The 63,861-nt window shown below is 42.9% G+C and overlaps 2 protein-coding genes across 8 annotated transcripts; both read right to left on the reverse strand.

The window, feature by feature from the left end:
- Nucleotides 1–17,272: 17,272 nt before the first annotated feature.
- LOC109137978 (uncharacterized) lies at nt 17,273–33,946 on the reverse strand. Of its 5 annotated transcripts, XM_027272392.1 has the most exons (7): nt 33,499–33,946; nt 33,193–33,247; nt 26,815–26,949; nt 26,393–26,584; nt 23,367–23,540; nt 19,363–19,421; nt 17,273–19,243 (listed from the first exon to the last, which is right to left on the reverse strand). In XM_027272392.1, exon 7 carries the CDS (start codon nt 18,739–18,741, stop codon nt 17,437–17,439), a length of 1,305 nt encoding a protein of 434 aa, XP_027128193.1. In that variant the 5' UTR covers nt 18,742–19,243; nt 19,363–19,421; nt 23,367–23,540; nt 26,393–26,584; nt 26,815–26,949; nt 33,193–33,247; nt 33,499–33,946; the 3' UTR covers nt 17,273–17,436. The 5 variants fall into 5 exon arrangements, with proteins under 5 accessions (XP_027128193.1, XP_027128191.1, XP_027128192.1 ...); XM_027272390.1 differs by having other exon boundaries at nt 17,273–19,421; XM_027272391.1 differs by having other exon boundaries at nt 17,273–19,421; nt 33,193–33,946.
- Nucleotides 33,947–44,743: 10,797 nt separating this feature from the next.
- dtx3la (deltex E3 ubiquitin ligase 3L a) lies at nt 44,744–49,314 on the reverse strand. Of its 3 annotated transcripts, none has more exons than XM_010756183.3 (5): nt 49,195–49,314; nt 47,614–47,696; nt 47,378–47,529; nt 45,615–45,826; nt 44,744–45,082 (listed from the first exon to the last, which is right to left on the reverse strand). In XM_010756183.3, the coding sequence occupies exons 2-5, from the start codon at nt 47,693–47,695 to the stop codon at nt 45,013–45,015; spliced, it is 516 nt and encodes a 171-aa protein (XP_010754485.1). In that variant the 5' UTR covers nt 47,696; nt 49,195–49,314; the 3' UTR covers nt 44,744–45,012. The 3 variants fall into 3 exon arrangements, with proteins under 3 accessions (XP_010754485.1, XP_010754487.1, XP_010754486.1); XM_010756185.3 differs by having other exon boundaries at nt 47,378–47,501; nt 49,195–49,313; XM_010756184.3 differs by having other exon boundaries at nt 49,219–49,305.
- Between the last annotated feature and the right edge of the window lie 14,547 nt (nt 49,315–63,861).

The raw sequence follows: 63,861 nt of genomic DNA on the forward strand, positions 1-63,861 counted from the left end.
GAAAAAGGAGAAACGAGGAATGAAAGAAGGAGAAAAAGAAGCGAAGGGAAAGGGGAGGCGCGTTAACATGGTAATGTTAACATGCTAATGTTATCATGCTAATGGTAACTGCTAGTGCATCAGCATTAACAAATGCTAATGTTAACATGCTAATGTTAACTGCTAGCGCTTCAGTGTTAACATGCTAATGTTAACATGCTAATGTTAACATGCTAATTTTAACTGCTAGCGTATCAGCGCTAACATGCTAATGTTAACAAGCTAATGCTAACATGCTAATGTTAACTGCTAGCGTATCAGCGCTAACATGCTAATGCAAACATGCTAATGTTAACATGCTAATGTTAACATGCTAGCGCATCAGCGTTAACATGGTAATGCTAACTGCTAGCGCATCAATGTTAACATGCTAATGCTAAAATGCTAATGTTAACTGCTAGCGCATCAGCGCTAACATGCTAATGTTAACATGCTAATGGTAACATGCTAATGCTAACTGCTATTCCATCATCGTTAACATGCTAATGCTGAAATGCTAATGTTAATTGCTAGCACGTAAACTCTAACTGCTCCTGTGTCTAAATAAACATGTTAAAAATGACTGTTTGAGGTGTGCTTTTTGAATACAGACCCCCAGCAACAGCCCACTCGTCACTCTCAAAATTTCTTTTCTAGTACTGAATTTGCTGAGCAGTGTCAGTAATAATGTATGGGGACGACGGGGCCAGAGTCAGGCACACTCAAAATTTCTTTTGAAATTTTTCTAGTTATTAAACTTATTCTTACGCGCTTTTTTTGGTTCGTTACTCCTCCCAGAGTTTTTGTCGCACATACACAAAACGGGTATCAAAATGACCGGCTCGGCCGGGAATCGATGGCTATCACTTTTCTAAGAGTTTCGGCAAACAGTTTTGCCAAAAATCGCCAAAAACCACGCCAAAAAATGAATGGGTGTGTATTGCGAGAACTTTCCAGAGCTAGAGTGAGTGATGTCATCGCTAGAGTGGAGAGGGGAGAGAACGATCAGTGAAAAAATAAAACGTATTCGACTACCGTGGCCTCAAATGAGCCACTACAGACACGATTTATACATAGAAAAGTAGCAAAATTTGTTGTATCACTCACATTCGCCTGCTAAAGCTGTCAGACATACAGTTTTGGCCTGACACGTAAATATGCGGCAGCAACTCCCATCCTCAGCCTCATATACTCCCATGTTAAAAAGGCAGGAAATTTTCTGGAGGAAAGCAGAAGTAACGTTTCTCTCTCTTGCTCCCAAGGGCACATTTCTTCATTTATCAACACAAAACAAATATGTAAACGATCAGGAAGGTCTCATCCTGCCTCAGGTTAAGCCGGTTCAATGATTGGAATTACGGTTTGGCCAAAAGTCCGTCCTCTTCGAGGGAAGGTCTCAGCATTTTCTCTCAGTCTCAGGATTTCTAACTGACATTTTAACAGGTGCAGACCAGCTGCTGCTGATTAGGTCCTGGTCGCTTAGCAACCTCAGCCTGCTGGTAGGAGAGGGGGGAGGGGCCAGCAGGCAGAAGCGGCAGCCATTTTAGTAGTTCTTGGCACTTAATTTGAACTTGTCTGTCTAAAATGGCAGACAGAGACAGCAGATCACCTGCTGCTGATTAGGTCCTGGTTGCTTGGCAACCTCAGCTTGCTTGAAGGAGGAGGGGGGGGCATTAACATGTTAATGCTAACATGCTAATGTTAACTGCTAGCGCATCAGCATTAACATGCTAATGTTAACATGCTAACATGCTAATGTTAACATGCTAATGTTAACTGCTAGCACATCAGTGTTAACATGCTAATGCTAACATGCTACTGCTAACATGCTAATGCTAAATGCTAGCGCATCAGCGTTAAAATGCTAATGTTAACATGTTAATGCTAACATGCTAATGCTAATTGCTAGCATGTCAGCAGTGTCAGTAATAATGTATGGGGATGACGGGGCCAGAGTCATGCACACTCAAAATTTCTTTAGAAATTTTTCTAGTTATTATTATTACTCTTCCGCCCTTTTTTTGGTCTCCCTACTCCTCCCAGAGTTTCTGTCGCACATACACAAAACGGGTATCAAAACGACCGGCTCAGCTGGAATCAACTGCTATGATTTTTCTAAGAATTTCGGCAAACAGTTTTGCCAAAAATCGCCAAAAACCAAGCCAAAAAATGAATGGGTGTGTATTGCGAGAACTTTTCGAGAGCTAGAGTGTGTGATGTCATCACTAGAGTGGAAAGGGAGAGAAAAAGTCGTCGAAAAATAAATTTTGGAAGCTGCGATTGTGGCCGCAAATGTGAAGCTACAGAAATGTATACATTTATCATTTATAGCTAGAAACGTAGGAAAAGTTGTTGTCTCACTCACATTTGCCTGCTAAAGCTGTCAGATATATAGTTTTGGCGGGAGATGCAAAGATTCCACAGCCTCATAGAATTTTCTGGAGGAAAGCAGAAGTAACGTTTCTCTGAATTGCTCGCAAGGGCACATTTCTTCATTTATCGACACAAAACAAATATGTAGATGTTCAGGAAGGGCACAGGATGCTCCCAGTGATTTAGGTTCAATAATTGGAAATACGATTTGGCCAGAAATCCTTCCTGTTCGAGGGGTGGGCATTTTCTCTCTGTCTCTGTCAGGATTTCTAACTGGCATTCTAACAGGTACAGTAACTGCTCTGCTGATTAGTTGGTTCTGGTTGCTTGGCAATCTCAAGCCTGCCTGAAGGAGGAGAGGGGGGAGGGGCCAGCAGGCAGAAGCCGAGCGGCAGCCATTTTAGCAGTTATTGGCACTTAATTTGAACTGTCTAAAATGACAGACAGAGACAGCAGAGTAAAGACATGCTATTTGCTAACATTAGTGACCAATGCTAAAATTAGTGTTAATTAACATTAGCCACTAGGAATTAAATACTATAATATAATATAAACTATAATTGCTAGCGCGGCAGCGCATCAGTGCCAACATGCTAATGTTAACATGCTAATGCTAACTGCTAGAGCATCAGCACTAACATGCTAATGCTAACATGCTAATGCTAACATGCTAATGCTAATTGCTAGTGCATCAACGCTAACATGCTAATGTTAACATGTTAATTGCTAGCACGTCAGTGCTGCTCCTGTGTCTAAATAAACATGTTAAAAATGACTATTTGAGGTGTGCTTTTTGAATACAGAACCCCAGCAACAGCCCACTCGTCACTCTCAAAATTTCTGCAGGAATTTTCTAGTACTGAATTTGCTGAGCAGTGTCAGTAATAATGTATGGGGGCGATGGGGCAGAGTCAGGCACACTCTAAATTTCTTTAGAAATTTTCTAGTCTCTATTATTATGATTATTATTATTATTATATTATTATTAGTATTATTATGATTATGTATTTTGAATTTTTCGTTGCGTTCTAATTACAATAATTTAAGCATTTTCTAATGTGCATAACAGTGACACAATGTATATAAAAGTAAAATAAAGAGATTAGGATCAGTAATGCTTCAATTTTAGGGGGGAAATTGCAAACAAATGGATTAAACCCCCACCAAGTAATTTTAATGTGAAACCTGTTTTGTTAATTTTGTTCAAGTTGTTTTAAGTGATTTCACTAGAACTCCCATGAAAGCTGTCCCAGTGTAATAGATGCATTGAAATTGACCTCCATCGATCAGAGTTACAGCAGAATGTTCAGTGACATGAAACTGAAACTTTGTGAATGTACAGTTACACAAATCTGTGGGGGAAAAATGGTTTTCAAATGATTTGGGGGAACTGATTGTGCAAATGTATTTGATCATGTGACCTTTGGGGAGATTTTTTATTGAGGAATACCCTCAGCTCATTATACTCTCTTGTGGCTGATAATTCAAACTGATAAAACTTTAAAGTCTGGTGGGGCTTCCAAAAATACCAGATATATCATAATCTGGGGGAAAGGTGTTAAATGATGCATGACTTATCATGAATATTTCAAAGTGATGTAATGATGCAGCCATAATAGGATGCCTTTGATTTGAATAATTCCAGTGTAAACATGCAGTGAAGTGTGTGAACAAACAGAACTGTCACTGTGGCATCATTACTGTATCATTCCTGAACCCCAAAATGCTCCTGAAGGCTGCACTATAGCTGTCTGTATGCGTATGAATGGTTAGCTTCTAAAGACTAATGAACAGTTGGCACCTTGCATGGCAGCCAATGCCATCAGTGTGTGAATGTGTGTGAATGGGTGAATGAAATATGTAGTGAAAAAGTGCTTTGAGTGGTCAAGACTAGAAAGGTGCTCTATAAGTACAGTTCATTTACCATTTACTTCCTCACTCGTCACACTTTGTACGGTGTTAAAGTTGACTGACTCCTTCAGGGGCTGCCAACATGTCCATTAATCTACAGATTTATTTCGCTTTCATCTGAAAAATCCAAACAGAATAGTTCAACTAAAAACTCTCCCTTTATTTAATTTTTAGGCTGACTTTATTACATTCCTAATAACAACTAGTTTCTTGCAGGACTGTGAACAATTTGTTTTCTTCTTCATTTTCTTTTAACATAATGTTTCTGTTTGTAGGTGTTTGTCAACCCCCAAAGAAAGTAAGAGATTTGATGTGAATTGATTTATATTATGTGCGTGTGTTAATTCAGTTATTAGAGGTGTGTGTAATTTGTTAACTGCACTAGGAGTTTTTTGGGGCCACAAACAAAATCTTGTTTAGGGCCACTAAAAGTCTAGGGCCAGCCCTGTCAGCTACAACAACAATAATTATTGAACTTGTTCAACGGGGTCTATTTTTAGACTCTCAGTATGGTATTCATTTTGCTCATCAAAACAAGGACTTAAGAAAAAACAGGCAGAATTGAAGGACACAGAATAGATTTTAGTGCAGTCACCTTGTAGGATTTTTTATGCCATGACCTGATGTGTATTTGACTCAAACACAATTTGTTGTCAATACTCGATTTCTTTATTTTCTGTGAGTTCTGTCACAATTAGGTAACATATGAATGATTTAAATCAAATCAAATCAAATCAAATCAATTTTATTTGTATAGCCCAAAGTCACAAAGTACATTTGCCTCAGAGGGCTTTACAATCTGTACAGGGAGTGACACCCTCTGTCCTTAGACCCTCGGTTCGAGTGAGGAAAAACTTGCCCACAAAAACCCTTTTAACAGGGAAAAAAATGTGGAAGAAACCTCAGGAAGAGCCACAGAGGAGGGATCCCTCTCCCAGGACGGACAGACGTGCAATGGATGTCACGTGTACAGGACAAATCAATATATCATAGTCCAGCCTTGACGTAACAAATGCGTGGACTAGTTTTTCTGCATCCGCCTGAGAGACAATGCGTCTGATTTTAGCGATGTTACGTAAGTGGAAGAATGCAGTCCTCGAAATTTGTTTTATGTGGACGTTAAAGGACAAATCCTGATCAAAAACAACTCCAAGATTCTTTACAGTGGAGCTGGAGGCCAGGGTGATCCCATCTAAAGTAACTAAGTCTCTAGAAAGAGAGTTTCTGAGGTGTTTGGGTCCAATTACAAGAACTTCAGTTTTGTCTGAATTTAACATCAAAAAATTGTAGGTCATCCAACTTTTTATATCCTTAAGGCATGCTTGGAGTTTGGTTAACTGATTGGTTGCATCAGGCTTGATCGATAAATATAATTGGGTGTCGTCAGCATAACAATGAAAATTGATAGAGTGATTCCTAATGATGTTCCCTAAAGGAAGCATATATAAACTGAATAGAAGTGGTCCAAGTACAGAACCTTGTGGGACTCCATGACAAACTTTGGTCTGCATGGAGGATTCATCATTGACGTGAACAAACTGAGATCGATCTAAAAAGTACGATTTAAACCAGCTTAGGGCGGTTCCTTTGATGCCAATTCGATGTTCCAGTCTCTGTAAAAGAATTTGATGGTCAATGGTGTCAAATGCAGCACTAAGATCTAACAGGACAAGTACAGAGATGAGTCCTTTGTCTGATTTAGACTGAAGTGAATGAATAGTGAATAAAATAAGGCCGATTGTGAAAGAAATGTATTTACATCTTATTTAGATGAATGAAAGTGAGGTGGGTACAGTGAAAACAAAGCTCTGATTCAAAGGGGTGAAAGAGAAACCTTGTGGCATTGATTGTCTAGCAGCCATTGCCTACCTGCCCCCCCCCCCCTCTCTGAGCCTCAGGGGTGATTTGTCAACTAAAAGACCATTAATCACTGAATGGGAGGATGGAGGAGTGTTGTTTGGAGGCTGAACATGACCACGCATCAATCTATACCAAGATCCAGACCCAGAGGTGCAAGTTCAAGGCCAAGATGGGGAACCAACCCTCAGGTGGATATAAAGTTAGTGGCAAAGCAGATCAAAGATCTTACACCTAAAGCTTGTGGATTGGTGGGCTGTCAATCATTTTGAACACAAGTTACCAGAACGCTTCTGTACGTCTGTCTATTCCTGGGCATGCATGATTATGTAGCCAATAAACAGCTCCAACTAGATTATGGTTGGAAGTAGACCTACACAGCAAAAAGCCAGTGTTAAATCAAGTCTGAGAGTGTTAAATTTAACACCAAGAAAGTGTGTATATGCGTCCATCCTTTTCAGTGTTAATTTAACACTAACACTGGTGTTAATGTTTTTACACTCAGCTACAGTTATTTCAACACTGTAGGGAGCTCAAAATTAACACTGGACAACACTTGTGAAGTGTCAATAGTACTCTACACTAGTGTCATTTTAATAAAATGTTACACAAGGTCTGTAATATACTAGGTCATTTACACAGATTACTGTAAAAACCTAATTTTTCTCCTCAATACCGAATGCATTCAAATGATCAAAAAAAATATTTGAGACTTTACAAATCAAAAGCTTTCTGTCTTTAACAATTATACTGTCAATCCTGTTGAACAAAGGCATCTCATTTTCAACTCCAGTAACCACATACATCCCAACTTGATACTCTGTGCCATAGTTTTTGACCCAGGAAGTGGTAGAAACTGACAACACATCAAAAGCTTCATTCAGCACCTCTCCACCCTCTATACTGTTGATCAGGACTTCAGATCGGACCAAACTGTAATCTTTGGAAATAAAGGTTCTCAAAATGAAATGCTAACTGAGCCTAATGTTTCCTAATCAGAGTCTTAGCAATATTTTTGAAGTTTTTGGAAAGTGGTCCTGGATTTCTTGCTTGTCTTGAACAGTTTTCAGCCTCCACACTAGGTAGCCAGAACCACTCTGGTGATCATAGAAATGTTCCTGTTGATAAAGAAAAACACATCGACCGACATCAACTGAGGTAAAAACTCCAGGAAAATCCTTCAACAGTGAAAAAACTGAAGAAACCTCAGGGTGAGCAACAGAAGAGGGATCCCTCACCCAGAACTGGCAGATGTGCAATGGATGTTATATACAGACAAAAACAGTTTACAACACAAAATGTATGGGGATGGTAGGCCTGTTTTGGGAAAAACAAACAAAAAAAACAAAACAAACAAAAAAAACGATTTTCCGATTCTGCATCGATTTGCATATTAATTCCTTAAGATCGTTTCGTACATCCAAAGATCGATTTAATTAAATTAAATTTTTAATACATTTTCCCCCGGTGAACTTTAACTCCACTAGTCGCGTCATTGAATTGAAACAGGCGTGCACCGTGTTGCTACAACAAAACAATGAACATGGCGTCGGACACTGGCGACACTGGCTAAGCCCTGGCTTTGAAAACACCTGAAACACTCAAAGCTACCATCTGGCACCATTTCGGGTTCAGGCACGACAAAGAAAAAGATGCACTTGACAAAAGCAAAGCAGTTTGCAAGTTATGTCAAATGGAGGTCAAGTACTCCGGAAATCCGACGAACCTCAGAAACCACATGTTGCGACATCACCAAGATGTCATGTCCAAGCCAACCGGGCCGCAATAGATGACACTCAAGGAAACTCTACAACTACCAGCCACTTCTGTACGTTCTCTTAAAATAACTGAGGCGATTGCGGGTTACATTTGCAAAGATATGCGCCCGTATTCTGTTGTTGAAAACGAGGGCTTCAGGCGGCTAATGAAAGTAACGGAGCCACACTACGTTATGGTGTCTCGCAAACATAAACGCACTTTAAAGGCAATTGAATGTGTAATATTTTCTGTACTTAAAGATTTTACACAAAACTGTGAAATACTTGTCTATGCTTCCTAAGGTACTGTACCTTTGGTTCTTATTTGCATACAGTATTATGACCGTCGGGTTACTTTGAAGCCAGTAACCAGCACTCTGTTTATATTTACACTGGCTGAGAATCTGTCAGAGAATCTGGCTGAGAAATTTATTTAAATAAAAATGCATTTGTATTCAACAGCAACAGCTTTTGGTTGAATTCTTAATTCTTTTAATAATGCACCAGGTTAGCGTAGCAGTCCATTGCTGCAGGTATAGACACCTCTGGCATCCTCTGTTTGCTGTCCTGGATCTCTTTGGTGCCCCCTGCATGTTTATGAAAGCAATACTATCACCATTCTGGGTGATACTTAATTTGCTGTTGAATGCTAAAATAATACTAGTATTAATGCATCACACAACTACACAGTCATATAATATATAACAGCTTAAAAAATAAATAAATAAATCGATTCTCAGTCTTGAGAATTGGAATTGAATCGATTCTTGGAATTTGAATCGATACCCAGCCCTAGGGGATGGATTACTGTTTATACTCACATAGCGATTCGTGGAATCTGGGTCCTTCAATTTCGGGAACAGCGTTGTAATCCCAAGTGCGTAGAGGATCCACACATTCACCGGAGGGACCCTCCTGAAAAGAGATAATGTTGAACAAACTAAAACTGAACTGAAACAAAAAAGCAAAGTGAATAGCTAAATAATGAATTACTACTAATGTAAATTTAAAAACAATTTTTTTTTTTTATTTAAAAGCACAACCTGTTATTGCAAGCGCATTCATTTACCCATGGCTCTCCACCAAATCTGCCACAAGAATGTTTACCATCTTTTTTCTTGTAACATTACTGATGGCACCTGTTTTCCCGTACTCTTTGAATATTTCTTATCCACCAGGCTTTGAATACAGTGCGACTAACATTCTGAAATGACAATTGCATAACATTCACACTGCAGGTTCAGCCTGTGCCCTGGGCTGATATAACAGTTGGTTAAGGCCCACTCACACCGGAGGCGTTACGGTCACCGGAGCAGATAGCTTCCAGTCTAGTCAGTGAGAGCACTCACACAGGGCGCGTCTCAGAAACGTCCCAGAAGTGTCTCTCCGTGCCACGGTGCGAGCACTCCGTAGCATTTCTATTTTTGGCGCGAGCCGCTGCTAAACCTTGTAAATTTCAACAGAGCACTGCGCACCAGACAGGAAATCTGACACAGAATCAACATAATAAACTTCCGCCCCCTTTCAAAATAAAACACAATACACAGTTCATGTAGCTTTTTACAACTTCACATCAATGTTACATCATGATCGGTGGCACCAGGTCAGCAGTCAATCAATCAAAGGGTCTCAACATGGACGATGAGACTAATTGTTGAAGTAGAACAACACACAATCATTTATGACACAACAGATCCTTTCTCCACGTCGGAGAAGCAAAGTCAGCTGTTTGTTGTTGTTGTTTTCTTTATACACAGTTTATCGCGGGGTCTCGCGTACGTCCAAGTTTCTTGCATGATCTCGTGTGAATACAGCCGTCACGCTGCCGTTATGCCTCCTGTGTGAGTCCCATGTTAGGGGGTGCATGAAAAACAAGAAACATTTCTAAAGAAATTTTGAGTGTGCCTGACTCTGGCCCCGTCGTCCCCATGCATTATTACTGACACTGCTCAGCAAATTCAGGACTAAAAAAGAAATTTTAAGACTGACGAGTGGGCTGTTGCTGGGGGTCTGTATTCAAAAAGCACACCTCAAATAGTCATTTTTAACATGTTTATTTAGACACAGGAGCAGCTAGCGCTTACGTGCTAGCAGTTAGCATTAGCATGTTAACGCTGATGCGCTAGCAGTTAGCATTAGCATGTTAGCATTAGCATGTTAGTAATCAACATGTGCTTAATTCCTAGTTGCTAATGTTAATTAGCACTAATTTTAGCATTGGTCGCTAATGTTTGCAAATAGCATGTCTTTACAGCTTGGGCTAACACTCTGCTGTCTCTGTCTGCCATTTTACACAGACAGGTTCAAATTAAGTGCCAAGAACTACTAAAATGGCCACTCGGCTTCTGTCTGCTGGCCCCTCCCCCCTCTTCTCCTTCAAGCAGGCTGAGGTTGCCAAGCAACCAGGACCAACTGTAATCAGGGGAGCAGTTTGCACCTGTTAGAATGTCAGTTAGAGACTGAGAGAAAATGCTGAGAACTCCTCTCGAACAGGAAGGATTTCTGACCAAACCGTAATTCCAATCATTGAACCGGCTTAACCTGAGGCACGATGAGCCCTTCCTGATCGTTTTACATATTCGTTTTGTGTCGATAAATGAAGAAATGTGCCCTCAGGAGCAAGAGAGAGAAACGTTACTTCTGCCTTCCTCCAGAAAATTTCCCTCCTTTTTTAACATGGGAGTATATGAGGCTGAGGATGGGAGTTGCTGCCGCATCTTTACGTTTCCCGCCAAAACTATATGTCAGACAGCTTTAGCAGGCGAATGTGAGTGAGACGACAAATTTTGCTACGTTTCTATGTATAAATCGTGTCTGTAGTGGCTCATTTGAGGCCACGGTAGTCAAATACGTTTTATTTTTTCACTGATTTTTCTCCCTGCTCCTCACTCTAGCTGATGATGTCATCCACTCTAGCACAAACATTCCGCCACATACACACCCATTATAAACCCAGAAATTTGACTAAAAACCTGCTCAACTTTGAGCCTTGATAGTTTAAAAACAGTAAAAGCTGTCGATGAGTGTAGTGAATCCCTGAAGAGAAGGCAAGCATACCTACGTTTTAAAGTTTAAATGAAGTCTCTCGGTGAAAGTATGCCAGAGCAGTTCATTGTTGAAAATGTCTGTTGAAATGTATTTTTTTTCGGGCCTCCCCATTCATTCACTATGGGAAATTTTTCGCAGTGTTTCGGGAATAAATTTGCGAAAAACATGCAACACTCTTAGAAAAGTCATAGCCATCGATTCCCGGCCGAGCCGGTCGTTTTGATACCCGTTTTGTGTATGTGCGACAAAAACTCTGGGAGGAGAAGCGAACCGAAAAAAACACGGAAGAAACGGAAGACGAATAATAAGAATAAGCCCGAGAGGTTTTAAAGAGTGTGCTCAGGCACACTCAATAAGCCCGAGAGATAATAAAGAGTGTGCTCCTTCAGGCACACTCAATAAGCCCGAGAGGTTTTAAAGAGTGTGCTCTTTCAGGCACACTCAATAAGCCCGAGAGATAATAAAGAGTGTGCTCCTTCAGGCACACTCAATAAGCCCGAGAGGTTTTAAAGAGTGTGCTCTTTCAGGCACACTCAATAAGCCCGAGAGATAATAAAGAGTGTGCTCCTTCAGGCACACTCAATAATAATAATAATAAGCCCGAGAGATAATAAAGAGTGTGCTCCTTCAGGCACACTCAATAAGAATAAGCGCGGTGGATAACATATAGTGTGCGCTTTCAGGCACACTCAATAAGCGCTGTGGATAACATATAGTGTGCGCTTTCAGGCACACTCAATAATAAGCGCGGTGGATAACATATAGTGTGCGCCTTGCACGCACATGTAGCGGCTTTGTACTCTCTCTAGTTGCGTTGTGTATTTCACAGAAGAAGGCCGTCACTTTTGGCAAACTTGTCGTTTATTTCGGACATCTGGCAGAAGGATCAACACATAACGTCAGTCCCATTTCCCTCACACACACAACACACGTCGGGGAGACAGCAAGGTCCGACTGCTCAATTAGTATTAAAATTAACATACATAAAGAACAAAATGTAATATACCTGGCAGAAGGATCAACACATAACGTCTGAAAAATATAAAATGAAAAGAACGTACAGGTTAGCTAACCATGTGCAATTAATCTGAAACAATAGCGGAGCTCACAACTCATGCACCTACCGGGGAGACAGCAAGGTCCGACTGCTGCTCTCACCCGGGATGTACGACCCTAAACTACAGGGGTGCTGCCTTCAAGGTCAATAGGACAATTAAGTGTGTGTGTGTTTTTATGGCAAGTGGAATCATCTTCACCTTAACTCCGTTACACTCCCCCCTACTGATCTCCACTTGCCCATACAAACTAGACTAAAAGAAAGAAGAGAAAAAAAAAACTGGACTGTACATTACATGACCCACAAACATACCAGGTACTAACATCAGAACAAGAGGAGGAAATGTGTAATAAAAACAGACAAAATTTCAAAGTGTACAGTGCTGCTAATATCACAGATACCAAATACTCCAGTCAAAAGACTATTTCTTAAGAATCAGAATGAGGAAGGGTTGCAAAGCCTTCAGACACTCATAGGATGAACATGCCCACATACATGTTAAAATACTCAGAAATCATGTCAGTATAACAGCACGCAGATCTACCACCTGGACACACCCATACAGTAGTCACACACAGGCGTCAAACCATCAGAGAAAAGAAACACACAAAAAAAACAGATCCTCCTAAAATTCAAAGGAACTCATGGCTATATATAGCCAATAACCCCATACACCTATGTAAGGCCAATATTTGAAGCACTAGCGGCCAGTAAGAACTTTCTGATGCATGTTCTGAATAAGTCTGACAACTGGTCTCACAACTCTCCCATACCTAGTCCGTAGTCTCAGCAGACTGTCAGAGGAAAGGTTTCGTCCTGCCTCTGATGCAATAACAGAGCCAGCATGAGAAGGCAGCAAGTCAACAGGAAGAGCAGAGGCAGCAGGTTGAGAGTCAGGTAAGTCACCAAAACAGTCAGCATCAACAGCAGAGCCACAAGGGTCAGACTGGATCAGTTTGACAGATCTGATCTCCTCAGAACCATCAAGTCCATCTTCATCTTGACTGTCAGGATCAATTTGGCCAGGTGTGTCAGATCCTAGCAGGTCATGCCCATCCACACCGTCCACATTAGTCGACTGATCTCCCGTGGAGATTGGGAGTTGGGAAATCCAACAAACAGTCCTGTCTTCAGGTCCACTGCTAGGGAGAACAGTTGAACCATCATGTTCAACACCTATCACAGACTCATCCACAGTCTCATCAGTCAGGAAACTGTCAAAGGATCCACCATCCTCCGGATCAGCAGGGGCAGATAGGAAATTCACAGGCATAATGAGGTTCCTGTGAACCACTTTCTCCTGGTTCGTCACACAGTTCCTGAGTCTGAAGGTGTGAGTGTTATCCTGTCTCCCCACAACAGTGTATAGGTGACTCTCCCAGCGATCAGCCAGCTTCCTCCGACCTCGTTCTCCTTTGTTAGCCAACAAGACTCTGTCCCCAACCTCTACAGGCGCACCCCTCACCTTGCGGTTGTAAAGCTCAGTCTGCTTCTCTTGTTGTTTTGTGGTCGAAATCTGACCAATCCTGACAGCTTCTGCCAAGTCACGTTGGAGACACTGCACATAGCCATCATAATCCACCACTTGCTCATCCATGAGCACAGACTGAAACATCATGTCCACCGGCAGCCTGGGAATCCTGCCAAACATCAGCAGAAAAGGTGCAAAACCTGTGGTTTCATGGACCGTCGCATTGTAAGAGAAGGTGAGTGAACGAAGGAATTGGGGCCATCTCTGCTTGGCTCTGGGCGGAAGAGCTCTGATCATGTTTCCAAGGGTGCGATTGAACCGTTCGACTGCTCCATTGCCCATGGGATGGTAAGGCGTCGTATGAGATTTCTCAACACCAGCGACTTGAAGCATCTCTGCAATCAGGCTGCTTTCGAAGTTTGCACCTTGGTCTGAGTGCACTCGCTCTGGGAAGCCATACACACAGAAGAAGTTGTTCCAAAGTTGATGAGCGACAGCTTTAGCCGACTGGTTGGGACAGAGGTATGCCTGTGCTAGCTTAGTGAAATGGTCAGTCACAACAAGTACATCCAAAGACTTGTTGGATGAGTCCTCAGCTGACCAAAAATCAATGCAGACCAACTCAAGAGGCCTAGAAGTCTTGACACTCTCAAGTGGTGCCCTGGCCTCTGGTTCAGGAGACTTACTGACCAGACAACGGCGACAGCGCTGCACATACTCCTTGACATCCCTCTCCATCCCGATCCAGTAGAACCGCTGTCTAGCCAAGTAGAGCGTCCTCCTCTGCCCTTGGTGACCTGCCTCATCATGGATCCCTCTCAGGACTTTATCTTTCAGGTGAGTGGGCACGACATACTGGTAAGTCTTTCTCTTTGTTACAGCATCCTTTGAAGTGCGGTACAGAACACCAGCTTTGACGGTGAGTTGTTCCCAATGTCGGAGAAGCCGCAAGGTTCCAGCTGGTTCATGCGAGCGTTCACGTCTTGACGGCCGTCTCTGTCGTTCCACAAAGTAGAGCACCCGACTCAAGCATGGATCATCACGTTGCAATGATGTCAGTCTATCTTTGGGCAAAGGGCGGAAATCAGACAGCTTGGAAGGTAGTAGAGATTGAGTGAGCTGCAGCAAGCAGAACGCATGTGAGGGCAAACAGTCTCTTTCCATGGAACACTCCAGAACAGCAGATACTGCCTTTGAGGAGATAGGTGGATGCTGAAGCACTGCTGCTGCACTGTTGGAGACCACAGTCAAAGGGCGGCACTGCAGGCGGCTGAGGGGATCACAGGACAACCGAAAAGCATTCTGCACACAGTCAGGTTCTAGAGCATTCGCTTCCTCCAGAAGGGCACCATAAGGGACTGTCGTGAGCCGATGGAGAACGCTGGGGTGCACAAAAGGTTCACGGCTGAGGGCATCTGCCACCACATTTTTAGGACCAGGAATGTACCTGATGTCAAAGTCATATGGGGCCAGTTTCGACACCCACCTCTGCTCACAGGCGTCCAACTTTGGTTTACTGAGAATGTATGTGAGCGGGTTATTGTCGGTCCATACAGTGAAATGCTGGCCTCTCAGCCAGTGGCTGAATTTGTCGCACACAGCCCACTTGAGTGCGAGGAATTCCAGCCTGTGTGCTGGGTAGCGAGACTGGGCATAATTCAGCGACTTGCTGGCAAATGCGATGGGCCTAGCAACACTATCACCGTCAGCCAGCTGAGAAAGCACTGCCCCGAGGCCATTGGAGGAGGCATCAACCGACAGGAGAAAAGGATTACTGAAGTCGGGGTGAGCAAGAGTGACATTGGTTAGCAAAGCCTGTTTTAGCTTCTTGAAAGCCTCACTGCATACAGGAGTCCAATCAGCCGAAGAGGGGTCTCGAGACACAGGCTGGATCTTCTTACCCTTGGTACGTCGCTGTCTTTTCACACCAGATGTCAGGGCGAACAAAGGCTTGCTAATACTAGAGTACCCCTCGAAAAACTGCTGATAAAACCCAACCATCCCAAGGAAGGATCTGATCTTGGTGGGGGCTGGGATGTTAGTGCCCTCCACCATTAAATCCTTCTCCTGTAGTGCAACAACTGCTTTGACTTTCTCTGGATCAGTTGAAATCCCCTCCTTCGTTACAATATGCCCCAGAAACTTCACTGAAGGCCTCATGAAGTGACACTTTTTGGGGGCCAGCTTCAGGTTGTGTGCCTTCAACCTCTCAAACACCATCTCCAGTCTCTGCAATGCCAGCTGTTCATTGGGGGCAAACACGAGGATGTCATCAAGATAACACAAGAGGCTCAAGAAGTTTTGATCACCAAAGATAGCCATCATCATCCTCATGAACGTGGCTGGGCTGTTGCAAAGTCCTTGCGGGAGCCTGTTGTACTCATACAGCCCAAATGGGGAGGTGAATGCGGTGAACCTTTTGTCCTCCTCGTGGACCTCCACACTGTAGTACCCGGAGGTGAGATCCATGGTCGAGAAGAACGCATTCCCCCCCAGTGCGGCCAGGGCGTCAGCTTGGTGAGGCAAGGGGTGTGCGTCACGGAAAGTGCGTGCGTTCAGCCACCGGAAGTCAGTGCAGAGCCGCAGGTCGCCATTCTTCTTCCAGACAAGAACAAGAGGAGAGGCGTACTCACTTGTAGACTTCCTAATGATGTCACGCTCCTCCATCTCATTTAAAGCCACCCTCAGTTTCTCATAGTGAGATGGGGACAGTCGCCGATAGGGAAGTCTGAAGGGCTTGCTGTCACTCAGCCGGATGCGGTGGACAAAGTCTTTGACTTTACCACAGTCCAGCCTGTGGCGAGAGAAGATGGACTCATACTTAGCCAGCAGGTCAACCAGCTGCGCCTTCCAGAAGGGGGACAGATGAGTCGCGTCAACGTCAATGTCCTGCAGTCCCAGGTCAGAGAGAGTGGGACTAAGAGTCGGTCGAGCAGTACAGTCGGAGTCAACAGTCAAGCTCTTCTCACTGGCTGTGTCAGATTTGTCAGCTGTCTTTGTCACAGAACATTGCACTTCTTCAGGTGAGTCAGTTAAGTAGAGGTAGTCAGTGTCGAAGTCTTCCAGTGCCACACAAGGTGACACGTCAGCAATCTTGCAGTTGCGTCTCAAAGTCACTGGTCTTGGTGAGGGGTTAATGACCCTCACTGGAACCCATCCATCGCCCCGGTGTCACAACACGGCCCACCATCACTGAACGTGGCACTGTTCTCGACTCACTTGGCTCCACAACCACTGTGCTGCCGGCTGAGAGATGTAGATGAGCAGGTAGGCGGCCCCAAACCAGGTGTTCTGTTAAGGGCTCCAGGGTCACTGCATGCTTGAGTTTAACAGTGCCCACCTTATCCGGACACTCAGTCCCTCTCCATGTCTCCACAGTGTCCAACAGCTGCAGCAGGCTCGCCTCCTCCACTGGAACCTGATCGGAAGGAGACACTCTCTCCCCAAAGCCTCTAGAGTGCTTCAGCACCCGGATTAGGTGTTTCATGACATTGCTGCCAAGAATAAGATCATCACCTTGGCCCTCCACGATGAACACTGGAACCGAGAAGCAACAGCCAAAGATCCTCATCTGCAGCTCACACACACCACCAGGGCTTGTTCTTGAACCTCCACACCCGACAAGGACAACTGAAGTGGGGGAAATAGAGTCAGGGGAAACAACATTTTCTGCTTCAGTAGATGGACCGCCCGAGAGCTCAAGGAACAGGCCATAGAGCCGCTGTCAAGCATAGCTCGAAGTTTTACAGTGTCTTGAATCAGCACATCTGTGTGAAAAAGATCGTCAGTTGCAGACAGTCTCTGGGTATTTTGAATAATCACAGTAGAGTTATCACCTGCTAAGGAGCAGAACTGTGTGTACACTGACTCAAGATCAACATCATCAGGCTCTTGTGGGGACATATCATTGGGCCCTACACTACTCCCCTGCTCGTGTGGGCCAACTAGTTTCCCTGTTGGTTGGAACCACCAGGCTGAGCAGCAGGTAAGTCAGAAGGAGGAGCACTCTGACAGGTCACAGCCTGATGCCCAGTTGCATAGCAGCGAAAACAAAGTCGCTCTCTCCTGCAGTGAGACATGGTGTCATGGTCGTCACCTCCACAAATGGAACACGGACCCCGAGAGCTGCCTCGGCCACCAGCACCCGACCTTGGCGACCTGGAATGACGAGAGGCCTCTCGCTGCAGCAACCGCTCAAGGAGAGTAATCACATGGTCAAGTGACTGCCCCTCAGACTGCAACATTCTGCCGGCTGCAACTGGTTGAGAGGCAGGGGTCCCCCCCGCAGACTGGGCATGGCACTGCAAAACGTCCACAGCCTGGCTGGTGTGCAGATTTCCGGCTGGGTGGAAAGATTGACGCTGCTGAAGGCGCTTCTTCTGGTGGTGTTCATCCAACCTCACTTGAACATCAGTGGCAGTCCACTCCTCCAGTGGCTTGCAGCCGAAGACTAGAGACAGTTCAGTATCTGGACAGTGGGTGATAAACATGACTGTCACTTCACGAGAAGGATTGTCAAGGGTCTTTCCTTGTCTCTTGAGTCCATCTACTGCAGTGTCCATGGCTTTGTTAAGCCAAATCCAATAGTCAACAGCAGTCTCAGTGGGCCGCGGCTTTGTGTCATAAAAGTCAGCAAGAGGCATGAAAGAGGTCACAGAGTCACTGAAGTGCTGCCTAAGTATGTCAAACACAGGTTGAGGGCCTGACTTTAAGTCTAAGGAGGGTCGACTGCGAAGCCCAATGGTCACCACATCACGTGCCCTCCCCCTTAGCTTGCCCAAAACTTCATCTGCCTGGCAACAAAGCTCAATGCCCCTCCTACCCAGGTAAAGTATCATACCTTCCTCCCACTCAGAGACTGAAACCCGATCAGTTTGATCCCCCCTGAAAGGATGTGGCTCATAACTATCATGGTTAATTGTCAAGTTAACCTTAGAGAAATCCGCTGTGGTTGACTGAGTCAAGTTAGCTTCATTAGCTGGCATGGACTTAAGACATGAAACAATGTTCTCACCTATACTGGTCCCTATTTGTTTCACCAGATCACTGAGAACATGGACATCTCGACCAGAAAGTGTAGACTCACCATCCACCCCAGCATCTGCAGCGGCACATGCACTATCCCTCCCAGGACGATTGTGCGGAGTAGATGTAACATGTCGGCCTTCACTAAGCCCACCTGGAGTAGGAAACTGACTGAACCACAGTTTAGCACCCCTACCAACACTTGACACATTATGTTCACCCATTTTCACAGAAAAAAATGTCAAAATATATAGTAAAGAGTCTGTTACCCTATGCAGCTTAAGTTTTTTTTTTTTTCTTTGACAGTTAGCTCAAATGGAAAAAAAAAAAACTTTGATGGATTCACACATAAAAAAACAAAACATCAATAGCATGTCCAATATTACAATCCACAATTAAACTTTTTTTTTTTTTTTTTTTTTTTTTCTGTTACACAGACAGGCCACCATATAACACTGAAAACACAGTCCAAAACCGGGCTCTATGCTGCAACCGGACTCACGATACCAAGGGAGTGAATAAAGCACCGATGAAGCAGTCACGTGAAGAGTCGAGCATGCGGCGTCACCATGGCGACGAACAGATCACACACCCGCGTAGTTTTTTTTTTTTTTCTAATCCGGGTCACGGCACCATTGTAGCGGCTTTGTACTCTCTCTAGTTGCGTTGTGTATTTCACAGAAGAAGGCCGTCACTTTTGGCAAACTTGTCGTTTATTTCGGACATCTGGGAGAAGGATCAACACATAACGTCAGTCCCATTTCCCTCACCTCGGGGAGACAGCAAGGTCCGACTGCTCAATTAGTATTAAAATTAACATACATAAAGAACAAAATGTAATATACCTGGCAGAAGGATCAACACATAACGTCAGTCCCATTTCCCTCACACACACAACACACGTCTGAAAAATATAAAATGAAAGGAAGTACAGGTTAGCTAACCATGTGCAATTAATCTGAAACAATAGCGGAGCTCACAACTCTTGCACCTACCGGGGAGACAGCAAGGTCCAACTGCTGCTCTCACCCGGGATGTACGACCCTAAACTACAGGGGTGCTGCCATCAAGGGCAATAGCACAATTAAGTGTGTGTGTGTTTTTATGGCAAGTGGAATCATCTTCACCTTAACTCCGTTACACACACTCAATAAGAATAATAAGCCCGAGAGGTTTTAAAGAGTGTGCTCTTTCAGGCACACTCAACTAGAAAATTTCTAAAGAAATTTTGAATGTGCATGACTCTGGCCCTGTCGTCCCCATGCATTATTACTGACACTGCTCAGCAAATTCAGTACTAGAAAAGAAATTTTGAGAGTGACGAGTGGGCTGTTGCTGGGGGTCTGTATCCAAAAAGCACACCTCAAATAGTCATTTTAACATGTTTATTTAGACACAGGAGCAGCTAGCGCTTACATGCTAGCAATTAACATTAGCATGTTAACATTAGCATTGTTAGCATTAACATGTTAACATTAGCATGTTAGCATTTGCATGTTACCATTAGCATGTTAACGTTGATGCGCTAGCAGTTAACATTAGTATGTTAGCATTAGCATGTTAACATTAGCATGTTAGCATTAGCATGTTAACACTGATGCGCTAGCAGTTAACATTAGCATGTTAGCATTAGCATGTTAACATTAGCATGCTACCATTAGCATGTTAGCATTAACATGTTAACGCTGATGCGCTAGCAGTTAACATTAGTATGTTAGCATTAACATGTTAACATTAACATGTTAGCATTAGCATGTTAGTAATTAACATGTGTTTAATTCCGAGTGGCTAATGTTAATTGGCATTAGCATGTTAACATTAACATGTTAGCATTAACATGATAACGCTGATGCGCTAGCACTAAAATGGCCACTCAGCTTCTGTCTGCTTGCCCCTCCCCCCTCTTCTCCTTCAAGCAGGCTGAGGTTGCCAAGCAACCAGGACCAACTGTAATCAGTGGAGGAGTTACTGCACCTGTTAGTATGTCACTTAGAGACTGAGAGAAAATGCTGAGAACTCCTCTCGAACAGGAAGGATTTCTGACCAAACCGTATTTCCAATCATTGAACCGACATAACTGGGGGCATCGCGTGCCCTTCCTGATTGTTTGACATAGTTGTTTTGTGTCGATAAATGAAGAAATGTGCCCTCAGGAGCAAGAGAGAGAAACGTTACTTCTGCCTTCCTCCAGAAAATTTCCCTCCTTTTTTAACATGGGAGTCTATGAGGCTGTTGGCGGGAGTAGTCGATCAATTAACGCGTCAGGAGCCAAAAGTATATGTCTGACAGCTTTGGCAGGCGAATGTGAGTGATACAACAAATTTTGCGTTTCTATGTAGAAATCGTGTCTGTAGTGGGGCATTTGAGGCCACGGTAGTCAAATACGTTTTATTTTTTCACTGATCGTTCTCTCCCCTCTTCACTCTAGCAATGACATCACCCACTGTAGCTCTGGAAAGTTCTCGTAATACACACCCATTCATTTTTTTGGCTTTGTTTTTCTGGATTTTTGGCAAAACCGTTTGCCGAAACTCTTAGAAAAGTCATAGCAATCGATTCCCGGCCGAGCCGGTCGTTTCGATACCCGTTTTGTGTATGTACGACAAAAACTCTGGGAGGAGTAGCGTGACAAAAAAAGGGCGGAAGAATAAGTTTAACTAGAAAAATTTCTAAAGAAATTTTAAGTGTGCCTGACTCTGGCCCCGTCGTCCCCATGCATTATTACTAACACTGCTCAGCAAATTCAGTACTAGAAAAGAAATTTTTAGAGTGACGAGTGGGCTGTTGCTGGGGGTCTGTATTCAAAAAGCACACCTCAAACAGTCATTTTTAACATGTTTATTTAGACACAGGAGCAGCTAGCGCTTACGTGCTAGCAATTAACATTAGCATTTTTAGCTACCAGTTAGTATTAACATGTTAGAATTAGCATGTTAGCATTAGCATGTTAGCATTAGCATGTTAACGCTGATGCGCTAATAGTTAACATTGGCATGTTAGCATTAGCATGTTAGCATTACCATGTTAACGCTGATGCGCTAGCATGTTAGCATTAACATGTTAGCATTAGCATGTTAACGCTGAAGCGCTAGCAGCTAGCAGTTAACATTAGCATGTTAGCATTAGCATGTTAACATTAGCATGTTAACGCTGATGCGCTAGAAATTGCCATTAGCATAATAACATTAACATGTTAACATTAGTATGTTAACGCTGATGCACTAGCAATTAAGATTAGCATGTTGGCATTACCATGTTAACATTAGCACGTATTTAATTCCTAGTGGCTAATGGTAATTATCATTAGCATGTTAACGAGCTAGCTGCTCTGCTGTCTCTGTCTGCCATTTTAGACAGACAAGTTCAAATTAAGTGCCAAGAACTACTAAAATGGCTGCCGCTCGGCTTCTGGTGGCCCCTCCCCCCTCTCTTCCTTCAAGCAGGCTGAGGTTGCCAAGCAACCAGGACCAACTGTAATCAGGGGAGCAGTTTGCACCTGTTAGAATGTCACTTAGAGACTGAGAGAAAATGCTGAGAACTCCTCTCGAACAGGAAGGACTTCTGGCCAAACCGTAATTCCAATCATTGAACCGGCTTAACCTGAGGCACGATGAGACCTTCCTGATCGTTTTACATAGTTGTTTTGTGTCGATAAATGAAGAAATGTGCCCTCAGGAGCAAGAGAGAGAAACGTTACTTCTGCCTTTCTCCAGAAAATTTCGCTCCTTTTTTAACATTGGAGTCTATGAGGCTGTTGGCGGGCGTAGTCGATCAATGAGCGCGTACGGAGCCAAAACTATATGTCTGACAGCTTTGGCAGGCGAATGTGAGTGATACAACAAATTTTGCTACATTTCTATGTATAAATCGTGTCTGTAGTGGGGCATTTGAGGCCACGGTAGTCAAATACATTTTATTTTTTCACAGATTTTTCTCCCTGCTCCTCACTCTAGCTGATGATGTCATCCACTCTAGCACAAACATTCCGCCAATACACACCCATTAAACCCAGAAATTTGACTAAAAACCTGCTGAACTTTGAGCCTTGATAGTTTAAAAACGGTAAAAGCTGTCGATGAGTGTCGTGAATCCCTGAAGATAAGGGAAGCATACCTACGTTTTAAAGTTTAAACAAAGTCTCTCGGTGAAAGTATGCCAGAGCAGTTCATTGTTGAAAATGTCTGTTGAAATATTTTTTTTTTCGGGCCTCCCCATTCATTCCCTATGGGAAATTTTTCGCAATAAATTCGCAATAAATTCGCGAAAAACATGCGAAACATGCGAAAGTCATAGCCATCGATTCCCGGCCGAGCCGGTCGTTTTGATACCTGTTTTGTGTATGTGCGACAAAAACTCTGGGAGGAGTAGCGAGACAAAAAAACGGCGTAAGAATAATAGTAAGCGCGGTGGATAACATATAGTGTGTGCTTTCAGGCACACTCAATCAGCGCGGTGGATAACATATAGTGTGCGCTTTCAGGCACACTCAATAATAAGCGCGGTGGATAACATATCGTGTGCGCCTTGCACGCACACTCAATAATAAGCGCGGTGGATAACATATGGTGTGCGCTTTCAGGCACACTCAATAAGCGGAAGAATAAGCCTGAGAGATAATAAAGAGTGTGCTCCTTCAGGCACACTCAATAATAAGAATAAGCGCGGTGGATAACATATAGTGTGCGCTTTCAGGCACACTCAATGAGAATTAGCTAACATAACAGAGCTCTGGGTCTTCAGTCCAACACCTACTGAAGCTGCAGTACTATTATACTTATTGTGAAATTTTAATGTAAGGTCTGACATCGGTCTAATTGACATCAGGGAGTGTATCAGGTGGTTAACTTACATCTCTTGCAATGTTGCTATCCAGGGGTCCTTCAACCAGCTTTTTTACAAACTTTGGTAGATTCTAGTATTAGCGTTGAGTCAGAACCTGATGATGACCCTTGGGATGCAGGTGATGGTGATGATGACCAGTCTGAAGATGAGCCCTCTGAAAACTCCACCTCAGCATTGCTACCTAAGAAAACACACAGCCTTGCATTGTAAATGACACAAATGACCATGAGAGAAAATGAAATACAGCTCAATTTACCTTTTGTAGAAAATAGAATACAAAAAACAAAATATAAGCCTGCAATCCTCTACCATCACATTCTTCAGCCTTGAAAGACAACCCAGGTGACTTCAAGAGTTCATCAAATATCCGTGTTAAGGAGGGAAAAATAGGCCTGTAGGAGGCACATTCAGTCGGATCTTTACCCTTCTTTGCAAGAAGGGTAATGCAGGCCTCAGTAAATAATGGAGGAAGTGAACCTTGCCTGCAAGATTCAGAAAGGACTGAGCATTGTTACGACCAGATAAAGGGGTATGAACGGAAGTAACATAAAACCAGATTTTAAAGGTTATTAAACAAAAGTATTTTATTAAATGAAAGTTCAGATTGTTTTAACAAAAGGAGGTGAGGCAAAATGGAACTAAGGGCGAGCAAGTGCTGTTAAACGAACAAACAAATATAACAAAAAGAGAACTCTAAACAGAGCCTATATTACCTAACTAGAAAACCAAAACGAGAAAGAAAAACCTCACTAACTAAGTCTAACTCTAAATAACAAAAACACATCCAAAACAGCACTCTTAATCTAATGGGTCTAACAAAAATAGTCTACGTGTAATCAGTAGATATCTCCAAACTAACTAAACCCTGCCCAGTCCCAGTACCAAACACAAAACCTCCACAGTTACAAAATACAACCAAACGAGTATCCTCAGACACATATGAACGAGGCGAGCTCACGAACACACAAACAACAAGTGAAGCCGCTACGATGCTCGGGCAGCTGCGGTTTAAATGCCAGTGATGCTGCTGCGGGGGCGCTCTCATTGGCGGCGCAGAAATGATGACGCACCAATCCTGGCCCTGTACAGCCACGGACGTGTTGTCCCCGCCTCCTCCAGCTTGGGGCCAACCAGGGACCGGGAACCGCACCCCAGCATTTACCTATAGGGGAAAAAACACTACCCACACACATGCGTGGGGCGAAACGGCGACAGCCATAACAGCATAACAATGGGGAAAGCAGCAGAGAGAAATTCTTAAAAAATTCTGCCGGGAAGCCATCGGGGCCTGGGCACTTGCCTGACTGCATTGAAGAGATGGCTAAAGCTATTTCTGTCTGGGATATAGGTTCTTCCAATCTCTTTTTTATATCTGATGAAAGACTAGGGATGTTAAGACCACTTAGAAAGTCAGAAATTGCATTAGAATCACTCTGACAATCTGAGGTATAAAGCTGGGTGTAAAAGTCCCTGAATGCTTCATTAATCTTTTGGTGATCTGCAGTTATAAGGCCATTTGGTAACCGGAGCTTAGAAGTATTTTGTTTTGCTTTATGACCTTTGAGTTGATTGGCTAATAGCTTGTCAGATTTGTCTCCAATATATGTAGAACATGGTTTTACTCTTTAAAAGTGATTGTTCAATTGAGTAGGCGGTGAGCAGATCAAATCTGGTCTTAAGTTCCAACCGTTTTTTATACAAATCTGGACACTTAGTCTGGGCGTATTGTTTGTCAATCTCTCTGATTTGGTGGACAAGGTCTGATTGTTCTTGGCGAGATTTTCGCTTCACTTGTGTAGGCTATAATCTGCCTATAATAGCCATCCACATTAGGAGCATAAATGTTTACGAATACTACAAGCGTGTTACATAGTTTACTTGTACTTGTACTTCAGAACAAACATCGTTCGACAACACCTCTTCCTGTGGGAGTCAGCACCTCCTAAAAAAACAAAAACATGTGTAGACCTAATCTAGGAGGTCTTTACAAACAAAATACAAAGAATAAAAAATAAACGAATGTGAGCTCTTAGGTATGATTACAGATAACATAAGGCGTCTAGTTCCAGGTTCCAGTTAAAATTGTCTCCCAACGTAAACAAACGCTCACAGGTGGAAAAGCGCATTGTCATAGCGTTTTAAAGGGTCGTAATGCAGAGCTAGACTCTATATTAATTAACACTCATAGCAGGATTGGGCCTCATATGAGAACAGAGAGAATAAGTAAATTCAGTTTTAGATACATTATTTATGCAAAGTGACCAAACACCGTGAGATTTGCTTGTAATATTAGTAATTAGTCTGTGGAAGCTGTCGAAAGGAACAGCGTTAAAATACTCACGTATGAACCACTGGACTGAACCTATTCACCGGTATAAACAAATCACGCCGTCCACCTTGTAACTAGCCATGCAGAAAGGCAGGACCCAAAGTGGAGCCACCTTTCCTAAATAAAAATAAATAAAAACAAACTCGCCAGTTTTCTATACCGCTCATTTCCACGTCAAGTTAGTGGAGTGGGCGCCCTCATTGTCACGGCAACCTACTGCTGAGAGTCATACAGGTTGTGTGTGTGTCAGAAGATGCAAGGGGGAGGGGGCGAGGGATAGACTGATCCCAGGCGGCAGGCCACACAACACAAACTGCTTCAAATAAATTGTATTTCATTCATAGAATTAACATAGACCCATATACCTACATGTAATTAACTGGGTTATGTGAAAAATAAGAAATAAATAAAATAAAATAATCTGGTTAGTCATCTATGTGACCTCACGTGACTCCGGTTGATTGACGGGCGAACCGACAGTGTGGAGTCTTCATCATGGACTTCCACTGATGTCATGACCCTTCCAGTGACAGTAGCTGAAGCAGAGATGAGTTTTTCCAAGCTGAAGCTTGGTCCACTATGTCACAGGAGTGTCATGACTAATCATGAACAATGTTTTCAGGTAAACTTTGACCAAGACACATAACATTTATAATACTTATTTTTGAAAAAGACAATTACATGAAAAACCCATGCATACTTACTCAGTGACTGAGAATGATGACTTGAAAACATGAATGGTAGTAACACAGACAGAACTTGGATGTTTTTGTGCTTTAACACGATTTGGCAAAGCAGTCCACATTTTGAAATCCAGGTGTTTGAGCAGGAAATGGATGAAGCAGATGAGTCTGTGACTGGAGCCTGAGTGCCTGAGTTATGGTGTCCCTGTGAAGCTGTGCATTCAAACATGACAGAGCTGTTAGCTACGTGCTACTACTCAGCATGTTTATTCTTTGCATAGGTTTACATGTTTACATTTCTGTATGCACAATTGCACAAATTACAAGTGGATTTTTCTCAATATACAACCAAACTGTAACTCATAACCAGCTATGTTAACCTCAAACATACGCATACACTCTGGTTTAGCTGTTTTTGTTGTTTTTGTTTAAGACATACTTACAGGATTCATCTTCCTCTACAGCAAGATTCCTCTTCTGGGACAGCTGACCTCTGGCCTGTCTGTTTGTGAATGCCTGTGCCACTGGCCACGAGCATCTTAATGGAATGTAGTGTGTTTCACATTAGGCAAACATACCTGTATGTAATTACACAGAAAATTTAGTTGTAAGTAACAGTACACATACTTTTGGTTAACAGGTAAAAGACGAGATACATGCCTTCATTTATGGGCAATAGTATTTCCAACAAAGTATGCATAACATTCAGAATGCTCATTAAAAACAGAAATACATAGTGTGATTCCTCTTCTGCCTGTCGTGAGCTCCCTCTCCCTCTGCCTGGTAGGAGCACTAATTATCTGCCACTCTGCTGATTACTATCACCTGTCTCTGCTGCCACTCCCTCATTAACCAGCCAGCTGCTCCTCATTACCTACTAACCATACCTTGTATAAAGAGCCCTGTTTCCCAGCACACCTTGTCAGATCGTCTGCTAAGCCTGCGCCTTTCCTGCCTGCTACCTGCTACTACGCTGACTCCTATCCCGGACCTGCCCGACCACCCTCTGCTCTACAACCCCGGTAACTTGACCTGCCTTCTGCCTTGTTGACCACGATTCTGCCTTGCCCTTGGTGGTACTACTGCCCTGGAGGTTTTGCCCTGCCACTCCTCTCCTGCTGTGTGTGTGTGTTCCCCCAGGACTTCCAGCCGCTGGGACACACACCCACAAAGACTCACTCCCATTCCCCAAACCCTTCAATAAACTATTCAAACGTATTGCTTGTGTGGTCCTCGTCTGTCCAGATTCCTGACAGTACGATCTGACCAACATAATGGACCCAGCAAACGTTTCACAAAACTTGGACTTAGAACCACCCACCGCCATGCAGCGCCTGGGAAACGCTGAGAGGGACATCAGTCAGATGACGGGTGACGTCTCCTCTTTGCTACGGCTTGGCAACCAGCAGCAACAGCAGCTCCAGCAAACACAGCAGTTGTTACAACAGCAACAACACCGGATTCACGAACAGCAAGATCACCTTGCTCATATAACTCGACTGCTTGCCCAACTCATTCCTCAGTCCCAGCCCGCCGCTCCAGCCACCGCCAGCCTGCCTGCCACTCCAGCCATAGCCAGCCCGCCCGCCAGCACCGCTCCAGAGTCACCTGCCCAGGCTACTGCTGCTGGAGCTCCGGAACCCAGAATCGGCAACCCAGAACGGTTCAACGGTGACCCAAAGCAAGTGCGCCCGTTCCTGACCAGCTGCAGTCTTCAGTTCTCTCTGCAACCCAGAACCTTTGCCACAGAAGGGGCAAAAGTCGGGTACACAATCACTCACCTGACAGGCCGGGCTCGACTCTGGGGAACAGCGGAGTTTGAGCGTCAGACCCCTGCGTGCACATCTTTTGAACTGTTTGCTGAGGAGATGCTCAAGGTTTTTGATCTGGGCTCATCTTCTGAAGAAGCATCCCAGGATCTTCTGAGTATTCGGCAGGGTCGACGGACGGTTGCCGACTACTCTATCGATTTCCGGACTTTGGCAAGGCGCAGCCCCTGGAACATGGCAGCGTTGGTGGACGTGTTCTTCGCCAGCTTGGCCGACTACATCAAGGATGAGTTGGTCTCTCATGAACGGCCCTCCACCCTCGATGACGTCATCGCCCTGGCTGTGCGCATAGATCGACGGATCCAGACCCGCCGCCGGGATAGGGGGCGCCAAAATCCCCCAGCCACCAGCTCTCGTCATGTCCCGACTGTCCAGCCGTCTTCCCCAACTACTCCTCCAAACCAACCAGACCTGTCTGAACCCATGGAGATTGGCCGGGCTTCTCTTTCTCCTGCTGAGCGTCGGCGCCGTATCTCCTCCAACCTATGTCTGTATTGCGGAGGAGAAGGACACCGTGTTGCCAACTGCCCTTTAAAAGCCCAAGCTCACCAGACATAGGAGGAGTCCGGCTGAGCTCAATGACCATCCAGTCCTCCAAACACAAACCGTTGGTGCAGGTCCGTCTACATCTTTCCGACTCCACCCACACACTGGCTGCCCTGGTGGACTCAGGCGCCGCAGCCAACATAATGGACACTAAACTCGCTCACCAGCTGGGACTGGAGACCCTCCGTCTGACACCCCCTGTCCCTGCTCTGGCATTAAATGGGCACCCTCTTGGCACAGTCATGCATGTCACCACGCCTGTTAAGATGATGCTGTCTGGCAACCACAGTGAAACCATTCAGTTCCACCTGCTCCACTCCCCGGGCCAACCTCTCATCCTGGGCTACCCATGGCTCCGACGGCACAACCCTCACCTTGATTGGGCAACTGGAAAGATCCGAGAGTGGGGAAAGGACTGCCACCAGACCTGTTTGCTTGCGGCCATGCCACCCTCTCACCCTGTACCCCCCGACTCAGCTCCGGACATCTCCAATGTCCCGGAATGCTACCACGGTCTCCGGGAGGTCTTCAACAAAATCAAAGCCACGTCTCTGCCCCCACATCGACCCTACGACTGCGCCATTGACCTCCTTCCTGGTTCTGTTCCCCCCAAAGGCAGTCTTTATTCCCTGTCTGCTCCTGAACGAAGGTCCATGGAGACGTACATCAGCAACTCTCTTGCTGCTGGAATTATCCGTCCATCCTCCTCCCCTGCTGGCGCCGGATTCTTCTTCGTGGGGAAGAAAGATGGAACCCTTCGCCCCTGCATCGATTACCGTGGCCTTAACAGCATCACAGTAAAGAACCGGTATCCTCTGCCTCTGCTCAACTCTGCCTTCGAGCTACTCCAGGGGGCCACCATCTTTACAAAGTTGGACCTTAGGAACGCCTACCACCTAGTGCGGATTCGGGAGGGCGACGAATGGAAGACAGCATTCAATACCCCAACCGGCCACTATGAGTACCTCGTGATGCCGTTCGGCCTCACCAACGCTCCAGGGGTTTTCCAGGCCCTAGTGAATGATGTACTGCGGGACATCCTAAACCAATTTGTCTTCGTTTACCTAGACGATATCTTGATCTTCTCCAAGACCCAGCCTGAACACACACATCATGTCCAGCAAGTCCTTCACCGCCTCCTGCAGAACTCGCTCTTCGTCAAGGCAGAGAAGTGCGAGTTTCATACCAAGACTGTGGCTTTCCTTGGATACATTGTGGCAGAGGGAAAGATCCAGATGGACCCAGCCAAGGTCTCAGCAGTCACCTCCTGGCCTGTTCCTGAAAATCGCAAGAAGCTACAGCAGTTCTTGGGCTTTGCGAACTTCTATCGACGGTTCATCCGGAATTACAGCTCCGTAGCTGCCCCACTCACCGCCCTGACCAGCAATAAACAGCCCTTCACCTGGACCCCAGCAGCTGACAAGGCATTCAGTATCCTCAAGGCTCGGTTCACCAGGGCTCCCATCCTCCAGATGCCAGATGCAGACCGACAATTCATTGTGGAAGTGGACGCTTCTGATGTGGGAGTGGGGGCCGTGCTCTCACAACGAGCTGCAGAGGACAACAAACTCCACCCTTGTGCATTCTTCTCCCGTCGCTTATCCCCATCAGAATGCAACTACGACGTAGGGAACCGTGAGCTGCTCGCTGTCAAGCTGGCCTTGGAGGAATGGCGTCACTGGCTGGAGGGGTCCACCGTCCCGTTCTTGGTTTGGACGGATCACAAGAACCTGGAGTATATCCGCTCTGCCAAACGTCTGAACCCGAGACAGTCCCGCTGGGCCCTATTCTTCACTAGATTCAATTTCACCCTGTCATACCGTCCAGGGTCACGTAACATCAAGCCAGACTCACTCTCCCGCCAGTTCCAGAAGGAGGACGCCCCTTCCCAGAATCCTGCACCCATTCTGCCCAGTCCCTGCGTCATAGGTGTCCTGACTTGGGAGATTGAGAAACAAGTGCGGGATGCTCTCCGTGACCAACCTGGCCCCAGTGCGTGTCCTGATGACCGTCTCTTTGTTCCTGAACACCTGAAATCTAAGGTCATACAATGGGGACACGACTCCCGTCTGGCTTGCCACCCTGGATCCACTCGCACCTGCCATCTGCTTTCCCAGCGATTCTGGTGGCCATCACTGAGGAGGGATGTGCGAGACTTTATCCGTGCCTGTCCAACTTGTAATCGACACAAATCTTCTAACCAGCCGCCTGCCGGATTACTCCAACCTCTGCCCGTACCAACACGGCCCTGGTCCCACATTTCCATGGATTTTGTCACAGGTCTGCCCCAGTCTAAAGGCATGACTGTAATCCTCACCATCGTGGACCGTTTTAGCAAGATGGCACACTTTGTTCCCCTTCCAAAGCTGCCATCTGCCAAGGAAACTGCCCAGGTGGTCTTGGAGCATGTGTTCAGAATACATGGACTACCCAGAGATGTTGTCTCGGACCGGGGCCCGCAGTTCACCTCCACTTTCTGGAAGGAATTCTGCCATCTGCTGGGGGCCACGGTCAGTCTAAGTTCTGGTTTCCACCCCCAGTCCAACGGCCAGTCAGAACGAGCAAATCAGGAGCTGGAGAAGGCACTCCGATGCATGGCGTCTCATAATCCTCCCACCTGGTCCCAGCAACTGTTATGGGTGGAATATGCCCACAATTCCTTGACCTGCTCTGCCACCGGTATGTCACCCTTCCAGTGTGTCTACGGCTACCAACCACCCCTATTCAACAGCCAGGAAGGAGAAGTCACTTGTCCATCTGCCCTTGCCTACTCCCGCCGATGCCGCCGCACCTGGGCCCAGGCCCGTGCCACACTCCTCAAGTCCATCTCCAGCTACACCACTGGCGCCAACCGTCACAGGACTCCTGCACCCGCTTACCGTGTTGGACAAAAGGTGTGGCTGTCGGCAAAGGATCTACCACTGCGGGTGGAATCACGAAAGTTGGCACCTCGCTTCCTCGGCCCATTCCCCATTCAGAGGGTAATCAGCCCAACTGCTGTTCGGCTCCTTCTGCCCAGGTCCATGAGGGTCCATCCCACGTTCCATGTCTCGAAGATCAAACCGGTTCATGAGAGCCCGCTGGTTCCAGCTACACCCCCCCCGCCTCCTCCACGCCTCATTGATGGTGGTCCAGTCTACACCGTCCGGCGTCTGCTCCGATCCAGACGTAGAGGTAGGGGCATCCAATACCTTGTCGACTGGGAAGGGTATGGTCCTGAGGAGAGAACCTGGGTGCCTGCCAGCCGGATTTTGGATCGGACCCTCATCGCTGGCTTCCACCGGCAGCATCCAGACCAGCCAGCCATTCGTCGGGGTCGTCCTAAAGGACCCCGTCGTTCCACCCACCCAGTTTCTGACCCTGCACCTGGCCTGGCCCCTGTCCCGGGACCCGCTCTGACCCCTGCTGGGGGCTCTCCGGCCTCCTCTGAGGATGAGGCCGTGGACTCTGACTGCTCTGAGGAGTTCTGACCCTCCGCCGGCTCCCCCTCCGCCCTCCCTGTCTTGGCGGTGTTTCTTGGGACTTCTGGGGCCGTCCCTTGAGGGGGGGGTTCTGTCGTGAGCTCCCTCTCCCTCTGCCTGGTAGGAGCACTAATTATCTGCCACTCTGCTGATTACTATCACCTGTCTCTGCTGCCACTCCCTCATTAACCAGCCAGCTGCTTCTCATTACCTACTAACCATACCTTGTATAAAGAGCCCTGTTTCCCAGCACACCTTGTCAGATCGTCTGCTAAGCCTGCGCCTTTCCTGCCTGCTACCTGCTACTACGCTGACTCCTATCCCGGACCTGCCCGACCACCCTCTGCTCTACAACCCCGGTAACTTGACCTGCCTTCTGCCTTGTTGACCACGATTCTGCCTTGCCCTTGGTGGTACTACTGCCCTGGAGGTTTTGCCCTGCCACTCCTCTCCTGCTGTGTGTGTGTTCCCCCAGACTTCCAGCCGCTGGGACACACACACACACAAAGACTCACTCCCATTCCCCAAACCCTTCAATAAACTATTCAAACGTATTGCTCGTGTGGTCCTCGTCTGTCCAGATTCCTGACACTGCCCTGATTTTTTGTTTTGCTGCAAGATAATTCTGAATATGTGTGTTAGTGGAAAAGCTTATTACAAGTTTAGCACAGTTTTGCTTTGGACCATAGTATTTGTGTTGCTAAAGACATGCATTTTGCAAGAAGCTGTTTAGTGTTACACTTTGTTATTGCTACCACTTGTGTTCTCAAACAACATAATGTGGACAGAATATGACATGTAATAGTAACTGTGTGTTCAATATCATAACTGCACATACATTTCTATAGTTGTAGTCAGTCAGTATTCAGTAAGAGAAAACATATCAGTGAAATAAGTACAGCGTCATGAAAGCTGTAGTATGTCTGTGTAACTTCAACAATTACATCCTCTGTGTCTTTCACATAGACATGATCTATTAATGTACCTTTTTCAGTTGTACATTGTCGCACATGTTGAATGTAGCCATGCTGCTCCAGTAACTTTTGAATGGAAGATGAAACCAAGATATCCTCATTAGAGTCTCCCATGATAATTTTTCTACCAGCATGCTTGTCAAGGTGAAAGATGACCTGCAATAACTTCTGTCAAAACATGTCAATCTTATAGGAGTTTGGCCTGTACAGAACAGCAGCACACAAATTTACATGTTGCATTTCGAAATACAGGCATTCAATGTTGCACTTTTCTGGAAGTAACACCTGCACATCAATGTTTTCTGAACAGTACATACCTACTCCACCTCTTTGTTGTTGTTTGAGCACTGCAAACATTGGGTCAGAGTCATCGTAACAGTTCCCTCGTGGATTGTGGTGGAAAACGTGTCCTGCAAGTTGTGGTTCTTCTTTTGTGTTTACATCAAGCCATGTCTCTGTTAAGCAAATACAGTCAGCTTTCATGAGGGCTTTATGTGCTTCAATATCCAAAATGTGTGCCTTTAAACTCTAGACATTGTGCAGTGCTATTGTACAAACAGGGTTTACATCACATGACAAAGTCTTTACAAACTTAAAGACAGGCATGCTTTCCATAGCCAAGGTGATTTTATTGTCACAATATATAGCTGACTGTTTAAAGTCTTCAATTTGCAGATTGTATCAAATTCACTTCACCTCATTGACTTCAAACTTGGTAGGTGTGTTCACATAGACTTCCTGAGTAAAAGTTGTCAAAATGATGAATTTTGGGGAAATGGTATGGGCGTGGCACTCTATGCACATTTCGACATGCGCACATTTCGACATGTGCACATTTCGACATGCATGCATATGCGAGGGCCCGACCATCGCTGCTTGCAGCTTTAATTAGGGCCCGAGCACGCGGTGCGAGGCCCTATTGAATTTCGTATGTTTATTTATTTATTCTTCTTCTTCTTTTTATTTTTATTCTTCAGTTTCCCAAATAAATCGCATTTTCGATGGCCCATATCTCCCCGAAAACTCACGAAAATTTGCCTACCCCCCCAATGTCGGGTGTAAAATTACGTTTTGCAATCATAAGTTACTAAGGCAGTTCATATGAAGTGCATTAGTGATTAGTATTTCATAACATATTTTTATATTATGATGTTTTATTTATTATTATTGTTACTTGAACATTTATGAGTTCAGATGGTGACAATATAGCCATTATGTTTTTGGAGTTACTTATGACACATATGTTATGCAGTGAAAGTGCAATTACATAGGGCTTAGTTGTATTGAATCAGCTGAGTAAGAGTATCCATTAGGAACCAGAAACTTTGCATCATTTGTCAAATACAACTCAACCTATTATCAATTGTTATGAAAGCATCAACATGCAATATGTTGGAACAAGTTAGGAGTATACATAAACATGTCTAATAGGAATCATAAGTTACTAAGGCAGTTAATATGAAGTACATAAGTGGTTATGATTTCATAACATATTTATATTAAGATGTTATATTTATTAATATTGTTAGTGGAATATTCTAGAAATTCTCTCTCCATGCCTCTACTGCCAAATACAGCTCTTATGCAGTGAACGTGCAATTACATAGAGCAGAGTTGTATTGAATCAGCTGAGTTAAAGTATCCATTAGGAACAAGAAACTGTTTGCATCATTTGTCAAATACAACTCAACCTATACAATTAGTAAAGGTGTGCAATTATTAACATGTCTAATGGGAATCATAAGTTAGTAAGGCAGTTAATATCAAGTACATAAGTGCTTAGTATTTCATAACATATTTATATTAAGATGTTATATTTATTGTATGGAGTACATGAGTGGTTAGGATTTCATAACATTTATATTATTATTATTTATTTATTATTATTGTTAGTAGAATATTATAGAAATTCTCTCTCTGTACCTCCGTTGACACATACAGCTCACCCTATGATGTACAACTCTATTTTCCCATGAAAGATTAGCATAGACATAGATCCATATTTGACTCAGCAGAGATAAAGAATCCATAGTGAAATAGAAACTCTCTCCACCTCCTTTGCCAAATACAGCTCAAGACTAACTAGCAGTTATATGTTGACAACATTGTTCTCAGTTCCACATGTAAATGCACACATAATTGCATCATGGTCGCTGAAGTACGTTTGCAGCACTACACAGCTCACATCGGAATGTGTTGTTTTAACATACACATGATCAATTAGTGTTCCCTTTGCTGTTGTGGCTTCTGAAACATGCTGAACAAAGCCTCTCTGTGTCATGAAGTTGCAAATAGTTTTTGACGCAACCAGATTCTCGTTGAAGTCTCCCATGACAGTAACAGTTTCACTTAGTGGTTCCACGTACTCAAGCAACTTCCCGAGATTCTTTATAAAAAGAGACATGGGATATGATGGTGGGCGATAAACAACTGCAACCAACATTTTGTTTGCAGTAAAACTGTATACCAGACATTCCATATTGACAAATGGTATTTGTATAATGTCAAACGTCAAATTGTCCGAGGTATACATACCAACACCACCATGTTGTTGGGCTTGGATGGTCGACAGCCTGGGGTCATTATAACACCCTTTCCTAGGAACACTATGGAAACGATAACCGCCAATGGTCACAGTTTCAACCGAGGGACTATCGGACAACCATGTCTCTGTAACAGCAACACACTGAGGCTTCAAACGATGCATACACAAAGCTAGGTCTTTTGCATGGCAGTCTAAACCATGGACATTCATCAAAAAGACGCTGAAAGCATTTGTTACGCATTTGTATGTTTGAATGTTGTTCATCAAAAGCGGGGACATGCTGTTGAGTGCCTCTTTGATGCTGTCTTTACAGTAGATGGCTTTTTGTTCAAAGTCCTTCAGAATCAAACCAGATAAACTTCTGACACGGCTTAAAGCAACATATGCCTGTCCGGGTGCAAACACTCTGCGTAACGACACTACAGCCTCATCAATAGTAAGGCCCTGTACTTTATGTACCGTACAAGCCCAAGCAAGTTTGAGGGGGAATTGACGCCGCATGCCACCTCTAGTAGTGACCCGTTCCTCTTCTGGATCAATGGCAACTGAGGCTGTGTCAACACCAGGGGGATGTGCACAGCGGTTCCTCCAAAGTTTGCCAATGTCAGCATTGTCAAACTTGATGTAGACTTCACAAGGAAACTTTTTATCATTGCCACCATAAACAATGTCTGTGACAGAGCCGCACACCCCGTTGACTAAACCATCAGCAACATCGACATTTTTGCACAACATGACACGGGCTCCTTTCCCCAAAAGTAAGGTTTCCTCCAAGCAGGTATTGCTGGCTATGGAATGATGACCCTTTAACAACACAACCTTGCCTGTTTTTTTACTGTTGACATAATCCTGAGCACTGACACAGACATAGTCAGGACATGTTTTCCGAATGCATTCCAAATTATGCTCACTGACTTGTCTGTTGGTCGGGAAAATATGTAGAGCAGAGCTGTCTTCGCCGGTTTCACGAGACTTAAGGAGTTGCACATCACAACTTAACATTGCAGTGCCCTTAGAGTGTGTCCTCACTCTGTTCAGCAGTTTGGCAAATTGCTCGTCTTTTTGCCGAACAACTGTGTGTAACACTGCACTGTTGAAAACGCCAGACCACAAATCAACACCGTCATTTGCAACATGCAGTGGTTTCCCACGCACTGGAGGCAACTGAAAGAAATCACCGACCGCAATAATAGATATATTTCCAAACAGGGAACTACTGTCGCCTATTTGCTTAATTTGTCGTAATCTTCCATGGATGTAAACCAGCATGTTATGATCAACCATGGAGATTTCATCAATTATTACAATCTGCAAGCTTCTATATTTAGCACGTAAAGAGTTCACCTTATCCTCACCCAGAGGTGTGTATGGTAAGCGAGCAGCTTTGCCGATGCTAAATGTACTATGAATAGTAGTTGCATGTAAATTGTATGCGGCGATCCCTGTCGGAGCAGTCAACAAAACACAAATGTCATCTGGCTGATGACACACTGGTGCTAAAATCCTCATTGCCTCGTACTGAATAGCCTTTATTAAATGGCTTTTACCAGTGCCGGCGCCACCTGTAACAAAAATGTGGAACGGGTCTGGCTGTTTTCCCTGAGCCTGCTGCACACACCACTCTCTGACTTGATAGAAAATACCCATCTGTGTCTCATTAAGAGAGCGAAGCAACGCCAAACCGTCACTTCTGCACATGATGGTATTTCTCTTTTCCAAATGACCTACCTGTTCTCGCAGAACAGCTAAGTCAGGGATATGTTCCACCGGGTCCTCATTGGCCTGTCTTTCTTCTCTAAGTATCTCCCTGCATTCTAACCTATCTAATTCCTGTTCAGGGCACAACTCACACCACGCATCCTCAGCAATCCCATCGTTGTGGATTAGCTCCTCGACATTGTCTAGCTCTTCACTTTCCACTTCGAAAGTGCTGCGGTTTCTGTCAACCACAGACTTGACTGCAGAATGCATCACATTGTCTGCACATCTCACCTGGCCATTCAGATAAAAATCTTGATAGGTTTCAAAGTCCACAGGTCTGAGCTGCCCGTCTGTGTAATAGGACATAAACAACTGCAGAATGCTTTGAAAAAACAATTCTGGGTTCTTTGTTTCAGAGAACCGCACGTAACGCACAACTGCAGGTTGTGTGCGGGTTCTTTTCACAACATAACCACAATTGTTTCCAAGTTTGATTCTATTAGCAGCAGTTTCGTTTTTTGGACAAAACGCGATACTGCGATGCAAACGAAGCCAAACACATGTCTCGGAAATCCACGGTCACTGGCCTGTTCCTGTATCTGTCCACAATGTTGGTCATTCACATGTCGTCTGCACTTAAATCATGTGTTAAAGCCTTACGCTGTAAAACCTTTAAAGGCAGACTCATTCGAACAGTCTTTTCACCGACAGGAACAAAGACAACTTTTCGAGAACACTCTTTCAGACGCATGTTTGTGAGTCTGTAAACAGCCTCCTGAGCGCACACGGCTGTGGAGATAAACACTCACCAAATGTTTCAGGCTGTCCTTGGCATCTCTGTTGCCCTCCTTTGCTGCCTCACGTTGCACACACTGTAACAATAATCCCATTTCTTTCTCAGCTTTCGAGATGTAAGAAATGATATATACAACACAGGCATACGCATCGACAACAAATTGGACGTCAATATTTGCATTCCAACACTTCAAGAGGGGTTTGCTATATTGATTGATCCAAACAGCGTTAGCCTGCCAAAACTACCCTGGCTGACACCTACATGCTGAAACAATTCCTCAGCTGTTTCAAAGGTAAGACTGTCACTTCTGAGAGCTTCTTTGATTGCAAACATGATGTTTGCTGCAGCCTCCTTTTTCATTTTCCCTAAGCTCGCCCTTACCTTACATCTGAAAGCACACTGGGCCAGCGTCTGTCCCTCAGTGAGCTTGCATGCACATGAATTTGTGTCCTCCATCTCAGTGACACTGCGAGAAATAAACGTGCGTGCGGATGGTGGCCTGGGAAAATTGAAACGACACACGGTTTTGCCCTTTTTACAGGTTTTTGCATGTCGTTTGGAATGCTGCTGCACAGAAGTTACAGTGTCCAATAATTCTTCATCGTTGGACGGTAATTCGCATGTCACATAACGATCAATGAACTCAATTACCTCTGCATCTGTGTTTTTATCAATAACAGGAGCATCCTCAATCCAAAAGAGGCAATGGACATGTGGGGAACCACGCTGCTGGAACTCCACCCTACAAAAGTTGTCCTTTATTTTGCCTATCGGATTGGCAGGAGACATCAGCACTTCTCTCAAGAAACAATGCCAGCGGAAGTCAAACATTCTTGCTGCAGTGACAGAATTACGCCGCAAAAGCTCACACCTATCTGCCCACTCTAGCTGTTCCGCAGTGTCTGTTCTACCTGCCTGCTTCAAAATGCTGGACAGAAGGTTTTTCCAGCGCATATCGGCTGCAGAAAAGGAACAAAACCACGTGGGGATACCTAGCTGCCTCACACAAGCCAACAAGTCACGCTGTGCTCCCTGCCAAAAAGCTGGGGTACCTCTTATTGGTTTTAAAAACCGAAAGCCATCATCAAACTTTAAAAGCTTCCCGAGTGACTCCTCAGTGTGGAAGGCCTCGCCACTCACTCTGTGACCCTTCCCATTTCCCTGGCCCTTTCTCAATGCAATGGACACATATGACACAACCTGCTCAAGCTCAGACATATATTGGGCAAAAAATATATATTCAACATTTTGTGCAAAGCATCCATCTGCATGTAAAATTCTGTTATTGAAATACCGCAACAATGTCAAACGATGCTGTCTATCATCGTGGTATGTAGGGCTACCTTTGGGAAACAACAGTGGGAAACATCAAGCTTCATTACTATGATCAGATAGAAAACTGACAGGACAGTTGCCTTCTGCTGGAGCCAAATTCAATATATCATCAAAATACTGGTCAAGTGCCTCCTGACCAATATCAACAGGCATCAGGCAGGTGTCCTGGAACATACAGTGCTGCTGCCTGTCGTGCAATAATTCATCATCTTGCACAGCTGACTGCTCAACACTATCAATATCACGCTCGCCGACATGTTCTTCATCGGGTTTTCATTGGACCACTCTGCATTAAAGTGCACCTCTTTATAATGAACATTATTTTCTTTTAAATATTGGAGCGCCTGCTTAATGTGTGCTGTATCAACATACTCGTATTCATAATGCCCCTTATAAGTGAGTTTGCGCTTGAGCTTGACAGGCAATAAAGACCCCTCCATGGAAGTGCGTGGAAGCAAATTGGTCGTTTCAACAATGTTTGCTGGAACACACATAACGGGTCCATGGACTCCATTTTGCCCACCTTTAGGCAAGGCTAACATCTTCATAAAGGGAATATGCAAGGCTATCAAATGCTGCTCTAACTTATTTAAGCATGCCAGTTCAGGTGGAATAGGGTCAAGTGCCAAATTGTTTTTGACGCTTTCAGCTGGCACTTGACCCTTATTAATTTTATAATGGCATGTATAGCAGATCCAAAGCTCACTTCTAGGTGTGTTTACCCAACGACACGGGCTTTCACATCTTCTACTGCACAAATGTAGATAATTTTCAGTAATGCATTGTTCTGCTATCACACAAACTCCAGCTTTCTCCCTATAATAATCTCTCCTGCACTGTAACACCTGGTGTCTAAACAACAACCTATGGCACACACAACACACAAAATCTGGACCATCTTTAACCTTGTCTAAAAAGCGCTCCATAACAAAATCTAAATCTTCAGACTGTACTTTCACCTGCTGCCTTTTATTTCTTACACCTCCACTAACCTGCTTCCTAAACTCAGCACTTCCACGTTAAGTCTTTGCACTCCTAGCTTTAATACTCTGTCTATGCGTGGGATTAACCCTATATTTGATTTTGCTACATTCTTTGGCTTTCTTTTGATACGGCAAATCTTTGTGATACTTTAGTTTATAAGCTATTTTGACTTTCTCTTGAAACAAAGCATTTTCACGGTATCTCTATAAAAAAATTTTTTACTGCCTTCCTATACTCATCGTTCTCTTTGTATTTTTTCTTAGAACAGTCTATCATTTTCTCCCTATACAAATCATCTTTTTTGTATTTTGTTTTATACCGGTCTATCATTTTCTCCCTATAAATCGCATTTTCGACGGCCCATATCCCCCCGAAAACTCATGAAAATTTGCCTATCCCCCCCGTGTCAGGTGTAAAATTTCGCATTTTGGGGGTCTCACACATGGACGTACGCATATGCCTCAACAGCGCCACCTAGGTGTGCGTTTTTGGAGGTGCCCCTCGCCACAGTTTCGCCCACGTGTACGAATCTTGGTGGGAGTTTGTAACATGCCCAGACGCACAAAAAAGTCTCTTGGTGACCCGGGCTACAGTGAACCGTACGGCGTCCAATTTTTGTCACATTTGGACTTTTAGGGTTTTGGGGTCATTTCCAGGGGTCGCATTTGAACGAACTCCTCCTAGGGATTTCATCCGATGTGCTTGAAACTTGGCATGTGTATTCTCAAGGCCTCGACAATGAAAAGTTATCAAAAAACCCAACTTTTTATCAGAGCGCGTGGCCATGAGACGCGTCAAAGTCAACGCTGCCGATTTTTTCGAAAAAAAAAAAAACAGACTCCTTTTACTTTTGGGCTGATTTTCGGGCAAAAGTGTGTGGCTATCATATACTTTGTCGGAGCTGTCTTAAACTTGTTATGGTTATTAAGAGCAAGAGCATGCACAATTCGTTGAACAATTATGTTGAACATATTTGACTTTGACACATACTGGCTTCCCAACACTCTGATGACAAATGAAAGTCTTTTATATTTGTTGCACATGAAGGTTAGCAGGCTTGGCAATATTAAAGGCGTTCACATATCAGATCTAACATCAGATCTCTTCTCAGTCACTCAACACATTCAGATTCAGGATTCTTTCCTCCCCTTCCCCAAAATCCATATAGACCACAGAGCCTCATCCAGGATGAATGCTTGTGTCCACAGGGAGTCAGCATTCTCCTTCAGTGCTTTCTAAATAGGAAGAAGACAGCAGAGAGTGCAGACATTCTCAAATGTATATACTATCACACCTATTCATCTTCACTGATGAAAATTCTTGAGCAGAAAAGGAAAGAGGGGTGAAGATCCTATCACATAACAGAACATCTGGCACAGTACATAGATCAGTTCTGCACACACGCACACACACACAATTTCACTTAGCATGGTCGGGAGTAACCTTACTGTACAATATGTCTTCAAAGGCCATTGTTGAGTCTTTGTGAAGGAATAAAGTGAGAGAACAGGGACTGTCTAGCTGGCAGTGGCCTGGGCTCTGATAGCATTGTGATGAATGAGTGGGAAGGCCTGGAAAGGGCTTCTTATTGAGCGAGTGAGAGTGAGAGGATAAATGTAAAGGAAGCATTATGTTGACTTATTGAAAGCATCCTACTCTAAAGGTCTACAGCCTTTGGAATCCCTTTGACAGTCACCTGATTCCAAAGATCCTCAAATATCAAAAAGATTAAAAGAGCCAACATGGTTTCAGCTATTTTGGTGTTGTTGTTGCTTTGTACTTCTATCTATCTATCTATCTATCTATCTATCTATCTATCTATCTATCATATCCAAGTCTTGTAATTACCAGGCACGCAGTCTGCTTTGTCTTCCAAAAAGGATAGACTCTAATTGTGGGCCAAATTAAAGAGCTTAATGAAAAGCTGCTGTGGACCATTTATCACCACTAACCAAAGGACAGTGATGACAGAAGAGGAAGCAGAACACCAACATAAAATATCTATGGTGTGTCTTTGGTTGAACTTTAGACTTAGAAGAAAATATGTAAAGGAAAGTATAATACATGTGTCAAACAATTGTGAGCCCAGTTGAATAGACTAGGGTATACAGCTGGCCCTGGAGCTACAGACAATACTGTAGCCTTGTGCATCCCTGATGTGTGTATGTTGTCTCTATGTGTGTGTGTGTGTGTGTGTGTGTGTGTGTGTATTGCGGTGAAGACAGATTTCGGCCTGCCAGTGGTGGACAGATGAAAGAGAGAGAGGTTGTGTGTGTGTGTGTGTGTGTGTGTGTGTGTGTGTGTGTGTGTGTGTCCAGGAGAAAGTGGTTTAAGAGGCTCCTGGATGACAGAGGCCTCCCAAATGAGATTATACTTTATTGTGAGTGCAAGAACCTGGCTGTAATTCAGTTTGAAGAGAACATCAGGCCGGCATTAAACTGGGAAAGTTCACACTTGGCAATATGGACCAATAAGGGAGCGGCAAGGCTTTAGGTAGGGCATAAAGGTAGAAGAGAAAAATAAGACCAATAAACTGCAGAGTTCTTCCCACCACCTCCTGTTGGAACAGTTCTGCAGTGGAACTTCACAGCAGCAGGGTAAGCAGGAAGGACCAATGTTTCCGAACATATTAAAAAAGACAAGACAATAAATGTTTTAGAAACATTTTCATATTGTACACTAGAAACAGCTTATAATTCTATTTGATTCAGGGAATAGCTAACAGTGTTGTTGAATGAGTTTTGTGCGTACAGTGAGTACACATGTATTAAGATGTACAGTTCATGGTTTAGTTCTTAATTACTGTAATTATTAAGTGTATAGTTGGTGCACTTGGTAGCTCACTGCTCCTCCTGCTCCTAGATTATTGCTCTCTTTTTATCTTGTGCACAAAAATGAATCAAAACATGGGAACCAATTGTGTTTTGTAAGCACACATTTTGATATGCATGTTGTAGTAAAACATGGCCTCCATATATCTTTTTTACTCTCTATGGCCACTCCAGCACTCTGTATACTCACCATTTTCAACAAAAAAATTTTCACCAAAAAAGAATTACAAGATTGTTCCGGCTTAAAGGAACAATTTAAGAATTAGTAGGGCCCGAGCACGCGGTGCGAGGCCCTATTGAATTTCGTATGTTTATTTATTTTTTTCGTTTTTATTCCGCCGCTTTTTCTTTTTCTTCCTAAAAGTAAATCGCATTTTCGATGGCCCATATCCCCTCGAAAACTCACTAAAATTTGCCTACCCCCCGAAGTCGGGCGTAAAATTACGTATCTTCGGGGTCTCGCACATGGACGTACGCATATGGCTCTACAGCGCCACCTAGGAGTGCATTTTTGGCGGTGCCCCTCGCCACGGTTTCGTCCACGTGTAGGAAACTTGGTGGAAGTATGTAACATGCCGAGACGCACAAAAAAGTCTCTTGGTGACCCGGGCTACAAGCGTACGGCGTCCAATTTTTGTCACATTTGGACTTTTCGGGTTTTGGGGTCATTTCCAGGGTCGCATTTGAACGAACTCCTCCTAGGGATTTTATCCGATGTGCTTGAAACTTGGCGTATGTGTTCTTAAGGCCTCGACAATGAAAAGTTATCAAAATCACAACTTTTCATCAGAGGGTGTGGCTGTGACAGCGCGTCAAAGTCAACGCTGTATTAGTATCAGAATCAGAATAGGAAATACTTTAATAATCCCAGGGGGCATAATTTATATTTATAATTTTTTAAATGTTTAATTTTTATATATTTTTATTATGTTTATGTGTGTAATTATATTTTTATGTTGAAATCTAATTACTTATTTAGTTATGCATTTTACCATGTCCTCTTTACAAAAAACTGAAAAAATTGTAAAATATTATTATTTCTTGATTAAGATGTCAGATTATAGTTATTTAATTGCATTGCTGAACAGAAAGAATTCTTTTTAATGGTTGAATGTTTGATTTGCTTGATTAATTTCTGACTTCAGAGTTTAGATTGTTCCCTGTCCCTGCTTAAAAATAATTAAGATAATAACCTTAAAAAATAAGGGATAAGGCCCATTGTATAATGCCCTAGAATCATAAGTATAATCATTAGTAGTAACATAAAATAATGACTTCACACAACGACATGTTACACATATGAGAATACTAAAAGTTTGATATTCAAAGATTAAGAGTAATATCATAATACACAGATTACACAGAGAAACTTAAAGTCAATAAATAATTTAATGTGTATAAAATAGGAACATAGTTGGTGATGGACTTGATCTAACAGTGCAATGTTGTCTCAAACCAAGTCACAATGTGGTGTGATGTCAGCTATAACGGTGTACACCAGAACATCATGTAACTTGAATATGAAATTATAGAAAGATCTTATTGGCCATTCATAGATAAACTGTAGATTTGAAGTTTCTGCCTTTTCTATGTGTATGTGTGTGTGTGTGTGTGAGTAGGAGTGTGTGTGTGTCGTCTGTTATTCAACGCCTTTATCCTTCAGTAGCTTTCTCACAGCCTTCAGGTACTCAGAGTCTGGGTAGCCATCCCTAAAAGAAGACAAATAACACAAAGACAAGGACTGTTACATTAAGCATAATAGTTGCCACACTTTATGACCCAAATTAAACAAATGTTCTTCACCACCTTTAAAACAGCCTGTCCTCATTAGCTCATTTCTATGTGAGTGCATAGGGAGCACTGTATTTACTTAACTTGTATATTTCACTGATTAATCAGCTTTCTTGAGGCCAGCACTCCCTCACTTACATTAATTCTCGCTCTCTCTCTGCTACTTGCACAAAGGCTAATTATCACCTTACACCTGGGGACTTTTTGCTCATATACAACATTTCAAAATTGCTGATAAAAACAAATTCCCCCCAGTCTTCACCATATTGGTGCCCTGGGTACTTACACGGTAGACTACACAATCATTTGCAGAATATCTCTACTCACCTTCAGTCCTTCAAAATGCTGTTATATCAAATTATAGAATTTATATAAAATCTTATTTATTCAATATCAGACATTTCCCACATGGGCAACTGGGGGAAGACGGAGGTTGTGCAATTTACTCACACTTTATATCCTCCTTCTGGTTGTGTTTTTAGGGGGATGAAACCTGTAGTGACCATATCCTCTCCATCTTCATTGGTGGCAACAGTAAACAGGAGCTGCTGGTGGAAGGCCTTATCCAGCAGCTTGAGAACTCTCCTGCCCTCTCGGTTGTCAGGGAGGTAAGCACAGAGCCTCAGACCTGCATAGGGCTGGCCAGGGTGAGGGTGTTTCTCCTGCAAGAGTTAAGTTTTAGTGGCACAGTAAACAACACTGTCACCTATAAATTCTACTCACATACAATAAGTGTGTTTTGGCTAATACTTAACATAACTTGGCAAATGGACTGTACTGTTAACGCCTTTCCAGTCTTCAACACGCTTTTACAGTACATATCTCATTAACCCATTCACACACATTCATGCACTGATGGCATTGGCTGTTATGCAAGGTGGCAAGGCAGTTTTAGGAGCTAACCATTCACACACATTTACACCCTGATGGCGCAGCCTTCGGGAGAAAGTTGGGGTTCAGGACACACTTGACATGCTAACTGGAGGAGCCGGGGATTTGAAAATTGCCTGAAGCCTTTTCAGATTATGATGCCATGGCTATAACTTTAGGATAAGTTTGGCTACAGTACAAACCAGTGAGGAAGGTTTTGCAGAATTATTGTTGTCATTCTATTAGAACAAATTATTTATTATATGTTTTAGACTTCTGGAAGCCACATGTTTAAGATCAAGTTTTTCCACTATAAACAACAACATGCTAAGATGGTGAGATTCATCTGATGAAAGTCTTTATTTAAGTTATGCTACAGTCATGACTGTAAATTGTTTTTATTAAATTGAACTAAACTTCCCTGTAATATATTTACCTTGTAACATGGTTTTCAGTTTGCAACTACTCGATGCCATAAAGCAATGTGCAAAGAAATAAGGTTCACTCATTTATTTCTGATTCTTGTTTAAAATAAATGTAATTAAAAGAATTTGCAAACTTCATCAAAAGCAGATTTAGATGTTCTTACATTTATCCACAAATCTACAAGTGTCATTGTGATCTTTCAGTCATCATTTCAACACATTTATGTGTGGCTGTTTTAAGACTTCCCATGCTGTGTTGTTTTCATTCATTAAATGATACAGTTGGCTTACATGGTTGGCTGAAACAAAAGAAGCTGCCTGATGCTACAGATAATTTCATGTTGAAATAAATATATTTGTGAAGTCCTCACAGGACAATATAAATGTGACAACATCCAAATATGTTTTCATGGAAACTTAAAATACTTTAATACATATATTTATGATTTTTTAAAAATATCTTTATAAATTTCTATTTGATTTTGTTTACAATCAGTTCACCTTAATCTTAGAAATAGTGCATATATTTCTGTGATAAATTCAATAATGTTTATCTTATATTTAAGATGTTATGAGAAACACATGAAATCAGAGCTGCTTCACTGTTGAGAGAAAACTGTTGACATCCTCGTGTAGCTTTGCTAACCAGACTAACCAGTTTATCAGCTTCTCTCACAGAGGCAATGTTGGCAGAGGCCCAATAGAAATCTTTGCTCTCCTCTGAGCTCTTTCACTTTTACTCACATGTGAACACAATTCCTTTTGTGAAATATTTATGCCATAAATCAAACTGGTCACTAAACCTATTTGTTGTTGTAAGAAATTAAAATACGCATGGAATCTGCACAAGCAAATCAAGTGGTTCCACTGTAACTTGGACTTTAAAGAGATGTACACTGTGGTTTTAGCCAAGTTTACCATCTGTATTCCATCTGGGAATATGTAGCTGAGCTGAAGGGTGTTGTCATCGGGGAATCCTGGCAGGTCTCTCTGGAGGATCACCCAGGTCATCTGGCCCTCTGGCTGGCAGCTATTCAGTGCTCTGTGTGTACCATTCAGCCCTTCATTAGCTGCACAGACAGCAGGCACATTTTAATCAAAAAGCAAAAAGCTTGAGAGACTTAGAGAATTAGATGTGTATGTGCATGACGGACCTTGTTGTACCAGCGATGGAGGACCCTGTCCATTCAGATAGCGGTTACAATGTAACTTCTCACTGCTCTGCCCGGAGCCCATACTACACAAACAGAGAGAGAAACAACATTGACTGACTGCTGAGTGCTGAGGATATCCAACAAAAATGAACATTGTCAATGAGCAGATGCTGAACAGCAGTGCTTTAAAGGGGCACTGCACTCATTTTACTTTTACATAAATAGTCAGTTAACTAGTGATGGTTATCTATACCTTGTGATGTCATAGTGTCAACAAATTGATATGTACAGCATGGGTAGGGAGCTTGACCAATTATAGGGACTATAAAGAAACCAAGTTAGGATATGTCTGGCTCTGCTTTTTTTATTTCTTAATCTGTCTCTTGTGAGTCCTCCAACATTATGGGAATGCAGGACCAACCCACTGCATATGTCTGAGAGAAGTCAAAACAAGAAGGAAACAAGGGGTTCCATTTCAAAATAAAGTTTCATGAAGGTAAAGCGGGACTATGAACTGACCCTGATTACTGAAGGTTACTGTTACTGTTATCTGATCTTGTGGGCTTCTGCCACAAAATCTAGCTTCTTTATTGGTGTTTTGTGCTCATATGTTGCTCATCTCTAATAGGCCCCTTCAAGCAGGCTGTTTTATTTGTGCATATACTGTATATTATCTATAAAATACAAGGTTAAAGTTTGAGTCCAAATCTGAGAGTATTTTCCCTCACTGTAGCAGACAGTACTTGTCTTCATGGGTGGCAGTCATTAGAGAAGAGGGAGTGATAGGAGTAGCCTTGAAAACCTGTATCGACTCTGAGTGATAGAATCTCATGAGTAATGCAGTGCCCAATTCTTCCTTCTTCCTTGTTCTTCACCCCCTTTAATGTTGAAGCAAGACCAGGTTGTTTTCTATCTACATTTAAACTGTTGAAACTGTTTAAAGGGATATGAGGGAAACAAATTTCAATTCTCTGTATGTCCTGTACATACGGCAGTGTTGATAATAAAGTTCACTTGACGTAGATTACTTGACTTGACTGGTTTCAGCTGAGACTACATGCTAATTAGCAGATTAAGCTATAAGAAGCAGATTATATTGCATGTTTTGGTTACACTGTAAATCTAATGGTTCCTTTATTTTGTTGATTAAATGTAATTTACAGTGATTAGACAATATTAGTCTAACATGAAGAATTCAGACCTACCCTCAGCTGAACACCTGAAGTGGTTGTCTGCACTTTCTAATAATAGTTATTGTAGATGAGGACAGAAATCAGGTTTGTCAACTTGCTAACACAGACAGCTGCTCCCTCACTATGTGGTTAGCTGACATTATAAAATGGACAGATGACACCAATGTAATGTGATAGTCTGTGGTTTAAACTGCTGAGATAAAGATGATCAAGGAATGTTGAAGTAAGGTAGATGGAACTCATAAGTTCTCAAAACACAGTAACTAAATGTATCATAACATATTGTTTCAGTACAATTTCCTATTTTTTTGCAAATGAAAACCTGACACAGACAAAGAACATCAAATTCTAATCATTACAGTAAAGCTGTTGTTACTGTCATCAGTACCTGTTGAAATGGTCTTTTCCACACCTTGGTTAAGTGTTCTCCTCTTCTTCTGTCTGTCTCCTTTGCAGTCCTGGAGTTCAGATGTTTACTCAGCCCATATGACATAAGAATGAGAGAGAAGCACAGAGGCAGAGAGGTAGAGACATGGGTGTGGCAAGTTTCTGGGTTGTGATGCAACCTACTGCAGAGTGATCTGTTCAACTGGTGTAGCAGCTTTCTATAGTGTGTGTGTGTGTGTGTGTGTACCCAGGAAGAGTAGTTGAGATATTAGGTCTTGCTGGGGGTTACACTAACCATGTCCTTTGCTCATGTCTGTGATTTTGCAGCATTTAGCGGATCTTTCTTCATTCCTTTCCTTCTGATGGGTATGTGCATGCATGAAAGAAAATAGGTCTTTTTTCTTTTCCTGACTGAATTAAGTCAGAATTTGTCCACTGTTCAATGTTGTATAGTGTGTTGATGAGATCCATCCATAGATAGATGGTTCATCAAATCACCTTCTAATTGAATTCATTTTTATTTATATAGTGCCAAATCATATTATCATATTATCGACAGAGAACCAACCTGACAAGTGCCTGCCTTTAACAGCTTCTAATGACCACTTCCTGATTACACTAAATTATCTGGGAGGAGGTTCTTAGGAATCATTAGTTCTGATGGTTCTGTCTAACAAATAGCTTCTAGAAGCTAAAAAATTAATTGATTCCAACACAGCTGTGTTAAAGAAAGAATAAATTGATGATCTATTAGTGGGGCTTAAATTGTAATGTCACAGGAACATTAAGGAACAACTTAACTACAGCTGAAAATCTCATTCACTAACAAGGAGCACACCATCAACAGGTAAGTTTAAAAGATTTATTTACAACAAATGAAATGAGGATGTGCTGTGGTCGTGGATCTTCGAATGCGTTGTGGGGAAGCTTCGAAAGGGAAATCTGGAGGACATGGTTAGGCATAGACTTATGATGCTGTCAGTAGAGGCGTGGTTGAAGCATGTTCCAGCTCCTGAAATTCCGCTTTAAGCTTCAATTCTTGTTGACCTCCACACGTTTAACTGCTCACCTTGCTGCTGGGTGTCAGTGCACTGTGACAGCATTGTTGAGTGTGATGCAACAGAGAACACTTCTTACACCTCAAATCACCAGTGGGTAGTGTGAGGTGTCTGCACCAGCAATGAATTCTTTCAGTCACAGTAAACAGAAGCTTTTAACTGCCCAATACTGCGCTACTGAAACTAGAAAATTTCTAAAGAAATTTTGAGTGTGCCTGACTCTGGCCCTGTCGCCCCCATACATTATTACTGACACTGCTCAGAAAATTCAGTGCTAGAAAAGTTCTGCAGAAATTTTGAGACTGATGAGTGGGCTGTTGCTGGGGGTCTGTATTCAAAAAGCACACCTCAAATAGTCATTTTTAACATGTTTATTTAGACACAGGAGCAGCTAGCGCTTACCTGCTAGCAATTATCATTAGCATGTTAACATTAACATGTTAACATTAGCATGTTAGCACTGATGCGCTAGCAATTAACATCAGCATGTTAGCATTAACATGTTAGCATTAACATGTTAACATTAGCATGTTAGCATTAGCATGTTAGCGCTGATGCACTAGCAATTAACATTGGCATGTTAACATTAGCACGTTAGCATGTTAACATTAGCATGTTAGCATTAGCATGTTAGAACTGATGCGCTAGCAATTAACATTAGCATGCTAACATTAGCATGTTAACATTAGCATGTTCTCTCTCTTAGTGGCTAATGTTAATTAGCATTACCATGTTAGCATTAGCATGTTAGCAATTACCATCTATTTAATTCCTGGTGGCTAATGTTAATTAGCACTCATTTTATCATTTGTCACTAATGTTAGCAAATAGCTGTCTCTGTCTGCCATTTTAGACAGACAAGTTCAAATGAAGTGCCAATAACTGCTAAAATGGCCGCCACTCGGCTTCTGCCTGCTGGCCCCTCCCCCCTCTCCCCCTTCAGGCAGGCTTGAGGTTGCCAAGCAACCAGGACCAACTCTAATCAGGAGAGCAGTTACTGCACCTGTTAGAATGTCAGTTAGAAATGCTGACAGAGACAGAGAGAAAATGCTGAGACCTTCCCTTGAACAGGAAGGATTGCTGACCAAACCGTATTTCCAATCATTGAACCAACATAACTGGGAGCATCGTGTGCCCTTCCTGATCATCTACATAGGCATTTTGTGTCGATAAATGAAGAAATGTTCAAATGAAGTGCCGATAACTGCTAAAATGGCCGCCACTCGGCTTCTGCCTGCTGGCCCCTCCCCCCTCTCCCCCTTCAGGCAGGTTTGAGGTTGCCAAGCAACCAGGACCAACTCTAATCAGGAGAGCAGTTACTGCACCTGTTAGAATGTCAGTTAGAAATGCTGACAAAGACAGAGAGAAAATGCTGAGACCTTCCCTTGAACAGGAAGGATGTAAGAATAATAAGAATAAGAAGAAGAAGAACTAGAAATTTTCTAAAGAAATTTTTAGTGTGCCTGACTCTGGCCCTGTCGCCCCCATACATTATTACTGACACTGCTTAGCAAATTCAGTACTAGAAAATTCAGAAATGAGAAGAAGAAATTTTGAGACTGATGAGTGGGCTGTTGCTGGGGGTCTGTATTCAAAAAGCACACTTCAAATAGTCATTTTTAACATGTTTATTTAGACACAGGAGCAGCATTAGCATGTTAGTATTAGCATGTTAACATTAGCATGTCAACGCTGATGCGCTAGCAATTACCATTAGCATGTGTGGCAGAGTGACTGTGTCATCAAGCTGTGAACAATTGTGGTGATCACGGGGCGGTGCCTCTATCCTCATAGATAGAGGAGAGAGGATCATTTGTGTCAGGTGTGGCTTTCTGCTTCTGCTTGGGCTGGTGTTGTAATTGGTGGTGTCTGTAATTATAGCTTAAACCAGATTACCCTCGTAGCTTTGCCACACATGTTAACATTAAAATGTTAACAATAACATGTTAGCATTAGCATGTTAGTGCTGATGCGCTAGCAATTAACATTAGCATGTTAACATTAGCATGTAACCATTAGCATGTTCGCGCTGATATGCTGACATGCTAGCAGTTAACATTAGCATGTTAACATTTGCATGTTAACGCTGATGCGCTAGCAGTTAACATTAGCATGTTAGCATTACCATGTTAGTGCTGATGCGCTAGCATTTACCATTAGCATGTTAGCATTAGCATGTTAGCATTAGCATGCTAGCGCTGATGCGCTAGCAATTAACATTAGCATGTTAGCATTAGCATGTTAACATTAGCATTTTAATATTAGCTTCAAGGCTTGTTAATTAACAGTCATTTTAGCATTGGTCGCTAATGTTAGCAAATAGCATGTCTGCTGTCTCTGTCTGTCATTTTAGACAGACAATTAAGTGCCAAAACTGCTAAGATGGCCGCAGCTTGGCTTCTGCCTGCTGGCCCCTCCCCCGTCTCCTCCTTCAGGCAGGCTTGAGGTTGCCAATCAACCAGGACCTAATTAGCAGGAGCAGTTACTGCACCTGTTAATTTGGAAATCCTGACAGAGACAGAGAGAAAATGCTGAGACCTTCCCTCAAACGGAAGGATCTAAGGCAAAAACCATATTTCCAATCACTGAACCGGCTTAACCTGAAGCTGGCTGAGCCCTTCCTGAACGTCTACATAGTAGTTTTGTGTCGATAAATGAAGAAATGTGCCCTTAGGAGCAATTCCGAGAAACATTATTTCTGCTTGTATGAGGCTCTCGGTGGGTGCTGCTGCCGCATATTTGCGTGTCATCCAAAAATGATATATCTGACAGCTTTAGCAGGCGAATGTGAATGAGACGACAACTTTTCCTACGTATAAATCCTGTCTGTAGCATTTGAGGCCACGATAGTCGAATACGTTTTATTTTTTCACTTATCATTGTCTCTCCTCTCCGCTCTAGTGATGACATCACGCACACTAGCTCTCAAAAGTTCTCGCAATACACACCCATTCATTTTTTGGTGTATAGTTCTTACCGATTTTTGGCAAAACCGTTTGCCGAAACTCTTAAACTCTTGTATATAGATTTGAAGTTTGTATAATGTATTTGAAATGGCCCCAGAGGTCCACCTGCTGCCCTTTTACTGCATTTCTTTTCCCTGTCTCTTTCACTCTCTTTCCCCCTCACATTCCTGTCACTCTTCAGCTGTCTCTATACTATAAAAAAGAAAAGTTTAAAGTAGTTTAAAGTGTAGAAGGATTGTAGAAGGTTAGTGTAGAAGTAAAATGAGCTGAATGTCGTGATATAATTTTTATTCCTGTAGTACAAAATTTGTGGAAGTAGGTGAGAGCTGTTAAGAAGAGTTTTAGGTCTTTTATTTTGAAGGGACTCTTATTTTGAAGGACGTCTTGACGGAGTTTTGTCTTATCTGGGTGTCAATCTGTGCCTGTGCCTGTGTGTGTGTGTGTGTGTGTGTGTGTGTGTGTGTGTGTCTAAGTAATTAGTGACAGCTGCGCATGCTCAGTCCCTCTCCCTGTGACCCTCTGACACAAAAGCTTCAAATGAAGTCCCTCGAAGAGGTGGCATAGGACATGGCATAAGGTGTCCAAACTGAAATCCGAAATGACCAGAAGAATGCTCGTCTTGTGGATCATGTCTGTGCCAAGTCTAGGCGAAAATTGTATAAACTTTGGCCGTATGAGTCAGAGAAAGCACAGGTGCTGCCTCCTCCTTCCGGAAAGATCTCTGCTCCAAATAACATGGGAGTGAATGAGGCTGTGGAGGGGGGGTACTCGATCAATTAGCGCGTAGCGAGCCAAAACTATAACAGAGACAGCTTCAACAGTGTTATCACTGCGACCACCTAATTTTCCTACATTTTGATGGTATAATCATGTCTGTAGCTGTGAATTTGAGGCCACTATAGTCGAAAACGTTTTATTTTTTCACTGATCATTTTCCCTCCTCTCCCCTCTAGCTGATGGTGTCGTCACTCTAGGAAACCACATACACACTCATTATAAACGCAGAATTTGAGTAAAAACCTGCTCAACTTTGAGCCTTGATAGTTTAAAAACGGTAAAAGGTTTTGAAAAAAGTTAAATATGAGTTTAATAGTTGAAGAGTTTGTTTACAATTTGAAATTTGAATGAAGTCTGTAGTAGAAGCAGAAGTTGTTGAAATTGTAGAATGTTTGTATAAGTTTTGTAGAATGAATTGAAGTTTGTGTAATGTATTTCAAATGGGAAAATATTTGCAGAAAAAGTTGAATAAAGCTTGAAAAGGCCATAAGGGATATATCTTAAAAATGTTTAAATTGGTTGAAAAGAGTAGTAGTGATACAATGTTGTGTAACACTGTAGAAATTCAGATGAAAAGGTAGAATTGTAGAGAGTAATAGTAATAGTACAAGATCTTGGTGAACTGTGTAGTTTGACTGAACTCTGTAGTAGAAGGAGAGGTAGTTTAAATTGTTGGTCTGTATAAAGATTTGAAGTTTGTATAATGGATTTGAAATGGTAAAATATTTGTAGAAAAAGTTTAATAATTTGTAGAATATTAATAGTAGAATTTAGTAAAATAATAGTACAAGATCTTGAGATCAAGACATCTTTCACAAGGGTGACCTGGCCAAGAAAGGCAGCAGCACACGTCATAGTGGTAAAAACAGACAAACAACAGTAACAGTAACAGTTATAGATACATTAACAATTTAAAAGCATAGGCACTGTTCAAATGATTTCCATTGTCTTTTTTTTAAGATGGAGCGGAATGCTTCCAGAGGAAGAAGTTCTACAATTTTAAGTTCGCATTGGAGGGCGTTCCAAGCAGACGGGGCAGAGAAACTAAAGGCTTTTTTACCTGTTTCAGTTCTGACTCGAGGCGCAGCAAGATGTAGAAAATCACTTGAGCGCAGTGCATAACGGCTTTCGGTTTTCCGAAGGAAAGTGCATAAAAAAGTGGGAGTTAAGCCAAGAAGAGCCTTATACACCAGAGTTATCCAGTGTGTGTAGCGTCTTATCTCCAAGGATGGCATGCCAGCTTTTGTATATAGTTCACAGTGATGGGTGAGGCGGTGGCAACCAGTGATGAACCGTAGAGCACAGTGATACACAGGAGTCAGGGGAAGAAGGCAGCTGGTTGACGCAGACATATATACAACATCGCCATAATCAATTACAGGTAGGAAAGTGGCTGATATTAAAAGCTTCCGAGCTCTGAGAGAAAAACATGATTTATTTCTATAATAGAAACCGAGCCTCACCCTGAGTTTTGATATCAAATTTTTGATATGTAATTTAAATGAGAGCTCCTCATCAATAGTGAAACCCAGGTACTTATAGCTGGTGACTAGCTCTAGAGTTTCACCACGGGCAGTTCTGATTGAAGGGATATTTTCAAAGGGAACAGATGAATTTGAGAAAAACATTAATTTAGATTTATCAGCATTTAAAACCAGTTTTAGTTTCTCCAAACGGATCTGCACTGCATCAAAAGCGGACTGTAAAAGTTGAAAAGCCTGAGGAATTGATTGTGAGCAACAATAAATGACAGTATCATCTGCATAATGGTGGTATGAGGCATTTGACATATTTGCACACAAATCATTTATGTAAATAGTGAATAAAATGGGCCCTAATACTGATCCTTGAGGTACGCCTTTTGTGACCTCAAGAAAGGTGGAGCTAACTCCAGCCATCCGAACACATTGTGTCCTATTGGCCAAATAGTCGGCAAACCAAGAGGCAGCTTGTTCGGAGACACCATTCCTGCCAAGAATTTTTATAAGGAGATTGTGATCCACCGTGTCAAATGCTTTAGACAGATCGATAAACAGAGCCACGCAGAACTTTCTCGAGTCCAAAGCCTCAAACACATCATTAAGGACTTTTAGGGTAGCAGTAGTGGTGCTGTGATGTTTTCTAAAACCTGACTGAAGGGGATTTAGAATGTTCCGAGATTCCAAAAAATCCTTCAGTTGATTACATACCAATTTTTCAAACACTTTTGCCAGAATACATAATTTGGAGATAGGTCTGTAATTATTAACAACTGAGGGTTCGCCTCCTTTTAGCAGTGGGAGGACAAACGCTGATTTCCAGACTTTAGGAAATTTATTTGTGCTGAGGCTTAGATTAAAAATATTAGTTAAGGGCTCAGCAATTAAGTCAGCAGCCAGTTTTAAAAAAAAATGGATCCAAACTATCTAGACCAGCAGATTTTTTGGAGTCCAATTTTTTTAACACACTATGGACCTCAGAAATAGACACAGGCTCAAAATGAAAAGAACAATCAACAGGGGGCCGGCTTTCAACAGAAGGTTCGCCAGTTTAAACATCACTTTTAAGAACACTGTTAAGAGAATCAAAGTGCCCTGCAGTGATAAAATGTTCATTAAAATAATTTAGCATGGCACATTTGTCTGTCAGGTTTATAGAGTCTTTTACCAAGAAGTTTGGTAATTCAGTAGAGGATATAGCTCCAGAAGCAGATTTCACAATATTCCAAAATTTCCTGGGATCATTTAGGTTATTGGTGGTTTCCGATAAATAAAATTCAGACTTAGCTTTTTTAATTAAGGAGGTACATTTATTGCGGAGCTGACGGAAAATGATCCAATCTGCCTCAGTTTTTGTTTTTCGTGCCCTGGCCCAGGAAAGATCTCTTTCTTTAAGGAGGTTTCCAATTTCAGTGGAAAACCATTGATTATTTCGACCTTTTATCCTAAACTTACGAAAGGGAGCATGTTTATTAATTAACTTCAAGAATTCAGAATGAAACAGATTCCAGGCCAACTCGACATCATCAAGGAGGGAGATACGTTCCCACTCAAGATTTGATAAATCATGCAGAAACTCATGAAAACATTTAAAATCTCTTTTAAATAAGATTTGTGGTTTTGTTTTTGGGAGTTTGGTATTTCTGATCACTGCAATGGCACAGTGGTCACTCAGATCGTTCCCGAAAACACCAACATCAGTATACCTGTGGGGGGCATTTGTTATTATAAGATCAAGAAGCGATGATCTTGAAGGGTATTTAATGTTAGGTCGGGTTGGGCTATCTATTAGTTGGCTTAGATTTAATGAATCACAGATAGATTTTAAGCCATCTGAGGCTGATGACAACCAGTCAAGGTTTAGGTCCCCCACTATGACAAACTCACTAGAGGCAAATTCTGAGACACAGAAGTAGTAGAAGGAGAGGTAGTTTAAATTGTAGGTCTGTATATAGATTTGAAGTTTGTATAATGTATTTGAAATGGTAAAATATTTGTAGAAAAAGTTGAATAATTTGTAGAATATTAATAGTAGAATTTAATAAAATAATAGTACAAGATCTTGGTGAACTGTGTAGTTTAACTGAGGTCTGTAGTAAAGGAGAAGTATTTTAAAGTGTAGAAGGATTGTAGAGACTGTCCTGAGACTGTCCTGAGAATCACCTGTCCAGGTGTGCAGCTTAGCCTGTATTGATTGTAGATCAGCAGATTTTTATTGTTTCAACACGATGATGTCGGTCTGTTCAGTGTGTGTGTGTGTGTGTGTGTGTGTGTGCGTCTGTGTTACTGTGTGCGTGTCTGTGAGTGTGTCTGTGTGTTACTGTGTGTGTGTGTGTGTGTGCGTGTGTGTCTGTGTGAGTGTGTGTGTGCATGCTTGTGACAGCTGTGCATGCTCAGTCCCTCTCCCTCTGACCCTCTGACACAAAAGTTTAAAATGAAGTCCCTCGAAGAGAAAATTCTGTATTAATACAACAAGCTGTGTCATTATTGCCTTTTTACTGGGCTCTTATTTTGAAGGGACTCTTATTTTGAAAAACTGTGTGTGTGTGTGCGTGCATGTGTGCTTGTTCTGTCTGTGTGTGTGTGTGTGCATCTGCCTGTCTGTTTGCCTGTGTGTGGTGTGTCTGTCTCTCTATCTATGTGTTTGTGTTTGTGAGAGATGCATGCTTGAAGTTGCCAAGCAACCAGGGTGAGGTGCAGGTCAGATTAATTAGACACAGGTGCTCGATGCAGCCTGTCTGTCCCACTGAAATGCACAGTATATGTCTGAATGATCCCCCTCAAAGGTGGCAAAAAACCTATAAGGTATGCCTCAAACCAAAATCTGAAATGACCAGAAGAATGCTCGTCTCGTGGAGCATGTTCTTGCCAAGTTTCAGGCGAAAATTGTATAAACTTTGGCCATAGGAGTCAGAGAAAGCACAGGTGCTCCCTCCGGAAAATTCTCTGCTCCGAATAACATGGGAGTCTATGAAGCTCTGGGGGAGAGTAGTCGATCAATTAGCGCGTAGCGAGCCAAAACTATAACAGAGACAGCTTAAACAGTGTTATCACTGCGATCACCTCGAATTTTCCTACGTTTGAGGGGATAATCATGTCCGTAGCTGTGCATTTGAGGACACCATAGTCGAAAATGTTTTATTTTTTCACTGATCGTTTTGCATCCAACTTCACACTCTAGCTGATGATGTCATCACTCTAGGAAACCACATACACACTCATAAAACGCAGAATTTGAGTAAAAACCTGCTCAACTTTGAGCCTTGAGAGTTTAAAAACGGTAAAAGCTGTCGATGAGTGTAGTGAATCCCTGAAGATAAGGGAAGCATACCTGCGTTTTAAAGTTCAAACGAAGTCTCTCGGTGAAAGTATGCCAGAGCAGTTCATTGTTGAAAATGTCTGTTGAAATGTACTTTTTTTCAGGCCTCCCCAGTCATTCCTTATGGGAATTTTTTCACAGTTTTTCCAGAATAAATTCGCGAAAAACACGCGAATCTCTTAGAAAAGTAATAGCACTCGATTCGGGATCAAGACGCACGTTTTGATATATAATTTGTTGGGTCCTCTCACCGCTGCGGGCCGCATTAATGTTCGAAAAAGGGCGAAAATGAATAATAATGCATGAAACACGCAGAAGAACAATAGTTGAACGAGTGCCTACCCCAGAGCTTGCTAGCTCTGTGATTAGTTGACGAGTGTCGTAGGCACTCGTCACTAATGAACATGAAACATGCAGAAGAACAATAGTTCCTACGGCACTCGTCACTAACTAGAAAAATTTCTAAAGAAATTTTGAGTGTGCCTGACTCTTAGAAAAGTCATAGCACACATGTCTCGGCCGAGCCGCACGTTTCGATATCCGTTTTGTGTATGTGCGACAAAAACTCTGGGAAAAACTAGAAAAATTTCTAAAGAAATTTTCAGTGTGCCTGACTCTGGCCCCGTCGTCCCCATACATTTTTACTGACACTGCTCAGCAAATTCAGTACTAGAAAAGAAATTTTGAGAGTGACGAGTGGGCTGTTGCTGGGGGTCTGTATCCAAAAAGCACACCTCAAACAGTCATTTTTAACATGTTTATTTAGACACAGGAGCAGCTAGTGCTTACGTGCTAGCAAATAGCATTTTTAGCTAGCAGTTATCATTAGTATTTTAGCACTAACATTTTAGCATTAGCATGTTAACGATGATGGACTAGCAGTTAGCATTAACATTATAGCATTACCATGTTAACATTAACATGTTAGCGCTGATGGGCTACCAGTTAGCATTAGCATGCTAGCATTACCATGTTAGCATTAGCATGTTAGCATTAGCATGTTAACATTAGCATGTTAGCATTAGCATGTTACTGCTCATGCGCTAACAGTTAGCATTGGCATGTTAGCATTAGCATGTTAACATTAGCATGTTAACATTAGCATGTTAACGCTGAAGCATTAGCAGTTACCATAAGCATGTTAGCATTAACATGTTAACATTAGCATGTTAACATTAGCATGTTAATGCTGATGCGCTAGCAATTACCATTAGCATGATAACATTAACATGTTAACATTAGCATGTTAACACTGATGCACTAGCAATTAACATTAGACATGTTGGCATTACCATGTTAACATTAGCATGTATTTAATTCCTAGTGGCTAATGGTAATTATCATTAGCATGTTAACGAGCTAGCTGCTCTGCTGTCTCTGTCTGCAATTTTAGACAGACAAGTTCAAATTAAGTGCCAAGAACTACTAAAATGGCTGCCGCTCAGCTTCTGGTGGCCCCTCCCCCCTCTCTTCCTTCAAGCAGGCTGAGGTTGCCAAGCAACCAGGACCTAATCAGCAGCAGCTAATCTGCACCTGTTAACTAACTAATTAACATGAGCATGTTGACATTAACATGTTAGTAATTAACATGTATTTAATTCCTAGTGGCTAATGTTAATTAGCACTAAATTTAGCATTGGTCGCTAATGTTAGCAATAGCATGTCTTTCAGCTTGTGCTAACGCTCTGCTGTCTCTGTCTGCCATTTTACACAGACAGGTTCAAATTAAGTGCCAAGAACTACAAAAATAGCCGCCGCTCAGCTTCTGCTGGCCCCTCCCCCCTCTCCTCCTTCACGCAGGCTGAGGTTGCTAAGCAACCAGGACCAACTGTAATCAGGGAAACAGTTACTGCACCTGTTAGAATGTCACTTAGAGAACTGAGAGAAAATGCTGAGAACTCCTCTCGAACAGGAAGGATTTCTGACCAAACCGATTTCCAGTCATTGAACCGACATAACTGGGGGCATCGCGTGCCTTCCTGATCGTTTTGTTTCGATAAATGAAGAAATGTGCCCTCAGGAGCAAGAGAGAGAGCCTGGTTGCAAAGTTGTTCCACAGCTGACATTTTAGGTAAACACAGGTATTACCAATGATAATTAAGATTAATTCAGGGTTCTGCTGTCATGCATATTGCTTTACTGGAAAATCCCTGCTACAATCAACAAAGTCTTAATTATACTATTTTATGCAGTGAGAGATTATAATGAATCTGAAATCTATTTTTATAATCGTTTCAATATGTTTATTTTTTTCTCTTAGTGATTGAACTACTATCACTGAAAATGGCGACATGTTGGTCCTCCACCGTCCCTCCTCCACGTGGCCAGAACAGTAAGTACCAGTCTTGGATACTGGGACTGTCACTATTAATGTGTAGAGTGCGTGTGTGTGTCCACAAGCGAACCTGTGCAGCAAAGTTTCTTGCCAACACTGCTGTGTTTTGTCCTGTCTCTCGGAGCATATATGTCAGATGATGCCACGATGCTAACAGTGTTTTCCTTGATTAATGCTGTACAAATGGCATTTTGTTATGTCTCAGTGAGTTTTGTGAAAAATGTTGGCCTGAGTAAAATACTTATACTGTCGGTGTGTAACATATGAAAGTTACTGCTGTATGTGGACTTCATGTTAGCTTCTTGCAAATTTTTATATTGTTTCAATTTTTTTTCTCCTTTCTCTCAGGACATCAGTCTTTGAGGAGGATGGCCTCCTCCACCGTCCCTCCTCCACGTGGCCAGAACAGTAAGTACCATCTGGATACTGGACTGTCACATTAATGTGTGAGATTGCTGTGGTGGTGTCCCAAACGAAACCTGGTTGCAAGTTTCTTGCCAACACTGCTGTGTTTGTCCTGTCCGCTTGGAGCATATATATGTCAGATGATGCCACAGATGTAACAGTGGTTTTCCTTGATTAATGCTGTACAAATGGCATTTTGTTATGTCTCAGTGAGTTTTGTGAAAAATGTTGGCCTGAGTAAAATACTTATACTGTAGTGTGTAAATATGAAAGTACTGCTGTATGTGACTTCATGTTAGCTTCTTGCAATTTTCTAATTGTTTCAATTTTTTTTCTCCTTTCCTCAGGACATCAGTCTTTGAGGAGGATGGGCCCTCCTCCACCGTCCGCCGATCCTACCCACGTGGCACAAGAAATTCAGTAAGTCGCACTTGGATATGGATGACAATTGTCTCATAGGAACAAAACAAAAAAGTTTTAATACTTCATCTTTCGTATTTTAATCCTACATATGTGGCAATAGTATTGAAACCTAACAAAATGAGGCACCCTTTTTAGTTCACTTTATTTTTCATCACCTGAAACAATTCCTCTCATTGTCCTCCCATAGCAACAATTTGGATCATTGGAGACAGCTATGTCCGACGTGGTGCCCAGAGAGCTGCAGAGTCAACAGGAGGCAACTTGGGCCTGAACGCCTACATCCGCTGGTTCGGCTGGGGTGGACTGCGGTGGCGGCGCCTTCTCCCCTTTCTGCACGCCTGCGAGGAAGAGCACACCGGATTCCCCTCATCCACTGTGGCGGCAACGACCTGGGCGAAACCAGCAGCGTCCAGCTCGTCAACTGGATGAAGGAGGACCTGCACCAGCTTCACCACTGGCACCCTGACATGATGATCATGTTTTCTTCATTATGTCAGAGATGCCAGTGGAAGGCTGGTGCAAATCCGGTGAAAGTGGACAAAGCCCGGAAATTTGTCAACAGTGTTATGGCTACATTTGTGTGTAGTTTACATGGTGCCATTATTGAGCACCCTCTCATTACACTCCAGGGCTATTTTTGAAAGACAAAGTTCATTTCACACCTAGGGGAAATTACATTTTTTTAAGTGCTTTAGCGAACTGTCTTAAAGACACATCCAAATGCAGTGAACTGCTGCACTGCATTTGAATCTGGCCTTTAGGACACAATTTTAAGTTCTAAGATAGCCCTCAGTGTCATGGCTAATGTTGAGTTTTTTATTTTATGTTTATTCGTTTTATTAATAAAATAAAAAAAAAGAAGCTACAACATCTGTAGCCATAACACTGTTACCACTTCTGCTCTTCCTCAACCAATCTTTTCCTTTTCCTTCTCCTTTTCCTTCTCCCTCTCCCACCTCATATCTTTCTTCCACTCTGGGCCCACGTCGGGCATAGCTGACTTATACTGTAATTGTTATATTGTAATAGTGTATTTATTGATACCAAAGGCTTGTTAACATGCTAATGTTAATTGCTAGCGCATCACCACTAACATGCTAATGTAAAGCTGCTGCTCCTGTGTCTAATAAACATGTTAAAAATGACTATTGAGGTGTGTTTTTTGAATACAGACCCTCGGCAACACCCCACTCGTCACTCTCAAAATTTCTCGCGGAATTTTCTAGGACTGTTTGCTGGGCAGTGTCAGTAATAAGTGATGTGACGATGGGGCCAAGTCAGGCACACTCAAAATTTCTTTAGAAATTTTTCTAGTTGAGTGTGCCTGAAGGAGAACACACTCTTTATTATCTCTCGGGCTTATTATTGAGTGTGCCTGAAGGAGCACACTCTTTATTATCTCTCGGGCTTATTATTATTCCTCTTCCGTTTCTTCCGTGTTTTTTTCGGTTCGCTTCTCCTCCCAGAGTTTTTGTCGCACATACACAAAACGGGTATCAAAACACCGGCTCGGCCGGGAATCGATGGCTATGTCTTTTCTAAGAGTTTCGGCAAACGGTTTGCCAAAAATCAGAAACGAAGCCAAAAAAATGAATGGGTGTGTATTGCGAGAACTTTCCAGAGCTACAGTGAGTGATGTCATCGCTAGAGTGGAGAGGGGAGAGAACAATCAGTGAAAAAATAAAACGTATTTGACTACCGTGGCCTCAAATGCCCAGCTACAGACACGATTTATACATAGAAACGTAGCAAAATTTGTTGTATCACTCACATTCGCCTGCCAAAGCTGTCAAACATAGTTTTGGCTCCTGACGCGCTCATTGATGCGACTACTCCCCCCAACGCCTCATAGACTCCCATGTTAAAAAGGAGGGAAATTTTCTGGAGGAAGGCAGAAGTAACGTTTC

The sequence above is a fragment of the Larimichthys crocea genome, chromosome XX, assembly GCF_000972845.2.
Source record: "Larimichthys crocea isolate SSNF chromosome XX, L_crocea_2.0, whole genome shotgun sequence".
Taxonomy (NCBI): Eukaryota; Metazoa; Chordata; class Actinopteri; family Sciaenidae; genus Larimichthys; species Larimichthys crocea.

Bases quoted from the DNA above. Each gene is read 5' to 3' on its own strand.
- dtx3la (XM_010756183.3), bottom strand. From the start codon at position 47,695: ATGGGCTCCGGGCAGAGCAGTGAGAAGTTACATTGTAACCGCTATCTG. The intron at 45,827-47,377 runs GTAAACTTGGCT...TAACTCTTGCAG, and splicing joins TCCCAGATGGAATACAGATG to GAGAAACACCCTCACCCTGG. The intron at 45,083-45,614 runs GTGAGTAAATTG...GTCTTCTTTTAG, and splicing joins CCAGAAGGAGGATATAAAGT to GGATGGCTACCCAGACTCTG.
- LOC109137978 (XM_027272392.1), bottom strand. From the start codon at position 18,741: ATGGGTGAACATAATGTGTCAAGTGTTGGTAGGGGTGCTAAACTGTGG.